Raw genomic sequence first — 62,533 nt, forward strand, 5'->3', positions numbered from 1 at the left:
GCACTGATAATTCTTGAAACTATGTCTGCACAAAATAAAAAGATCAAGAGCCGCTGGCTAAAAAGGTAGCGTGGACAAATGATTTATTATAAAATAATTATGAAAGTCCACACTATAAAGTGTGAACTTTTAATTTTACACACATTTTAGTGTGAAGAAATTTTACACACCTTTATATCTACATATTTTTACACACATAAAAACGTAACAAAATTTTTAATTTGTTCACGCTAATGAAAGTGTGAACAAATGAAACATTATTTGGAGGGTTTAATTTTCCGAATAATGATTATATCAAATATGTGTTTAATTTACATATACGCAATTTAATTTAGTTGTTCTTCCGGATGTCCAATGTGAGTATCAATTTATCAAACATTTTATGCCATTAACCTTTTTTGACGACAAATGATCAGTTTATCAATTTCTATAATACCAATATGTGCTCCTTTTTTCAGAAATAAAAAAGTAAATTTGTGAATAGTTTGTCAAGCTCGGTTTCTAAGAACATCTATATAACAAAATAACGTGTTCATAATTTAGCACATAATACTATTTTCCTTTTGTAATGAAAGAGATAAGCCGAAAATTTTTTAATTATAATTATATATATATATATATATATAGGGTGAGGATCCTGGAAGAATGTGTGTTAAGGAGAGAAGCGGGAGAAGGTCCTATTGACCAATCAGAACGCGACATGTGTCTAAATTAAAAAAAAGCGCGGTGGCATTTTCGTAAATAATTTAAAGTTTTGTGAATCTTGGTCAGCTTCAACTCTCAGTGGGTTGGTTCAGCTTGGGTTGGGTCAGCCTGAGTTGGATCAGCTTAGTTTGGGTTAGCTTGATCAGGTTGGGTCAGCTTATGGTCTGGGTGAGTTAGGGTCAGCTTGGGGTCTGGTGAGGTTAGATCAGCTTGGGTCAGCTTGGGGTTGGGTCTAGGTCAGTTTGAGTCAGCTTGGGGTCAGGTCAGGTTGGTCAGCTTGGGGTTGGGTCAATTTGGGGTCTGGGTCAGCTTGACACACAATCTACACAAATGCAGATTATGGGTTTTGGGTTAGCTTGGGTTCTGGGTTGGGTCAGCATGGGTTCTGGGTTGGATCAGCTTGGGTCAGGTTGGGTTAGCTTGGGGTTTGGTCAGCTTGGGTCAGCTTGGGGTTGGGTTAGCTTGACATAATTTACACATAATCTACACAAATGTAGATTATGGGTTTTGGGTCAGCTTAGGTTCTGGGTTGGGTCAGCTTGGGGTCTGGTCAGGTTGGGTCAGCTTGGGGTTGGGTTAGCTTGGCACACTTTACACATAATCTACACAAATGTAGATTATGGGTTTTGGGTCAGCTTGGGTCACGTTGGGTCAGCTTCGGGTTTGGGTCAGCTTGGGGTCTGGTCAGTTTGGGTCACCTTGGGGTTGGGTTAGCTTGACACAATTTACACATAATCTACACAAATGTAGATTATGGGTTTTGGGTCAGCTTGGGTCATATTGGGCCAGCTTCGGGTCTGTGTCAGGTTGAATCAGCTTGGGTTCTGGGTCAGGTTGGGGTTGGGTTGGGTTAGCTTGGGATTGGGTTGGGTTAGCTTGGGGTTGACCAAGCTGACCCAGAACCTGGGCTGACCAAACTGACCCAAGCTGACTACCCAAGCTGACCCAAAACCTAGGCTGACCAAAAGTTTGATTTATTTACAAAAATGCCACCGCGTAATTTTTTTTAAGAAACGACGTGTCACACTCTGATTGGTTATCATAACCTTCTCTCCCTTCTCTCCTTAACACACCTTCTTATTTGATCTCTCTCCTATATATATATATATATATATATTGCCGGTAGAGCAAAGAGAAAAAAATAAAATTTAACTTTTGATCTGGACCATTGAAATTAGTTTTATAAATCAATCTGAGCTCTTGAAATTAAAAATCTAGATATGGTAACTAATTAATTATATTAAATGTGTAGTTTATATATATATATATATATATATTGTAACATGTTTAAAATTTATTTCGTCTTTTTCCTATCTCTCATTTGCCAACGTTTTAGTGATTTTTTTTTCTCACTTTTAACCCATTTTCAAACATGTCTTTTTTTATAATAATAAAAAACTAGCTTAATATTCGATCAGTGACCAGGTTAAACGAATAATTATGTAACTTACAATTCACGAAAGTTGCATTAGGGTTAGTTTATCATTATGAATTAGAAAACAAAATTTAAAAAATTAAATTCAAAAAAAATAAAAACATTTTAAAAATGGTTGGAATAAAAATATCGTTATTTCCAACCATTTTTTAAAACGGTTGTCAATGTCATTACACAACCATTCATTTCTATTCAATTTTCACTTACTCTTTATTTTCATTTATTCACTCTCAACCACATGATGGCTGTTCTCGACGGGAAGGTCTAGCCGGAGATGGTGGCTGACAGGATGGGAAGGTTGATGTAAATCTTGATAATTAGACAAAGATGAGAATACCACATCTCAGCTATAAAATACCATCACGAGCATAATAACATCAAAAGTGTATATGTTTGTTTGTTTAGGTGAAAAGGAAGAGGAGGGTGAATCTAGCTATGATTAGTGGTAATATTTTGTTATTCAAATGGAAGAGGTGAAATATATATATATATATATATGTAATACAAATTATTTAAGAGTTTATATTTGAACAACAAGAAAAACTAAAAAATGATTTTTAAATTAATTAAAAATCATAAACTAATTTATTTTAGGGTGAAAAAGGAAAAATATATTATTACTTTAATTTTTAATTAATGTATATAATAAGTAAAAGTGTTTTTCTTAAGAAAATTGAACAAGATAGTCGTGATTCTTAAATTTTAAAAGATTTTTAGAGGTTTTCATGATAACTCACCCTACGAGTCTAATCCAAAATTTTACATCCATTACTAATTTTGTTAGATTTATATTATTCTAAATATTCATATATTATTTTATTAATTCAATCTTATTTACTGTCATATAGTTTTACAACATATAGTTATTAAGATATTTGATTTTAAATTTTACAGATATGTAATAATATTTTAAATTATGTGGGCTATATATTTTTTTTATATAGATAAAGTACAATGTAATGTTTAAAAATATGCTTACGGATGTTTTAGTCATTTAAAATGTACTTTAAAAGTTTATAGCAAATTATTATATAATTTAAAATTTTTTATGAAAGAATAAATAACTTTATATAGAACAACAATTAAAATAAATATAAGTATAATTATCTCAGGTTCGAGTTAACGGGTTCGGAATGCCGGTATATAATTATAATTTAAATTTTTCAACCTAAACCTGTCACTCTGTCAGTTCGTCAACACAAACCCAAGCACCAACCAACAAAACTAAAGTTTACGAGTTAAATGGTTTGGTGGGTTAATTTCAGGTGATACGGTTGGTGGTTGGCGGATTGATTTTAAGTAAATGGGTTGTGAGTTGCCTGATCAAATGAGTTGATGGTTCGATTTATTATAATTTTTTATATAAATTTAAAATATTTTTGGGTTGACGGTTTGATCTATTAATCCAAAAGGTCAACCCGACCTCGACCCAAAAAATCAAGTTGGAAGATTACCGGGTCGAGATTTCATAACCCTAACCCAGTTTTTCCAGGTTAGTTTCAAGTCGAATTTTATGTAAGGTCGAGTATATATAAAATCGACTTCATATATGTTATACCCAAAAATGTACAAGATTTGTTATCTTAACATATGTCCGATTTCATAATAAACTTTATTATAATATACTATAAGACGTATATTTTTCGCAATGTGTAATACATTGCTGCATAAGTTTAGTTGGTAACCCGGTCACCGACCAGGTATTAATCTAGTTAAAAGGGTTTAACATGATTTAACTCCTTTTTGGGTCAAATGACATCATAAAAAGAATTAACAGTTAAATCATCATGAAGTTACATCAAGTAAAGGCTCTCAATTTGTTATGTCGAAATTTAGCATATAGTATTAATAGTTTGAAACATATTAAGCTAATAATCACCGTAATATTATTTTTATTACTACAAATAACTTGATGCATAACCTAAAGAAAAGCTAATAACAATATGTCAATTAATATATTTAATAATACAAATAAATGTAATTAAAATTGTCATAGTTATTATTTTTAAGATTCTGGGTCGTAACATGAGTCTACAGAAGACACATGTTGTTTAAGTAAGGGACCTCGTCTAAGTAGCGAGGTTTATCTTGTTGAGGAAAAGACAATAATAATAAGGATACTATAATGGATATATACATAATCCACATCACCAAGTATATTGGGTAAGTGGAATAGGGTCATGCATGTCTTAATTGAGGATTTGAGGTGTGTATTTATACGGTTTAGGGAGTGAGTTGGTCCCTAAACCCTGTACGATCCAGTGACCAAGAAGGTCAGGCATTTGGCTTGTTGTGCCATAATGGGGGACAAGGTCTGTCCACTGAGATCGGACCATTAGATCTTGCAAGTACGGATTGTCAGCTCCTTGTTGCCTCCGCGTGCTTATCCGGATGGGGTCGTACGCGTCCCAGACATGCCACATGCTAGGTCCGACCTTAAGTTGTTTTGCTTTGCGAATAGTACTTGTTTAGTTCGGGATAAACGTGGTACATCATCAAGACCCTAGCTTAGCGTAGTGTGTATGTAGGGCGTTGAGCTATCCAGACCTGTTCCCGAAAAAATTCGGCTTCCCCTTCTAATGGGGAGGTATGTCTCCCCCACCCCCCTCTTTCTTTTTCTTTTTCCTTTTTTTTATTCCACCTAACGGAATGAGTCTTGAGGTGGGATCCAATGGCGGTGGCGTATTTTTTATACATGTCTTATCGTTTCTTGCCTATATAATGGATTTTCCGCCTCACCTTTGATGCTTTTTCCTTATCTCATTTCACTCTGGTAGTTTGCTTCTGGACCGGATCTTCACCCTTCTGTTCACTGTCACATGTTTGCATTCTCACCTTCCTATGTCCGTAAAGAGTGATATTGATAGGAAAACTTATAGCGTAGTGTCAAGGATGTAAGTTGGTTATTGTCTAAGTATAGGTTTCCTAGCAAGTTCTTAGATAAAGTTCACAAATGTATTAGCTGTTACCATGAACCCTCCAGTTGGGATGATTACATTGTACTTTGCCTCCTTTGAGATGGGTAATCTTTGTCTTCTGTATAAGGACTTTTACGTTAGTGCTAATGAGACTTGATGGTGTCCCGCCGTCACCCAGGATAAAGCCTCACCCTAGGTAGGCTAAAAAGATCACCCAGGGTATCACATAGCCTGGGGAAAAGAAGATAAACATGAAAAGATAAGATCATATCACTTCCTTAAATAAAGGAGATCGTTACCAAAGATACAAAACGCGTGAGAGACTTATTCTCCACGAAAAAGCAGCTATAAAAGGGGGAAAAACCCTAATCATTATCATCATGCCTACTACGGCCAAAACCCTAAAACACATACAAGATCCACGGGCAAAACCCTAAGAGATCTAAAACACATCTAAACCAGCGTACAAAAGGTTCTCACACCTTACCAGCAGGGAATCGCCGTCCAACCCATCAAACACCTCCAAATCCTTTAACCTAATCCATTGTACAAACAATTGGCGCCATCCTCAGGACAATCGCTACTCATCACCACAACCTTCATTAAAAAAAGGTTCAAATCCGGAAAATTTTACACCAAAAAAGATTAAAATCCGGAAAATTTTTCTCACAAAAATCACAAAAACGGTCAGATTCCCTGATTTAACGCTCAGATCCAAATAATGTATGCCGGCAAAGATCCTAATAAAGCAAGCATGAAACGAAAAGATCCAGAAGACTCGCAAATCCAGTCAAGAGATCTATGTTTTCCAGCTTTGGGAGATTAAAAAGCCAGCAAAGATCCGTTAATAATACAAGCACAAATATTCGATATCTCAGTACGAAGAGTATATATCGATAATGGAAGCAAATGCGACATTATTTATGAACATTGCTTCCTGCAATTACCAGAAGCAATAAAGGCAAGAATGACAAACCCTACAGGCCCACTCACAGGATTTGCCGGAAACCGCGTATGGCCCCTGGGGGAAATAGATCTCGATGTTACCCTGGGGAACCCTCCGTTTGCACGGACGGAAACCCTAGACTTCACTGTAGTACGAGCACCCTCACCATACAACCTTCTCCTAGGAAGACCAGCAATACAACGAATGGAGATGGTACCTTCCACAGTCCACGCCATGGTACTATTCCAAACGAAATCAGGTGTCGGAATGATAAAATGAAGTTACGACCAAACTAAACAAATTAGTGAGGTCAAAAAATCAAAGGATGAACCAGAAGAAGTGAAGACACCCAGCCAGAGCGATCAAGCTCAGGATAATGACAAGGTACTTGTGAACCCAGCCTTTCTTGATCAATTAATTACCATAGGGAAAGGGCTGCCAGAAGATTTCAAAAAGAAGTTACTCAAATTATTGCAACAAAACATCGACATATTCGCATAGGAATACGTGGATATGACAGGGGTCCCCAGGGTGCTCACCCTAGGGGAACAGACCTTTGGTACGGAACACAGGTTGAATGAACGAAAAAGCATGGAACTTGTAAGGCAAAAGAAAAGAAGTTTATCGAATGACAGAGATGAGGCAGCATGCAAAGAAGTAGACGAGCTTCTAAAAGCCGGAATCATAAGAGAAGCCACGTACCCTACGTGGATCGCAAACCCAGTAATGGTGAAGAAAGGAGACGGAGGCTGGAGAATGTGTGTAGACTTCACAGACATAAATAAGGCATGTCCAAAAGACTGTTATCCACTATCAGAAATAGACTGGAAAGTTGAATCTTTGGCAGAGCATAAATGGAAGTGCTTCCTAGACGCATATAAAGGATACCATCAAATACAAATAGCTAAAGAAGATGAAGAAAAGACATCTTTTCATACAAGCAAAGGAACATTCTGCTACACAAAGATGCCATTTGGACTAAAAAATACAGGAGCAACCTACCAACGACTCGTAGACAAAGCATTCCACAAGCAAATTGGGCGAAACCTAGAGGTCTACGTAGATGACATGGTCATCAAAAGCAGAACGGAGGAAGAACTACTTGCAGACATCCAAGAAACCTTCGAGACACTGCGAAAGATAAAAATGAAGCTCAACCCCAAAAAATGCTCTTTTGGAATGGAGGCTGGGAAGTTCCTAGGGTACTATATCTCGGATAGGGGAATCCAAGCAAACCCATCTAAGGTAAACAAGATACTCGAGCTACCAGCTCCAAAGACAGTAAAAAAGGTACAAAGCCTAAACGGAAAACTCGCAGCATTAAGTCGCTTTCTTTCAAAAGGAGCGGACAGGCAATTGCCATTTTTCAAGACATTAAAGAACTGCAGGGCCAAAAAAGGTTTCGAGTGGACAAAGGAGGCTGACGAAGCACTCGAACAAATGAAAAAGCACATAGCAGAACTCCCCACCTTGACATCCCCAAGGAAAGGAGAGACCCTGTACATATATCTCGCAGCCTCCGCCGAATGCGTAAGCGCAATCCTATTAACAGAAAGGGAAAGAAAACAAATGTTAATCTACGTCGTAAGCAGAATACTGCAAGGAACGGAAGCAAACTACCCAGAGATGGAGAAGCTTGTGTTAGCACTTGTTCACGCAGCAAGAAGACTACGCAGGTACTTCTAAGGGCATCCAATTGTGGTACTCTCAGACAAACCACTGAGACAAATTTTAACAAAACCAGAAAAATCTGGAAGAATGGCAAAATGGGCAATCGAGCTAGGAGCATATGATATCGAGTATAGGGCAAGGCACGCAGTCAAAGGACAAATCCTAGCAGACTTCATTACCGAAATACGGGAAACAGGAAATTCAGTAACTCACTCCACGACACTCACAGTGACTGGGGAAGCAGATTCTGAAACCTGGGAATTATACACTGACGGAGCATCAAGTTCAGAAGGCTGCGGGGCCGGAATACGACTAGTAAGCCCAGACAAGCAAGAATATACATATGCCCTAAGATTCGAGTTTGAAACAACGAACAATGAAGCAGAATACGAGGCATTGATAGCAGGATTGGACCTAGCCAAAGACATGAAAATCAGAAGCATCAAAGCTTTCGTGGACTCCCAGCTCGTAGCCAACCAAGTCAAAGGTGAATACGAAGCCAAGGGAGAAATCATAAAGCTATACTTGGGAAAAACAAAGGAATTAATCGAGCAATTTGCAAGCTTCGACATCGAGCACATACGAAGAAATCAAAATAAAAAAGCCGATGCTCTAAGCAAGCTAGCCTCGTTAACATTTGAACACCTGGGGAAGAAAGTACTAATAGAGGTCCTGAAAGAAAGATCCATATACGAGAAGCACGTGCATGATTTAGTTAAAGAAGAAGGAAAAAACTGGATGACATCGATAACCGAATATTTGGTGAGTGGAATATTGCCAGAAGATGAAAACGAAGCAAGAAAAATAAGAATCAAAGCTCCACAATACAAGTTGATGGATGAGAACCTTTATAAGAAGGCATTTTTGACCCCATGGCTACGCTGTGTGGGACCCAAATAGGCAGAAACAATAATTTTCGAAATCCATGAAGGAATCTGTGGACTACACGCAGGACCCAGGTCAGTGGCGACAAAAGCACTGCGCCTGGGGTATTTTTGGCAATCCATGCACAGAGACGCAACCAAGCTTTTGCGAAATTGTGAAGCATGTCAACTGCACGCAAACGTCCCAGACTACCAAAGCAAGATATGACATCGGTAACATCCGCATGGCCATTTACAGAGTGGGGAATTGACATAGTGGGGCCACTACCCAAAGCACCAGGAAAGGTAAAATTTCTAATTGTGGCTATTGATTATTTCACAAAATGGGTAGAAGCAAAACCTGTGGCAACCACAAATGGAAAAACAATTGAGAATTTCGTCTGGGAATATATAATATACCGCTTTGGACTACCACAAATGATAATCTCAGACAATGGAAAACAATTTGCGGAGGGTACATTCACAGAAATGTGTCAAAGGCTAAACATAAAGCAATCCTTCACATCAGTGTATCACCCACAAGGGAATGGACAAGTAAAAGCAATCAACAAACAGATTGTGAAAGGCATGGAAAAAAGGCTGGGACGTAGCCATAGTGGCTGGGTGGATGAATTACCATTGGTACTCTGGGCACATCGTACAACACCCAAGCAAAGCAATGGGGAAACCCCAGTCTTACCTGCGGAAATACAAGTCTCCACATGTCGAACAATTGACATAAATGAAGAAGACAATAATACAGAAATGCGTATAAACCTCGACCTTTTGGAGGAACAGAGGGAAATTGCTTCAATAAGAGAGGCTGCGTATAAGCAAAGAATTGAAAAATACTACAACAAAAGAGTTCACCCAGACAGCTTCAAAGTCGGTGATGACGTCCTCAGGCTCAACAGCGCAAGCCAGGTGGAATACCTGGAGAAAATGGGGCCAACGTGGAAAGGACCATACAAAGTCGATAAAGTCATCGGAAATGGTGCGTACAAGCTTTGAACGACAGATGGCAACCCCGTTGACAGGACATGGAATGCAACAAATCTGCGTAAGTTTTATTGTTAAAATATATATATCTAATATATATGTATATGCATAAAGAAAAAGAGAAAAGGAGAGAAGATCTTCAACTCTTACATGCAAATAAATACTCTATTGTTGAACAAGAGAAAAGGAGAGAAGATCTCCAACTCTTACAAACAAAGTATTCTATTTCAATTAAAGTGCACTATTATAAATTACGGTGAGGACGCCTACCAGACTAATACAAGGACGGGTTAGAAACCCTCCAGTGTACAAAAATTATGATTCATGATGAAGAAGGATCGCAACCTCACACACATAATTTCGAAAAGCCAAAAAAGGCAAAGCATATTATAATAAAGTCATGACTATAACAGAATGCATGCCCAAAAACGGCAAACAAGGCAATGGCATTTCAAAATCATACTCCTATGATTTTATCAAAGCATATGCCTAACTGCTGAAAAAGCAAGTGCATACAACAAAATCCTGAAAAAGGTAAATATGAGTGAAAGGGGAAAAAGGCAAACTCCCACAATAATACAGGGCACGATACAAGCTCATGTATACAACTAAGGAAAGCCATCAATGAAGCCGTCAAGACAGTAAATTGGCATATATGGTGATAGTAATCCAACAACAACCAAGGCAAAGGATGAAAGCTACAAAAGCTAATATTACGAAACGGGTAATAAAACACCCGATAACTAAAAACCGGATGAAGAATCCGAGTATACCACTAAACACTGGATGAAGAATCCGAGTACAAAACCTAAAAATTGGATGAAGAATCCGAGAACATGACTATGACCCAACCGACGAATCCAGACATATTTTATAAATATCAAAATCTTCACAAGCAGCTTGGTTGACAAGAGATTTCACGGAAAGTGGATTCACCTTGGTCAAGTGGTGTACAAAAGGAATTACTTCCATCATTACCTTCTTATACTTCACCTACAGAGCTGATAGATCGGAACGAAGAAGTTGCAACTGATTTTCTCTATTCACCATCCCATCTCGAGCGGTCTGCAGCTGGATATCTTTAATTTCAAGAGCTCGCTTCAAATTTTGAACATCGGAGGAGCAATCATCGGATGAAACAGAGGCAACACCAGCGGACGTGCCACAATCTTCAGAATGTCGCCGTAGGATTTCCAGATCCGACTCCAATCGGCGAATTTTTATCATATCCACATACGACCTGGCACCGAGCTTAAACTTCTGGCCAATAGTCTTTATCCGGCCATGCTTGCAGAAAACACTCCTCTTTTTCCGATAACCCCACTTCATCTATTTATGGAATCTATCAACAAAAGTGAAAAACAAAAACCCGGATCCAATTGCTCACCTTATATAGGGATATGAACCGCACTACTGTCAATTTGCAAAAAGGGCCATTCAAGATTCGTTTTAGTACAAAATCGTCCCTTTTAAAAACCTTCTGAAAGACAGCGGACTCCCAGATGCAAATACGCAGGGTATGCTTGAAGGGTACGTTTCACTCTCGATAAACAAGGAACAGATTTGCATTTATCAAGAATCCCATATCTAGGGAAAGAAGATCAAATCAAATCCCTTATTCTTAGAAGTGATATACACGGCCCGAAAAACCCTACTTGGGGAATAAGTCACGAACCCCCTGCACACAGGGGGAAGGATGACTAGAATTAACTCTTCGGCTAAGACTACCAACACGATCTTGGCATATCATATTATTAGTCTGGGGGCTTGATGGTGTACCCACCGTCACCCAGGATAAAGCCTCACCCTAGGTAGGCTAAAAAGATCACCCAGGGTATCACATAGCCTGGGGAAAAGAAGATAAACATGAAAAGATACGGTCATATCACTTCCTTAAATAAAGGAGATCGTTACCAAAGATACAAAACGCGTGAGAGACTTATTCTCCACGAAAAAGCAGCTATAAAAGGGGGAAAACCCTAATCATTATCATCATGCCTACTACGGCCAAAACCCTAAAACACATACAAGATCCACGGGCAAAACCCTAAGAGATCTAAAACACATCTAAACCGGCGTACAAAAGGTTCTCACACCTTACCAGCAGGGAATTGCCGTCCAACCCATCAAACACCTCCAAATCCTTTAACCTAATCCATTGTACAAACAAGACTAAGGTATGGATATTCCTTCATTACTTTGTCCCTTTGTACTAATGACACTGAAACATGTGAGCATGTTTTTGGTTCTTGTGATGTTGCCATTCGTGTATGGAACTCGATTTCTAATCTCTACTCTTTAAAAATTGTAAGCTTCTCTCATTTTTGGAAATAGTTATAAAAAAATTGCATTGGAAATGACCCAATTACTCTTAATAAACCTCTTTTAGAAAATACCAAATTTGCCTTAATAAACTAATTTACACCTTAAAACTTTATCTAACGAGGTACTAATTTACACTCTAAGCCATAATCTTCTAAAATATTTTAACCTGCACAATTTGACACTGCCACCACCACCACCAATAGTCGCCGCTATCAACACGAGTCGGCCTCACCACCAAAACGACGTCGTCACCATCGCCGTCGCCGCATTACGTGGTACCGTGATAGTTGGCTTCATATTGGTCCACTATCATTAAATGGGCATGATGAAAAGATTAGTGTGGTGGATTTTATGAATATTTCCTTAGAAAAAAGAAGGTCATTGAAGCAATTGTGTTTTGTGTTTGGTGGTCATTATGGAGGTTTTGAAATGAATAAGTGTTTGATCCGGGGTTGCAGCGGAAGGAGTATATGGTCAACCTTATTATTGCCCGATCTTATTATTGCCCAACCTTATTTATGGTTGTCCCTTTGAAACTTATTTGGAAATCCATCAAAAACATCACATAGTGAAAATTGGTGGTTTGAACGAGGGTTACCTTTTTGATATTTCTCGCATTTCAAGTCTCACAATGTGTTTTAGATTTGAGTTGATTGTTCATTCGTTTCTAAATGTTGTTTGTGTAATTGTAACTCTATATCATTAGTGGTTTTCTAGTATTTTGTTAAAAGCAAATTTATATTTATATATACTAGCATGTTACCCCCGCAATATGGCGGTGGTTATTGCGGCTACGCTGTGGTGATGAGGACGACCGTTGGTGGTAGAGACGACGTTGATTGGTGTAGATAATTAATGTAAAAGTAATTGATATAAAGAGTTAATGAAGATATTTTTTTGATAAAAGATTCATAGTATAATTTAATTATTAAGGGCATTTTAAACAATTTTTCCTATGTAACTTTCAACAAGGGGTTATTTTCTTTATAATAGATTATAGATATATATATATATATACACACACACTAGATTTTAGACCCGTGTCAAATACACGGGTTTTACAACATTATCAATATAAGAATTAGTATATGGAAGAAAAAAAATTTTATACGTTAAAAATGTAATATATATTTAAAAAAGAATTAAGATATTAAAATGTAAATACTGAATGCTAAATCGATCATATCAAGGTTGGATGGTATAGCAAGGTTTTTTTTATACAAACTCTTCAAGATAAGCAATATCTTAAACTTAATTATACAATTGACCAAGTTCTTATTGATGTCTTGCAAAAAAGTAAGTTTGTTTTTGTTATCTATGTTTCTTAAGAACGATAAAAGTAGCGGTTGGTTCGTGGGTTTTAAGTAATTTCGTGTGTGATTTTATTTGTAGGGTTCGGTTTATATTAGAAAAATTTGTATCCTAAATATACCTAGATTTCAATTATTAATAACAATAATGATTATCCTAATTAATATTACTAATTATCCTAATATATTACATTATTATAATATAATAAAAATAGATATAAACATATATAATTAATTAATCTAGAACATATATATAATGAATGTAGATGGGGTTCTTAAAAAAAAGAAGGTCGGACATCTTATATCTAGAGTTATCTCTTATATATAAATAAAACAAGATTGTTTCTAGAAGTTTTTATTTATGTGGCATGCTATCATTTTTTCCCAAACTATTTTTAAAAATATATAATGTCATAGGCTATGTTTGGCATAAGCTTTTCGAGAACTTTTCAGGAGCTTTAACTTTTTATTTTAAACTAAAAGCTTCTAAAATATTAAAAGCTTTGTTTGGATGCAACTAGCTTTAGCTTTTATTTGAAAGAAAAAGCTCCAAAATAAAACGCTGGTTGGAGTAGCGTTTCAAGAGCTTTAGCTTTTCGATGGAGCTTTTACTCTTTAAAAGTTACACAAATGCCTCTTAATGTTGCATCTATAGCTACCTACAACTTACAGCTCCAACTAAAAGCTACCGCGACAAGCTACAACTACTTTTGCCAAACATACCCATAATAGATTTTCTTTTTTTTTCAAAAACTATTTTTTATATTAGGCAATATGTAATTTTTTTATTTCATATTATTGTTTTAACCTTAGCTTTTTTTAATTAATATGAAAAATAATCAACTGTAACCTAACTTTTTAATTTTAGTTTCATACCATTAGCTTATGATAGTTACTTTTTAAAATTTTATTATTCTAATCGGTTTGCTCATCTTTATAAGTATGTTGCTATCTCCGTATTAAATTATAATGTATTGACAACAAATTACATACATATTTTTATATATCTTTTGGTTTTAAAATTTTAATTAAGCGTTCCGGGTTGAACCCGGGTTGATTAGCTAGTAATAACTTATATAATAATTGTATTTATCTCTATTGTAATTATCTATTTTGTTGGTCGACAAACATAACTTAAATTTAATTAATTGAATTAAGTTACATGTTTAATTTGATAAATTAAAGAAATTGAGAGTCTTGATTGGTCAATTAAAGTTTGGTCAGTTTCCTTTTAGTATATATAAAAAGTTATATGTCTATATTATCTCTACTACATTATAAAGTATTTATTTCCTCCAAATTTTTTCAACTTTCAACTTTTACACTTTTCAACCACTCATTTTTATCTCTTATTAAATCTAAACTACTCATTTTTTCTCTCTCCTTCATAAATTATTTTATTCTTCTATATCATTCAAAAAATTTTATCTCAAAAACCGTACATCGATAAATTATAAAAGTTATATCGGTGTTCTTAAAATTTCATGTTATTTCATTAGAGAGGTCATTCGATATATTTTCGACGAATTTTTAAAGCCGTTAGCTATCAAACTCTATGACCTATCACCACCACCATTACACCGCCGTAACGTGCGAGTACTTTCTCTTGTATTATAAAGCAAATAAGGTTTCAACTTTCATCTTTCAATTTCAACAATATACATATGATAATGCATGATGTACATCAATGCATACAACTTTCTCTCTTTTTCATAAATCATTTTATTGCTCTAATTATTTCAAAATCTTTTATCTCAAAAATCATACATTGATAAATTATTAAATTATATGGGTGTTCTTAGAATTTCATGCTTTTTCATTAGAGATGTCATTCGATATATACTTTCGATGAATTTTTAAATCCGAGGGCGGAGGCCGTACGGCTAATGCATTTGGCTATGACACTATATGACATATCACCTCCTAGCTCGTATGACCTATCACACTATTTGACTTATCACCCTCGCCATTTCACCATCGCAATGCACTAGTATTTTCTCTAGTGTATATATATACACGATATATATTACTTTTTTCCCTTTAAGAAAAATGTAATATCTATATATCATATATGATTGAAAAGCCAAATGAAAAGGAAAGAAAAGCTTGGTTTTTACGATATGTATAAAAGATTAGTGATTAATGAATAATGATGAGTGTGGAGAAGATTGATTTTAGAAAATCTTTAATTTAATGAAATATTTTTTAGAAGGGCGGGATTTCCGCAAAGAAACAAGGATGATTGTTCTGTAGGACCCCCACTCAATTTTCTCTTTTGGACAATATTTAATTTTTTATACTTCTAAATTCTTTTTATCTTTTGTCAAGTAATGCATCTTAATCACGGGTTTTATTTTTTCCAACTATAATTAGACAATGTGTTTCTCACCATCCAAAAGTGAAGGCCCAATTCTAAGTAGACATACAAGAAAAACCTTCAAAATCCTTCCACTTTTAAGATTATCTAAATTCAAACTCTCGTATCCGGGATAAACTACATGACTCAAATAAGACAAAGCTATCAAGAGTGTCAATCACGGATTTACTTATATACCCATAACACACGCCCGCGTATACATACTCAACACAGGCAACATATTGTTTGTGTTTTTTTTAAAGATGGGTTACGTAAAGTAACTTTAGACTTATAAGAATCAGAAAAATTAGAAATTTATGGGGTGAATTATCAGAGTTTTATTTTAAAAAAAAGTTAACCAAAATATAACTTTTATCAAAAAAAGAAAGAACCTCTTTTGGTTGCAACTGATCTTGAGACTTAAAAATATCGAGAAAATAAGAGGGCATGAATATCATCATCATGTATACTATATTATAAAGTAATATCATTTTTTATTTTCAACTTTAAACTTAAAATTTCAATATTCATTTTAAGTTTCAACAATGTACACATTCTATTGCATGATGTACCATACATCATAGCCACATTACGTTAATAACTTCCACTACTCACTGGTGCCACCACCACCACCACCGCTGCTATCGCCACTTGCCGCCACCATTACCCGTCACCGCCACCACCACCACCGCCATTACATCATGGCCACCGCTGCAACGCGCGAGTATCGTTCTCATATGAAATGAAAAGGGATTTTAACTTATAACTATATTATACATAACAAATTCCACCTGGATGACCATACAAAACATCTACAATTATAATACCACTAGTGCCAAAGTAGACATGATTTCTATACTAGTATTAGTCATCTTTATAAATTAGTTCGTTCATTATGTAACATCATTAGAATTATCATACATTATTCTTACTTTATGATATCATATCTACAAAATAGACAATGGCTTTGTTTATTTTTTACTTAATAAACTTAATAGTTATGAGCCTAATTATTCAGTCAAATTTCATGTTTTTTTTAATTTAATAAACAAAAATAACCGTCAATTACTTATATTTTATTTAATACATACAAAAACTCTTTATGCATTCAATGATTTAATAGATTCAATACTTAATTACTAAAAAATGAAACGGGCCTAATGGCGTAAATGATATACTCCGTACTATCTATCAAAGATTAAAGTGGTTGCGTCTCATTAGCCAACAAAAGGACTTAAAATATCCAAGTATCACGTACAGGTCTAATAGTTATACTACTTTTAGTTTATGTAAATGGCATATGATAAGTTTTATATATATATATATATATATATATATATATATATATATATATATATATATATTACAAAAAAAATACTCATAATAATATAATATAGTGTCTGTTTGGCAAGGGGCTTTTAAGGGCTTTTAGGAGCTTAAAAGCCCTGAACTTTTAAATATAAGCTCATTAGCCCTGTTTGAAAACGCATTCGAATTTAAAAGCCCCAGCCCCAAAAAGCTCTTAAAAGCCCCGAAAGGTCTTTAAAATAAAAGCTCGTAGAAAAAGAGTTGAAAAAAAAAAAAGCCCCAGCCCCTAGCCCCAACCTCAAGCTCCAGCCCTGTGTAAAACATACCCATAATATAATATAATTCATTAGTAAACATTGTTCTGCAATGTGCATGCACCCTACCTAAGTACCTATAACTACCCGATGTTTTTATAAATCAAAAAAGTTTCAAGAAACGGGAATATCATGATTAAAGTATCAAAAAATAAAATCATGATTTAATAAATGAATTTCGAAGTAGTTAACGGTGAAGGTTGCATTTGTTGACCTTTATCTTGTATGTGGTCGAGTGGTTGGTCCTTGAAACCGGGTTTAGGCGAGTCAAATATTTGTTTATTGGGCCTGGGTCAGCCCTTACCATTTAGCCCAATAATTTAATCTCTTCAGTATTCACTAACCAATTTGTTATCTTCAAATCAAACAAATACCCGTGTACCCGGAATCCCTTATGACTAACAAAAACATACTCGTGTTCATTATCAATTCACTATATTTTCCTTACTATATTATACGACGACATTTTGTTAGACACAACCCAATCCAACCTATGATTTTATTACAAAAATTATTTTTCTTCATTTTACCTATGCGGCCGAACCTAGTCCAATTTATCACATCCATTCACAACTCAACTTAAAACAATACTCATTTAATAAAAAAAAATTTAAAATATATTAACTTAAAGAGTTATTGTTAAAAGTCAAAGGTGTTTTAGGGATTTTCCAATTTTTGAGATTTTCTTATATTTTCAATTATTATATATCCCAACCGACTTATGAATTACCACCGACGGAGATGGTTTTGGAGCTTATATTTCATATAACAAATGAATAATATAACTAATAATTAAATAATAATTGGAAACATAACTTAATTATTAAGAATTTTTATCAGTTAAAAAAAAATTTAGATTACCTATCTTTGAGAAATGATATTATACTATACAATTAAATAAATCTACCACATTATATATCGTTTACTAAATAGTTCCAGGAATTAACTATTTGGTTTGATAATTTAATCAAAATATGGGCTACATTTATAATTTCCTTTTTATTATCACATCGAACTAGTAGCAATAACAAAAAAGGTAGAGTAAATATAGTGAATAAGTCAACTAAATTGGTCAAAGGGATAGGTGGCATCACTGGGTACACCAGATGGCTGACTAGCTAAGTTCCATTTCTGTTTGGGTGATCACAATTTAAAGAACTGTGGTGGTTGGTGTTCTTCACACACACAAAAACAGAAGAAGAAACAGGGGAATTAACTTCTAAATTAAGGTAATTACACTTCTATTACTAGTTTAATCTTTTTGATTTGATTATTATGGCGGATGATGAATAATTCATTAATTAAATCTTATGTATAAGTTAAAGTGAAAGTAAATAAGTAAATTTTATTCAATTTATAATGTGAAAAGGAATTGCATGCAGAAGTCAATGAGATATTTTATAAGTTATGAAACTTTGATTTATGAAACTATAGAATTAAGTACTAGCTATAGATATGATACACAAAAAAAAAAAAAAAAAGAAAAAAAAAAGAGAGAGTAGAATGTTAAGATTTGTTCAGAAAATCTCTTATGTGGGTGGTGGAAGCTATTGTCTCTTGGAGAAATGTACATGGTTCTGTCACTGCATTTAGGAATTTATGGATAGAGTTTAAAAGGAGTAAAAATAATAACCGTTTTTAAAAAAAAGACATATCTCCTATGGATTAATGTGTCACTTTTGTCATAACTACTTGAAGTGTTAAGACGATGATTACAGCCTGGCTGTTTGAGTAATGTGGTTTTTTCCCCGGATTTGAGCCTTGGTTGACGCTTTTTGAAGGTTTTTTTTTTTTTTTTCCATGTTAATCTACTTAACTTAGGTCCGGTTTAAAAGAATGTCGTCTACACTAAGTGGTCTTACCCTTATATTCAAAAGGCATCATTCGAAAAAAAACTACTTAACAATGTTAATCTGTTTTTAAAGTAAACAAGTACCATTATCTTCATTTGGAGTGTGTAAAACAACGGTAATGGCATGGTATGGATAATGGGTCTATTGGGGATCATTTTTAAAAGTATGTATTTATTATAACATGAACAAATAATCAAGTAAGCCCAAAACAAGATTGCCATTGTAATGGTACTATCGAAAGTTCGAGAATGTTAGCAAAAGTGAAATAGGAAGATAACTTGATGTTCCAAACTAATTATAGAAGGAATGAAGGATCCCCAGTTAAGGGAAACTGTTAGAATGTTTGATGTTTACTTAAAATAGTTTTAGGTCATTAAATTTCAAAGTAAAAGATGACAGTATTTTAGGTGAAAATGACAATTTTGTGATCAACAAAGTTAGAAAAATGCTTTACAAGAAAAAAAGAGTAAGAAAAATGAGTTGGAAATATTACGAAAGATGATCACTAGGCACACCTTTCAAGATAATATAAAGTCTTGTGTGTACCCACCAATATATGATTTTATCAAATATCAACTGCCCCATCTCTTACTTTTCTAATCTTCATCCTTAGAAATCACCAAAAAAGGATATTGCAATTGCTCCTAGTTATTTCCTTTATTGACTTTTTGATCATCAAATGATAATGTTCTAATCAAATCATCAATCTACATCTTTCTTTTCAGGGTCAAATCTGTTTCACTCCTTGGATTCTCTACATTTTAGCTTAGCTTACTAAAGGTAAAAAAAAAGCTACAGTTTTGAATCCTATGATTAGCATCCTGTTCATGTTTTGTTTTTGTTTTCTATGAATTACTATATTGTAAAGTTATATATATAAGTTGTAAATATTTCAATTTCCATTAAGTTTTTAACCTTGGCTAGTGCATAAAAGAGAAAAAGAATGACTACCTATGTGTGGTCACGCCTGTCTCCTTTCGTGAGAGCTTTACCTCGTTCGAGTTTGTGTCGCGGTGGAGTCAGACCTTGTGGATTAGTTGGTCAAAGGTTGGACACCACGATTATTGAAAAACACATATTGTTTGCCCGTGTTGCATATAATTGTACTTTTTGATGCTTGAATGATCCATTGTTACTTTGTCTATTTCGGCTTTTGTGATTACTTGAGGGTATGCGCTTCAAGATAGTTGTCATTCATAAGAACTCTTACCTTTTAGAGAATAAATTACACCAATAATGAAAAGTTAACACTAGTGTGTATGTGAATAGGGAGTTAAAGAGTGCTTTTCGGCTTGTAAATCATCTTTTGTTTAAAAGTTGAACTTTTTTTTCTCTTGGAATTGTCTTTTTTGTAAATGGTATTATGATAAATAGTGTGGATTCTTAGTAAGTATGATAAGTCTTTGCTTTTAGGAGCCTTTGTAGTTTGTATATGCTGATAGATTTGGTGCTAATCATTTCGTCTCAAATAGGTATTGCTGTTCATCTGGCTACTTTTAAGAATTATTGATAATTTCAGCCCACTACCTGTAAATGAGGCTGTGTATTGTGTTTTGTTTGTAACAGTTCTAATGTGTTGAGCTAAAGGAGTTAATTGAAAATGAGAGTTGTCGAATGAGTTGAAATTTCTCAGAAATGTATTGACACACATGAAAACCTATAAACGCGTTCATTAAAAGAAAAATTTTTAGACTAATTTTGTAATAATTACAGATTTTGTTGTCATATATTGCACGTTAGTAATTAATGAAAAAGAAAAGGAAAAAAATGTCTGGGTCTGCCCGAAACTGCTTATTTAGACCCGGCCCATTTTAACCAGTTACAACTTGCCCAATCTGCCCATTTGCCACTTCTTCTCTAACAGGTTAAAATTGCAAGTATCTGATTTCTCCTCATGGAAAGGAAATCTGATTTAATCTTTTTATTTCATTGTCAATGTTATGGCACCTAGTTATTCTGGTACTTTTAAAGTAATTCTTTTTGTCAAGAGTACTGAAAGCTGTTTGTATATATGGCAGGAAAGTATTCATGTCTTCCTTTGCCACAGCCGAAGTTTGTGACGCACATCCATCCCACTTAGCAACCGGTGATCTCCGAGCCCTGGCTCCCGTGTTCAAGATTTATGGGCAATGTCGAGCTTTCTCGGGCCCTGTAGTCACACTCAAGGTGTTTGAGGACAATGTATTGGTTAGAGACCGTCTTGAAAGCAAAGGGGAAGGCAGGGTCCTTGTAATTGATGGTGGAGGAAGCATGAGATGTGCACTTGTCGGCGGCAACTTAGGTCAGTTAGCTCAAAACAATGGATGGGCTGGGATTGTGGTCAATGGATGTATTCGTGATGTGGATGAGATCAATGGATGTGATATTGGGGTTCGGGCATTGGCTTCTCATCCTCAAAAGTCGAATAAAAGAGGTGTTGGTGAAAAGAATGTGCCGGTTCACATTGGAGGAACCTTGATACATGACGGGGAATGGTTGTATGCGGATAGTGATGGTATCCTTGTGTCGACAACTGAGTTGTCTTTATGAGATGATTAATCGGCCATTTTGTGGTATTAAAGTTTAGACGTCTATCAACATTATAACCTTTGTTACTTTTATTTTATGAAAGTTCTAATAAAATTTGAGGATTCATGTTGGAATAACATCAACCATTGTTGTTTCTGTTACTTTTCACCTGGAAGGCAAATACAATTTGTCAATTCACAACATATATATTGTATATTAATATTTAACAGGTTATGTCAAGTATTCAATATATGGTTAAATACTTGGGATATAAATTAAACCAAGTTTATATATATGGTTAAATGAAAAGAGAATTTGATGAAGGGATTAGTGTTGCTCAAGCTTGATGGTTTTAACCAAATAAAATGTTACACACTAAAATGAATTAATAACCATTAGAGGAAAACATCTTATGTGATTTCTCCAACTTCCTAATGAAATTGTTTTTCTTCTTTCGATCGAGGTCATCAGAGGAGTGGGAGGAGACCCACAGAGGAACGGTTCTTGTTGCCCCAAACTGACTCTCCCTTTAACAAAGTCGACTACATACTGCCATCTCGTTCAAAAGGACTTACTAATTAAGCTAGTAATCTGGGCGTTTATATTCTTTCAAAAATGTATAGGACTTGAAACTGTTCCGACTTAATGGGTTTTTTTTTAATGTCAGCGAGGACAGCTTCTCATCAATCCTCAAACTCGCACTATTTACACTATTTCAACAAAAACGTTGTAAAATGGATATTATATAAGGGAAGGATTGACCTGTTAGTTGATTTCTCAATTGAGAAAAAATTGGAATGAAACTGGCAATCTGTTTGAGTTTGAAAATGTTTGAGGTTCAAACTTCTTTCCAGCAAACCTGGAATTAACTACTTCGATCTAGCGTATTAGGGATGTTTGATTTGCGAGACTGCAAACATTTAGCTTGTGTGTTGTAATATTTTTTACCTTACATTGTTGACATCATCAAACTTAACTTTATGGATACGTCGTGATATATCTTTCGTTATAATAAAATGGCCAAAAAATTAAGTCATTCCAACTTGACTTAACCCAACCCATATTGACCTGTACCAAATGCTGACCCATTTAAAGATTAGATTCATAAACCCGATGTCTAATTAATTCGTGTTTAAAGTCATATGTGAAAGAGGTAGAAATCTTCAAAGAGTTAAAAATCTGTTTAAGGTTGGTTCAAATCCAACAGAAACAAGCTAGTTCAATGTCTAAACATTAATTAATGTTGAAAAGGTGAATGGATATATGAAAATAGCAAGTGAAAAAAGATTATATTCTAAAGGATCCGTTAAAAAACATCTGAAATAGACAAGACAACCATTTAATTAGTGATTGGCTCAATTGGCCTAAAGAAATGATGGATGATTTTTAAGATGACATCCTCGAATGCATGCAAGTTTTTATAGAATAAAAACATTTTTTACTAGAATTCTAAAATCAATATATTTCAATGATGGTAATATATATACTAGTAGAGATTTAACCAACAGAGTACGATACACAATAACTTTGTGATGATCATTGGTTGCTTATCATCCCTACGTACGCATTCTCTACGTTGAGACTATGCCGGTAAGGATCATTGACTGTTTAGATCAAGTGGACCTGATAGGTAATTGCAATCCTATGAAGACCGGTGAATGCAACTTTTTTGTGTAATACTCATAAATCACATGATTTTGCATAGTTTTCTAGCATTTACGGTGTAAATAGACAGTTCCACGTACTTGTTATAAGAAAATTCCAGATTAAATAGACAATCACTAAATGATTGCTCGGCCTATTTCAGATTCTTTTTAACGAATCCTTTAGAATACAATCCTTTCTAAAGGAAAGGTGATAGCAACGAGATAAATGTCATTAGCAATGATCAAGATTTTTTTTGATCGGTCTTCAAGAAATAAATAATGTCATTAGCAATGATCAAGATTGTTTTTGACATTTAGCAACGAGATAAATGTCATTAGCGATAAAGATGAAGACCTCATTGAAGGGAAAGGTGATAGCAACGAGATAAATGTCATTAGCAATGATCAAGATTTTTTTTGATCTAGCTTTTCAATAAATTTGTCTGGCTTTCATATAAACTTCTCACTCCCCATAGTCTAGAAGGCAGACAAAAAGATGAGAACCATGGATATTCGTAAGTAATGTAAATGAATTATATCTTTGTAAACGAAGGTATAAAGTTAAATACAACAAACTCTATTCTCAAATTTTTAAAATTATTAACTGGATTTTTATAAGATTTTTTTGGTCGATCATATTTAATCATCTATAATAACCAATTTTGTTACTAAATATAACAAACTCTATTCTCATGTGTCTTGATGGACGCAGGTTTAATTCTTGCCAAAGGCAAGCCTGAGAATGGTAGCTAGCCGTCGATGCAAATAATTGAGCATGTGGATTTCGTAGGGCAGTGTGGTACATGAGATCAAGCTTTTTTCCGTCAAGTGCGATACGAAATCAACATTTTGATTTAAAGGTACAATTAAAAAAAAAAGAAACATCTAACCGTCATTGTTTTCCAAAAAAATAATTTAATTTAAAAGATACAAATAAAAGAAAAAACCTCATCTAACGGTCTTTGATTTTACATATAAATAATTTATCACACTCTTTGAGTACTTTGAGTACATACGTGTTTTTAATTCGGAAGGTGGTTGTATGGTTATTTCTTTCTCTAGACAATGTATTTTTTGACATCTAGCATCTTGCTAGTTGGTTGTTTTCATTAATAAAAGTCTCTTTTAGCCGTTTAAAAAAATAAATAAATTTATCACACTCTTTATTATAGATTGGTAGATAAATAAATGGTATATCGATAGATAGATGGTTCATTATTAATGAAAAATGGAATTAAAAATCAAATTGATTTGAAAAAGTTTATATTTTAGTTGATTAAAAATTATCAAAAAAGTAATAAGTCTAAGAAAAAGATCGGCATTGAAGAAGTTAATATTGGGATACATTTTCAACATTCATGTAAAGTTGTAGAGTGGTATTTTAATTTTTAATTAGTAAGGATGTTATCGGTGTAAAATCAAAGAATTAAAATGACATTTTATAATTTAAAAAAGTAACATGATGTAAATAAAATAATCCAAAGGTTGAAATTCAAAGTTGATTTTCATTTAACGGTTGTGACTTTTTCAAAAATCATTTTAGAATGTTCAATTATTATTATTGTTAGATAAATTGAAAGTTTTAATTATTGATGGGCATTTAAAAAAATACGATTTTAAATATAGATTTAAACGCTATTTAACGTTTAGAGGATATATTGGTAAACTAAAAAATATACATATGTAATGTGTGGGCTGTGAAGTTATACAGTTTAATATAAGAGACAAAAATAAGTTTCTTTGACGTGTTCTTTCAATGTGAGTGATCAGTAGTGAATAAGAGTAGCTTTTAACTTTAAATTCAATTATAATAAAAAAAACATAATATATTTTAAATATAAGAAATTAATTAATATTAATTTAATTTTATGATATATATTAATAGGATCCCATATTAATAATCCTAGAACCTTGGTGTATATAAGAATCTTACCCAAAATATTTGCAAAACTACTAGAAAGTCCAGAACTTCACCACGTCTTCTAAAGTTCGGTATCTAAGACACCACACTTTATTGTTTTTTTGGGTTCAACCCATTAAAATTTTTTAAAATCATAATTTATAAAAAAAAGATTTGTATATACATATATATAATAATGTTTGCTATCTTAATCTTAATATATACTATAAGACAACTGACCTAACATCAATTGACCAATCACAGCTCTCGATTTCTCAAAATTAATTAAATCAACACACGTCTAAATTAATTTACACTTTTTGATTTTCTATCATCAATTTACACTTTCAACCCAATTTAAAATAATTAATACTTTATTGTATAATGTTTATCTAATAACAAAATATAGTTAAAAGTTAGGAACGTTACATATTTATATCAATATTTTATTTGATATTAATAAATGTAATCAATTTAATTGTAATATTGTTGTTATTAGTAATTGTAATCAGACTATAATTAGGATAATCATTGTTGTTAGAATTAATTAAATCAACACATGTCTAAATTAGTTGATACTTTTTGATTTTCCATCACTAATTTACTCTTTTTAGCCCAATTTAAAAATAATTAATACTTTATTGCATAACTTCTATCTAATAATATAGCTAAAAGTTAAGGACATTACATATTTATGTCAAAATTTATTTTAATTGTAATATTGTTGTTATTAGTAATTGTAATCACACTATAATTAGGATAATCATTGTTGTTGAAATTAATTAAATCAACATATGTCTAAATTAATTTACACTTTTTGATTTTTCATCACCAAATTACACTTTTTAACCCAATTTAAAAATAATGAATACGTTATTGCATAATTTCTATCTAATAACAAAATATAGCTAAAAGTTAGGGACGTTACATATTTATATCAAAATTTATTTTATATTATTAACTGTAATCAATTTAATTCTACTATTGTTGTTATTAGTAATTGTAATCAGACTATAATTAGAATAATCATTATTATTATTAGTAATCAAAATCAAATTATATCTAGGATATAGTTCTTCTTATCTAAATTGAAATCTACAAATAAAAACACAACAAACAAAATTATTGAAAACCCCAAGAACCTTGATATGATTTATCATTCAGTATTTACATTTAAATTAAATATCTCAATTCTTTTTAAGTATATTTTTATATTTAACGTATAAGTATTTTTTTTGTTTCATATATTAATTCTTATATTAATAATGTTTGTAAATCTCGTGTATGTGACACGGGTCAAAAATCTAGTTAATACATTATAACTTAATATAAGGCTAATATATCAACTAACACTTGCATTAAGTAATTGATATTTTTATTATATAAGAAAAAATTTTCTTTTTTCAATACAGTATCTATACTCTTTTATAAAGTAATTCATTCTTTTTCCATCTTTTAACAACCTTTGATATACCTAAATTATCTTTATTTTTTATTAACTAATTTAAATATATCCACCTAATATACCTATAATATCCTAAATGAAATTAATTACTTTTACATTATCTCCATTAAATCAAATACTTTGACATTAATAAACACACACTTAATTAAGTCACCGCCACCGACGCCACTCATCGTCACCGTCGCCATTAGTTACCCATGCCGCCGCATTAAGCGAGTAACCTTCTATATTTTTATTAAACATTTAATGAAGGACTATTTTTTTCTCATATGACACCATAATTTTAAGGATCAAAGGGTAGAGTTGAAAAGATGGTCTCATTCCATCATGTGACCACATGGGTCCATAGATGAAGGCTAGAGGTAATTAACAGGTTCAAAACTTGTCAAATGCATGTGGAGAAATTATATCTTGTGATCTCATATGTGAGAATGATAACTAATTACCGAACATGAGTTCTATGCGGTATGCACTCTAGGTACTAATACGGTATATGGGACCAAAGGGTTTCCACCCATTTTTTTTTTTTTCTTTTTTTTACTTTTAAGGGTAAATATGGGCTTGCCATATATAAATTTTTTAAAAGTATTTGTAGAAACAATCTCGTTTTATTTAGGTACACCACTAGATTTTTGATAGAGATATGAACAGAATAACTACATATAACATAGAAGTGACACGATACTAAAATGACTAAATAGTCATTTTTCAAAAAATATAAAATCCCAGTATCCCACCGTAAATAAGCCATTTTCTATTTTCACCCTGTGTTCAAAAGAAAAATAAATAACCATCGAGTAGGAGGTGTATGTGAGCTCGGTTCCCAGCCAAAAGTCTTAAATATAAAATGTTAAAATTGAGGTGACAACTGCTGATTGGCTGGTCAAAGGAGTCAACAAAAACAAAGTCTTCACAAAATGAAATGGCAAAGAAGTTGTGGCCGGACAAGAAAATTCATATAGACATGCCATGTGTCTATCCGTGATCGATTAGGCAAGCAAATTAAATCCATAGCTTGAAATTTTCATATTTTTAAACACATTCAGGCAGGCAGCTGAAGTTATATAGGAAACTTGAGGGTGTTTTACATAGAAAATTCCATAACCTGCTTTGCAGTGCGACATGAATTCAGTACTATCTCAAAAGCTTGTATCTCCCAAGATTTTCATAGTTATTATCTTGATGTCGATTTATATAAACATGAGTGTTCTAGAAGCACAAAAAGAAGCATCAGCCCTTTTGAAATGGAAATCAAACCTAGACAGCCAAAGCCAATTGGTTCTCGAATCATGGGACAGAGAAGTCGACCTTTGCAAACGCTGGACCGGGGTCACTTGCAGTAATAATAGTTTATCAGAAAGTACTGTAACCAGCATCATAATTACAAGTTCAAGCCTAAAAGGTAACCTAAGCTATTTTGATTTCGCATCGTTTCAAAATCTTCAAGTTTTAGTACTTTATAACAATTCACTCTTTGGGCCTATTCCTTCTAATCTATCCGATGCCTCCCAACTCAAACGTCTTGACTTGTCTTTGAATCACTTCTCAGGGCCGATTCCTTACGAATTAGGAATGTTGAGGCATCTAGAATTTCTATTTTTACGGTCAAATAGCCTTACTGGTGATATCCCCAAAAGTATAGGCAACTTGACCAACTTAGCTCATCTTTACCTCTTTGAAAACTATCTTTCTGGAACAATACCAAAAGAAATTGGTATGTTACAATGTCTACAATTTCTTTATCTAGAAACAAACAGCCTTACTGGTGAAATCCCAAAAAGTATAGGCAACTTGACTAACTTAGTTCACCTTTACCTCTTTCAAAACAGTCTTTCTGGAACAATACCAACAGAAATTGGGATGCTATCAAGGAAATTTGAAAACCTTGACCTTTCATCAAACAATCTCACCGGCGAGATCCCATCTTCGTTAGGAAATTTAACTCGTATGTATTTTTTATATCTTTACGATAACAAGCTTTCTGGGACAATTCCTTCGGAACTTGTTGGTGCTTACGATCTCGTGGATCTACAAATTTCTGACAATAATCTCGTTGGTGAAATCCCGGATTCCTTTAGAAACTTCACTAGGCTTCATAGGGTCTACCTGTTCTCAAATTATCTAAGTGGTAAGTTTCCTAAAGAAATTAACTTGAGTAACATCAGAAGGCTTTCGATTGATAACAACATGCTCTCTGGTCCTTTACCACGAGTTGGTGAGTTAACCGAGACATTCTCAGCGAGTGATAATTTATTCTCTGGTCCTATATCACCCGAAATTGGTAATGCAAGTGGTTTAATTGAGTTATCTCTCTCACGAAACCAACTCTCGGGTCCAATCCCTAATGCTATTGGTAATTTAACATCTCTTCAATTCCTCAACCTTGGTGACAACATGTTTCATGGAACTCTTCCAAACGTACCTATTAACATAGTTGCTTATTCCATCAAGAATAATACAATGGAAGGAGAAATTCACTCATCAATTTGCAGTTCAATTTTTTTGGTTTTTTTTCACGTGTCGAATAATATGATCAGTGGTGTAGTTCCGGATTGTTTCAAGAATGATAGTGAATTGACTAGCTTAAATCTTTATGAAAATCGATTGCAAGGTCTAGTGCCACGAAGCCTACAGAACTGCAAATCTCTACAAGTTCTGGATCTTGGAAAAAACATGATAAGCGACGTGTTTCCCCAATGGCTTGACACTCTTCCACAACTACAAGTTCTTGTTTTGAAATCTGGTAGCCTACATGGACCAATTAACACTTCAAGAAGTCAGCTTCCGTTTCCAAAATTACGAATCCTTGATATCTCTGGAAACTTGTTTACTGGTCATCTGCCATCCAACTATTTCGAGAATTTTAAGGCCATGATGGATATTAATGAAGTAGAAAGAGTTCCAAGGTACATAGGTAGTGAAATATATAAAGAGAGTGTTGAGCTTGTTGTTAAAGGACAAGAAATGAAAATTGACAGAATTTTAACTGTGTTGACAGCAATTGACCTTTCAAACAACGAATTTAAAGGTGAGATTCCAGATAATATTCGAACTCTCAACTCTCTTCGTTACCTCAACCTGTCTCATAACCAACTATCCGGACATATTCCTAAAACGCTTAGAAACTTGACACTTCTTGAATCCCTAGATCTATCGTCAAACCAAGTCAGGGGAAAAATTCCTCCCGAGCTTACTAGGCTAACATTTATGGCGGTGTTCAACGTTTCAAACAATCAACTCTCTGGTACTATACCACAAGGGGGGCAATTTAATACATATGAAACAAATTCGTATCAAGGAAACCCCGCATTATGTGGATACCCATTGCCAAACAAATGTCGAGAAAATGAAGTAGCAACAAGTCTACCATCGTCACCACTACAAGAAGATGATGATTCGACGTTTTTCAATGGATTTACATGGCAATCTGTTGTGTTGGGGTATGCATGTGGGATTGTACTTGGAATAGGTTTTGGATGTGTTATGATGATCAAGGGAAAACCAAACTGGGTTTTGAGGTTAGTTAATGAACGAAAGTTGAGGGATGACTAAAAAGATCGAAGAGAAGTAGTGTGTTAGATTGTCATTTAATAGTTTAATTAGCTTGTTCTATGATACAAAGTAAAGTTACATATTACATATTATTAGGTACTCCGTATAATTTTTGTTTGGTAAAATAATGCATGGTTCATTTATATATCATTGTTTTAGTATGTTGAATTAGTCTTTCCATTATTAGTTTGATATTTATGATGTAACTTAACTAATGAAATTAATGACATCATCTTATTATTATGTATCAGCTACAATAGAGGAACATCGGTTGATCAATCAGCTGGAAGATAGGCAGTACCAACACACCAAGCGATCTGTCTATTAATTACAAGAGATGAATGTCATGAATACGACTTAATAAAAACATCGAGGGTATTCTTTTATCACTTAGGAGCCATGTGATATGAAAGTCTAATGCATGGTTTTGAATGAGAAAAAAGTTGAAAAATCGTGTTTTCACTACTAGAATTTATAGTATTACCGACAGATTCACGACGAAAACATTTTCCGTCCAACAATACTGAAGCTTCCCGATGGATTTCACACAACAGGCCAATTAAATTCATTAAAAAAGAACTCTAACAGATATGCAAATTGTCGGAAATCCGTCCCTAAATATATAATTTCTCCATGCATTTACGACGGATGAACTTAACAATAAAAAAAAATCCCAAACGTATTTGTTTGAGCATGAGATGTTAAGCTCAATCAAAATGAGGTTTTAACCGTGTTATCCTTTTAATCTCCTCAACTTTAGAGTGCAAACCTACTAAGTTCTTCACGAACCTAAGGTGATAAAAGGATAACCTAGAGTGAGAAAACTCTGAATTGGTTTCCCTCTCTAGAAGGATGTGTGTGTTTTTGATGATTGATTGAATATGAATGTGAATGAATGTTGTGATGATTGAATAATTCTGACATCCAATCGTTGGGTATTTATAGGTACCCAATTAGGTTACATTCTACTGGATCCATTGTAGGATCATAATGCATAGTTGTCTTATTCTCTGATTTGTTGTTCTTTTATTTATGCTATTAACATTTATTTATGTTTAACAAGATCAAAATCTGCCTGATAAAGATACTCGTGGAATAATATCAAAAAATAGATGTTTTATAGGTTTCGTATAAATTATTATAGCAAATGATTTGCCTTTTTTACAAAGCATGAGATCGAGAGAAAATCTACTTAAAAACTCTAAAAGAACATTTTGATCAATGTTAATTAGGATCTTTTTATAAGCTTCATTAAGTGGATTTTCGTGGAACCCCAACACTAAATTTATTGAGGTCGAAGATGAAGTGTGGGAGGCATTGATCAAGGCATGGTTTATCTTTGCTTCATAATACTTCTTTAGCTAATCATTTATTTGTTCATGTTTATCATACCATTTGTGTTTGTCTGCACTTAGGATAAGCCTCAAGTTGAAAAGTGGAGGACCAAACAAATTTCTCTTTACAATGAGATGCTACAATTGTTTGCTAAAGATAGCTACTGGTTATTGCTGCTGAAACTGCAAAAGACAAAAGGAACCTAGTGAACAATAATGATCGGTTTGGAACAATTTATGAAATATCATTCATTAGAAACCAATGACATCAGTTTCGAGAACATCATTAGTGATGAGGAGACATACATTACATCCACCATGCCTCCTGCACAAGTGAAACTTCCAAGTAAGCTCTCATCCAAGCGTAAGAAACGGACACTGGAAAAGTTGGAGGAAGAGACGCGAAGGTATTGGATATTTTTCTCTCTATGTAATTGGTAAATGTTTTATGTTTTATCTCCATAATTGACGTTTTTGTGTCTTCTTATTCTAAGGTAATGGAATGTTCCTGTCCACGTGTATTCAAATGTGTATTGAGAGATGGAGCTTATGTGTCTTGGACCAGAAGAAAATAGCAAGTGCATATCGATTCCTTGTGGAGTGTCCAGAAAAAAGCTCGAGCGCTATTTGGATGTCCTCTCCCAATGCATATGACTATCCTAGAAAAAATGATGTAAAGAACTAGTTGAATGAAGAATCTTTATAATCTTTTGCTATGTAATAGTAATTGTAGCTAGTTTGTGATGGTCATTTTGGCTAAGCCAACCAGCTAGTTTAGACAAATTAGTGGGTCAGTGGATAATTTGTAATAGTCATTTTGTACTGATCTTCTCGCTGTAGTTTATTGATCAATCACTATTGTTTTTTGCCTCTTCCATTTAGAATACAGTGCATTTTATTCTAGTTGTCTTCAGTAATGTTGTTTGCTGCATTTCATTACTACTCGTTGGGTCAGTATCACTTTTTTGCAGTATACCTTTTCATGATACGGCATAGACCTTTATTTTTGGAGAGGTTAGAGCTGGTTGTATTCTCTTAGTTGACAGCGTAGACCTGTAACTTCAGTTTGGTGGATGTCTTCCAATGTGTTGTAAAAGTTATCCAGATTGACCTACCTGTAACACTTTGGGTCAAGACTGCCAGCTCTGACGTTAGGCTACTGTACACCCCTTGTTAAGGCACGCTGCACGCATCAACCTCTCGGTTTGTGGTTTGTTCACCCATTGCACAATTGGGCTTTCTACCTGGAAAGGGAACATAACAGAAAGCTCGAAAAGGAATTTGGCCTTGCCTATTGCTTCTTGTGTATTGACAGATTACCTATCCTAGTTATGATGATAAGGATCCAAAAGCTGAGGCATTAGGCGAATGCTTCATGTATACTATACAAAACCCTGGTCTTTTAAAGTACTTCTGAATTCAATTACTTGTCCATAACATTCTTTGCAGTGTGATACTTCAATGCACTTAAAAAGTTTTATGATATTTAAAAAACTATATAATTATGATTATCAGCTTATTTGCGTTTAAAAAGTTTTATGATATTTGAATACATTTTGGGTCTCGTTTGGCTTGTTTTATTTTAACCAAATTGATTAGTTGTACCTATAGGTCCTCCTAAGTGTTAAGTGCTAACTATAAACTAAGTTCACCCGTTCACCTATAAATGGTTCGAAATGACCACCCTTTTTTTTTTTTAATTTCGCATCATAATTTACAACACTTCTATTGTCAAATTAAAAGGATCACAGTACTTTTGGCAAGAGCTTATCATTTCTTGATCTCAGCCATATACCTCATACCTGGCTGGCATTACAAATAACGTCATTTCAACCATAGCTAATGTATGTGTAGGGCTTATAAAAATGAATATGCATTATGGATAGTGTTCGTGTTACATATGCGTATATCAAGGCTTTGGCTTCAAAGGATACTTCTTGTGGTGAAAGTAAACCTTCTTATAACTCTATGTGCATTGCACTATGCCACTAGCTATCGAGTTTCATGTTTCGTGGTTACATATTTTAGCTCTTCGATGTGTAACCATCTATTATCCAATCATCTCAAATACCCACATTATCCTTTTGCAATAAATATCAGTTGAAATACCTCTAATACTTTCAACCCTGAAGTACTTACAATATTTTCATACCGTCGCCATCATTAATACGACCACCATTAAACGACACTCATTTTCCACGTCTCGTTGCCTCCACCGTCTCTCCAGTGCATTGCCCGAGTAACTATTTAGAACTATATAAAGCTTTATTTTAACAATAAAAACTTTAACACATCTATCTATAATTTATAATATTTTATTATGATTTAAGATACATATAAATTATTAATTTGTAATTTATCATTCCTTTTATACATTTAGTCAAAACTTTGTTTACCTTACTTTTTCTTTTTCTTTTTTATACCAATTTAACTTATTATAACATATATTACTATATAATTCATAATTGTGAAAACAATAACAATACCTCTTGATCCATTCGAATGTTCTCTTCTATATTATTGTCAAAGAGTGGAGCCAAAATCAAGTGAATACGATGAGACTCGGTGGATTACTCAGATTTGCTCAAGACTCGTAACATGACTCGTGTTTTTGTTGTGCGAGTCGGTCGGAATCATGTTACGAGTCACGAATCACAAAATAAATTTTTTTTATTTATATTTTTTTATATACATAACTTTTTTATATGGTTTAAAATTTGATTTGATTTTACCAATGTTTACTATATCTAGCTTAATATACCAACACACTATTGTTATTTTTACAATGAAAACTTATATATAATTATATAATTATATATTTTCATATATCCTAACTCTTACTATTCAAGTCACATTTTGAAATACGAGTCAAAAAATCAAACTTCGAGTCAAGTCAAAAATACCGAGTCGATAACATTTACGAAGCTACGACAAACCACTATATAATTATTGAAATGTGTAATAAATTTGTAAATATCATTCAGTGCATATGTAATATGCTTTAAAATTAGAAAGTTTGACAAAATAATTTTCTTAATAAAAAAAGTTAAATTAATTTTTTTCTTGTTATAAAACATATGATGAGTTGGTGTGGTGGTTTGGAGTTCCTCTAGTGACCTATAAGTCTCAGGTTCGAATCCTTTTTCCACCAACTTTGAGATATAGGTAGTTAGGGCTTGCCTTGGATATATCCAAGTTCAAGTTTGAGATGACATAGTTTACCTCTATTAGTCGTCGTGCTTTCAGGCGGATTAGTATGAGGTTTTCTTTACTGGGTATTTGAATTTGACATTTTTACTTCGAGAAAACTTTCTAGCACGGAACCAGTTAAGACAACATATGCTAGATCTTTCGCTGTCACACAAAATTTCTAGCGAAATTAACCTTTAAAAAATCACAGGTTTAACGCATGTTGTTTCATTTTTCTTGTAATAGCAACAAATCAATCTTTTCCAAAATAAAAGGGCTAGAATTGAAGTGTTTTTCACTTTTCGACATGGCCCATAGAAAGAAAACCACCGCCACCGCCACCGCCACCACCTCCGACGCCGCATACGGCGGCGACAACTTACTAGAAAGAATCCCAGAAAGCATTCTTAATGAAATCTTTATCAAGTTACACCCACCTGATTCTCTAACCACACTCACCACTTTATCTTGTGTTTCAAAAACACTTCAATCTTCTGTCAACAAAACTCTGTCTTCTTTCACATCCCTCGATCTCTCTGTAAGTATATATATATATATATATATATATATATAATAAACCCTGTAATTGTTTATATTTTTGTAATGTAATTTGTTTTTTTTTGTGACAGACCATTTCATTGGATAGTGAAACATTTGATGGGATTGTTAAAAGGTTTGGAAAGATTAAGAATATAACCTTGGATTGTCTTAGGATAAACGATGATTCAGTTAGAAGGTTTCTTGGTTCAGATGTTGAAGAATTGGTTTTGTTGAAATGTTCTTCACTCTCTTACTCACTCCTTGCTAGCATTGGAAGTTCTTGTTGCAATCTAAGGTATATTTCGTTTCAAAGTGCACCGTATGTTAAGTTGTATCGAACTTTTCGTTAAATTAGCCATCTTTATATGCTCAAATTAAATGGCAAAGAATGACTCGATAGGATTCGCTGTTTTGCATTTATTCCTATAAAGCTTTCCATTGAAGTCTGTCTATACTCTATAATGTTATATCTTATTAGATGTTTTTCCTATAAAAATGTGTGTTCTTTGAGGGGTTAATTGTGCGCCCTTGTTTAATAGACATTTATTGGGACGGATGGAGTAACACTATAAGAAGATATTCATCACAATAGAGAATAGAGATGGTATGTGAAAGTAAACTTGCTTGAAGATGGAACCGACTTAGAATACATTTGTAATTTTCATGATAAAGGCGTTACGTGTGTGATGTCAAAAAATATGACAGGGAGCTTTTTCATCTCTTTTTGGTGTTCTTGAATCGTAATGAAGAGAATCCTATACTTTTGTTATATGTTTGGTTTTTTCCATCAACGATTTGCCATATTAGTTATTAAGTTATATAGAGGATATGTTCTCATTAAGGCAAGATTTTAGGTTATAAATATATCATGATTCATAAATGGTTGAAGGGTCACATTAACTTGAAATATAATACTGACGGATGGTGATATTTCAAAGGGTCAAGTGCTTGGAAATGCATAAATATTGTTACTGTGTGCACCCAGCTATAAATATTACTTCTACATTTTAGCTGAAATGGTGATTTATATGGATGCCACTTGGCAACTTCGTATAGTTCACATAAGCAAAACTCTCACTGGATACATATAATAGCATATTTAGATGTTGAATACACCCAACAGAAACATTTAAGTTGGATACATACAATAGACTAACATTTCCAAACACTTGTCCCTATTCTGAAAGCACACTCTGTACCCGTGTGATACATCACAGTCTCGTGAAAACCTTTAGTGGTTGAAAATACAACACTTTTCATTTGAATGATGATATATATATATCACAAAATGGCGTTACCATTTTTTCTGTTGTATTCAGGGTGCTTACTTTAGAGTTTTCTGGAGTTATTGACAAGTCTGCAGCATTTGCTTTGAATTTCGAAGGCTCACTTCGGAGTTGCCTATGTTTAGAGGTAATTGTGATTGTTTACTTGACTAGTATTTACTATCAGTCTCATGCTCAGAATACATCAGATAATATTAGCTCCTTTTATGAACGATGTTATTTTTCACATTTATAGTCTCTAAGAATTAAAATCCGTGGAGGAGAAATCGATGATTATGGCTTTATGTTGCTTGGAATCTACCTTTTGATGCCTGGAACACTCAAGGTTCTTAAGCTTGAGCCAGCTAGTGCATTGGATACTATAGTTTTCTTTAGGACCTTTACATACACGACTACCGAGTTTCCTGTTGGTCTTACGACTTTTGGAAAGGCATTGACACATATATCTTTAGTTTTGGATATCATTTGTGACACTCTTGTCCGCACTATTGTACACGGCCTTCCTCTACTGTCAGAGTTGGATCTTAAAGACCGGCCAACATCTGAACCGTCTGACGACCTATCTGACTTCGGGCTTCAATCACTAGCTGGCTGTACGCATCTAACTAGCCTGTCTCTTATACGAAGCCGACAAAATATTGCTACCTCGTTCAAAAGGGTGACTGATATGGGTATGTTTTTACTTTCGGAGGGTTGCAAAGGACTAGAATCAGTTCGATTTGGTGGGTTTTCTAAAGTTAGTGATGCGGGGTTTGCATCAGTTTTCAATTCATGTTTGAAATTAAAAAAGTTTGAGATTCAAAATGCTTCCCTTTTGACCGACTTGACGTTCCAAGACGTAAGTAAGGTTCCTAGGTCCCTTGTGGAGGTGAAGTTGGTGTCATGCAGTTTTATAACCAGTGAATCAGTGAGTGAATTGGCAACATGTAGCTCATTGGAAGTTCTTGATTTGCTTGGCTGCCGAAGTGTAGCAGATCCTTGTCTTCACAATGTATCATTACTTACTTCGTTGACGACTTTAAACTTAGGTGGTGCTGATGTTACTGATGTTGGTATGGCTATTCTAGGTAAAGGGAATGCACCCATCACTTGTCTATCTCTCAGAGGTTGCAAGAGGGTAACAGATAGAGGAATCATGTTTCTGTTTGAAAGCGGAGGAAAGTTTCACAAGACTTTGTCATTTCTTGATCTTGGTCATATGCCCGGGATCACAGATTCGGCCATATCATCCATTGCCACTGTATGTGTAGGGCTTACAGAACTATGCATTAGGAATTGTTTTCATGTTACAGATACTTCCATAAAGGCTTTGGCTTTAAAGGATACACATGAAGGCGATAGTAAACCTCTACGGAAGCTTGATCTTTATAATTGCACTGCTTTGTCTGCTGGATCTTTTGAATTTCTGAAAAAGCCAAATTTTCGTGGTTTACAATGGATTGGAATTGGACGGACCCGATGGTTTTGTGAAGATACCAAGTTAGCTGAAATAGACAGGGAAAGACGATGGCTGTTTATTTGTGCCGACGGTTGTGAGCTGGGGTGTCATGATGGATGGCAATTTCACAAGTTTTGAAAGTGAGGTCTCCCATATGTGGTCCATGGCTCCATGCTACTGTACCAATTGGTGTGATTCCCTTCTCTAAAAGTTGTACAGTTTTGTTTGACTTTAGCTGCTAATTTATGTCTAGTAAGGTCAGATGATTAATTATGCGTTTGCAACCTCTACAGTTTCTTTCTATTTCTACTATTAAAGATGTTTTTGATTTGCTTGGCTGCCGAAGTGTAGCAGATTCTTGTTTTAACAATGTATCATTCCTTACTTCATTGACGACTTTAAACTTAGGTGGTCCCGATGTTACTGATGTTGGTATGGCTATTCTAGGTTAAGGGAATGCACCCATCACTTGTCTATCTCTCAGAGGTTGCAAGAGGGTAACAGATAGAGGAATCGTGTTTCTGTTTGAAAGCGGAGGAAAGTTTCACAAGACTTTGTCATTTCTTGATCTTGGTCATATGCCCGGGATCACAGATTCGGCCATCTCATCCATTGCCACTGTATGTGTAGGGCTTACAGAACTATGCATTAGAATTGTTTTCATGTTACAGATACTTCCATAAAGGCTTTGTCTTTAAAGGATACACATGAAGGCGATAGTAAACCTCTACGGAAGCTTGATCTTTATAATTGCACTGCTTTGTCTGCTGGATCTTTTGAATTTCTGAAAAAGCCAAATTTTCGTGGTTTACAATGGATTGTAATTGGACGGACCCGATTGTTTTGTGAAGATACCAAGTTAGCTGAAGTAGACAGGGAAAGACGATGGCTGTTTATTTGTGCCGACGGTTGTGAGCTTGGGTGTCATGATGGATGGCAATTTCACAAGTTTTGAAAGTGAGGTCTCCCATATGTGGTCCATGGCTCCATGCTACTGTACCAATTGGTGTGATTCCCTTCTCTAAAAGTTGTACAGTTTTGTTTGACTTTAGCTGCTAATTTATGTCTAGTAAGGTCAGATGATTAATTATGCGTTTGCAACCTCTACAGTTTCTTTCTATTTCTACTATTAAAGATGTTTTTGATAGAGAGAAGTTGTTCGGACTAAAATGATACTCTTATCATTTATTGTTTATTTAATGTTTTAATACTGTAAATTGACTAATCATGTCAACGATTAAGGTAGCCTATTGGTCAAATATCATGTAATCCTCATTCTGGGTACAGTAGACATCTTGAAGGTAGTCGCGAAAAATGTTCAAACTTGCCATATCCAGATAACTTAATTCGTTGTATTGGTTGGTTGAGGAGTCCTCTAAATTATGTTATGTCATTTCTAGGTTGACAAGATTTTGCCATCTTTTTTGGAGTTTTTACAAGATGGTTTCAATCGGATAAGTTTTGAACAACAAATTTCATTAAACCAACTCAACAATTGCAAGAGAGCATCCAACGTTAGTGATTAAATATTGATATCCAAGTTTGAACCCGATGCTCAAAGACAAAACTTCCTACCTTCGCTTTGAACCATCAAAGCAAATATTCATCGACAACTACTATATTTTAACAGTACCAATAATAGAACAAGTTATGTCAGGTACTATTCTTTGTCAATCACAAAAACTCAATTTTACTGTACAATTATACACTACTTTTTTTCTCTTTTAGCAGATGTCGGGTATTCCGTATACGGCGTTTCAATGGCTAAAAATACGTACCAACTAGCCTAACTAAGACGGACAGAATCCCTAACCGATGGGGGAAACCCACTAACCCTTCCTGATAGTTCACGAATGCACTACTTGTGTTTGATTAACTAACTTGTAAGATAAATATGAAATAACAAGTATAGAGACAAGAAGTGAAGAACTTTGTTTAGTTATATGTATTTCAAACTAAACGATGAAAACATGGATGGTTGTTTAACAACAACAATAAACAGAAAAATTAGTTAAGTTTTTGAACACACAAAAACTTAACAAATAACTAAAGAGAATAAAGTGAAAACTGTGGAACACACCAACAAGATGGTGGCTAGGTCAAGTGATTCCTTTTATAGGCAGATCTGCAGAGGTCTCTTTCCTTCATCTTGTTTGTTTCCAAAAACGGTATGAAAGAGAAACTTCATTGCACAGAAGTAGTACAAGGTCACATGGCTTCATCTTGATCTTTCAACACGTGTCCTTGGGACCATTCTTCTATTCTTCAAATTCCCGCTCATATTTGACTTACAAATACTGGACGATGAGTCATTGAACATATCCTTTAGACTTTGAAGATAGATCATGCTTGCAGATGCATGTGCTCGCTGAACGAGTCACTCGTTGAGTCCCTCAGCGAATCCCTGATCCAACACTTCCTTCAGTAAGCACAAAAACCAATTTGTGGGGAATCCGGTGACACCTGGCGCGTTTGGTTCACGGAATTTTTTGGATGGAATGGAATCTATTGAAGAAATTGGAATCTGATGGAATGGAATTTAATGGAATGTTTTTCATTTTTTGAAGATTTAAGGGAGAGACGGAATGAGATTCCTTCCTCCATCCTCATGGAATGGAGATTCCATCAAATGAGGGAATGTTGACATTCCAACGGAATGATATTCCTTCATCATTGAGCAACCAAACGCACTAAGGAATGAAATTCAATTCCAATTCCATCAAATTCCATCAGAATCTGCGAACCAAACGCGACCTTAGACTTGAATGTGGATTCCCAAACTAGTCTTTTAGCACAACCACCTGTTGTTAAATTTTGTATATTCCATAAGTTGTTACATTAAGACTCAATTTACCTTTAATAATTCACTTTAGTCTAGGGCCGCCCAAACATTTCGTAATGGAAAACATAAGGATTTTAGGCAACGAAATCACTTTTTCCCGAGAGAAAGTACCCGCACGTTGCGGCAGTGAGATGGTGGAGGTGATAGGTCATAAAGTGTGATAGGTCATAAAGTGTGGATGGCAATGGGGCGGGGATTGTCGGGGATCTTAATCCCCATCCCCGTACCCGATTTTCACTTTTAATCCCTATCCCCGTCCCCCATCCTTGTCAGGGATTTAAATTATATCCCCGTACCCGTCCCCATCGGGTATCGGGGATACCTTTTTTGAATGAACATGAATTTCTCTTGATAGAAAATACGTAGGAGAATGTGTATTTCGACATTTTATTTCTATGTATAAACTAATGTATATGTTAAGTAAATGATTAATAAAGTATACCACATAAAAATTATTAAATAAAAGCTCTAAACTTAAAATTGATTTTAGAATATTAGTAATAACTTCAAGTGATTCTAATAAATATATATAGTATTTTCGGGTTCGGGTATGGGGATCGGGGATTTACGGTTTCCCATCCCGGTCCCCATCCCCATCGGAGATTAGATTTACGTCCCCATACCCGTCCCCATCCCCGGTCAACTCGGGGATTCCCCGGTCAAATCGGGTGCGGGTATCGGGTTCCCCATCGGGTACGGGTATTTTTGCCATCTCTAAGTGTGATAGTCAAATGCCTTAGCCGTACGGACACCGCTCTCAGATTTAAAATTTTGTCAAAAGTATATCGAATGACATTTCTAAATTTTAATGAAAGAGCATGAAATTTTAAGAACACGCCATATAATTTTTATAATTTATCGATGTACAGTTTTTTAGATAAAAAATTTTCAATGAATTAGAAGAATAAAATGATATATGAATGAAGGAGAAAAATGAGTGGTTGAGATTTCTTCAAAGAGTATTTTGGGTATATATATGTGTATTGTACATTATGCATTAGTAGGTGCACATTGTTGAAAGTTGAAACTTAAAACCCTATTTGCTTTACAAGAGTAAGAACCTTGCGTTGCGGCGGTGAGATGGTGGGAGTGATAGATCATAGAGTGTGATAGCTAAATGCTTTAACCGTACGGGCTCCACCCTCGGATTTATAAATCTGTCGAAAGTACATCGAATGACATCTCTAATGAAAGAGCATGAAATTTTAAGAACACCAATGTAATTTTTTATATATATCGATGTACGGTTTTTGAGATAATTTTTTTAAAATGAATTAGAGGAATAAAATGATTTATGGAGGAGAGAAAAAAAAATGAGTGGTTGAGATTTGAGGTGACAGATGAAAATTGAAAATGAGTGGTTAAAAAGTTTAAAAGTTAAAAACATTTGGCGGGAACAAATGCTTTACGAGAGAGAGTACCCGCGCATTGCGGCGGTAAGATGGTCGGGTGATAAGTCATAGAGTGTGACAGCCGAATGTCTTAGCTGTATGAACTCCGCCCTCAAATATAAAAATTCATCGAAAGTATATCAAAGAACCTCTCTAATGAAAAAGATAAAATTTTAAGAACACCCATATGATTTTTATATTTATCGATGAACGGTGTTTGAAATAAAAGATTTTGAATGAATTAAAGGAATAAAATGATTCATGGAGGAAAGTGAAAAAAAATAAGTGGCTGAGATTTGAAAAGAAAGATGAAAATATTGAAAAATTGAAAAATTTTGACAGAAACAAATGCTTTATAATGTAGAAAGATAATGTAGTGAAAATGGAGATAGAGATAATATGGTATAGACACTTTAGGGCCCACCAAACATCTCGAGCCATGAGCCATGATTATTAAGTAACTTGAAATTGATAAGAAAATAAAAGTAAACATAGACAAGTACGTTCATTCCGGTGATGGCTGATCAGACCAGTAGTAGTAGCGGCGGCATGACCGCCGGAGATAGCTTACTAGAGAGATGCCGGAAGGAATATTAAGTGAAGTATCTATACTACCTAATAAAACAAATGCCCCCCCCTCCCTATTAATTATTTTTGTTTTTGAAATACCTTATTCGTCCTTGGATATTTTTTATTCTCATAATACCCTTTCCACCCTAAAATCAGGCACACTCTAACCACTGTCCCTCTTTTATAACCTACAATTTTGTGAACGCTGATATGGACATTAATACCATCTACCGCTGTCATTCCCGCATACCACCGCAGTATCCATTTAGTTTTCAAAAATAGAATCGCCACTTGAAAAATTGACAACTGCTTGTTCGGTAGCACGTGTTTCATCAACACTTCATTTGTCGGCCAATAAATTTTTCTCATATTTCTCATCGATAGATTTATCCGTGAGTTTATCTTTACTAATATTATTATGGAAATGATTGATCATCCAAAATATTAACCTAAAATTGCTCCTAAAAGCTTATGTATGTGAAAATTCGAATCCATTATATCTCTTTCCTAAGCTACCTTTGAATTTCTATATGTTACCATTCAATAAATTAAAAGGATTTTTAGACTAATAAATTAGGAGGATTAATCATTCCTCTTATTATTATTGTAATCTCATTAAAGGCGAGCCCAATGAACAGTGTCACGTGTCACGTGTCACGTGCCACGTGGCGCTATTCTATTGGTCCACCTGTATCCCGTGTTTTTTCCTCAGATTTTACCATATCAGATTCCGTTAAGGTTATTTTTCGTTCGGTCTTTCTTGGTTTCCTACATAGTTTTTTTTGCTTTTGCGTTTTCTTTATATTGGTCCACCTATACCCTGCGTTTTTTCGGATTTTGCCATATCGGATCCCATTAAGGTTATTTTTCTTTCGGTTTTTGTTGGTTTATTACATAGTTTTTTTTTTCTTTTGTGTTTTTCTATTGGTTCATCGTATACCCCACATCACTATTTAGATTTTGCCATTTTGGATCCCGTTTGGGGTTTTTTTCTTGGTGTTCATCATAGTTTTTTGGCTTTTGTGTTCTAAATTAATATATTGGAAACTTTTACTCAACATTTTATTTTTCCTTTGTTATTTCTATTTTTTTAAGGTTATTTATCTTTCGGTTTTTCTTGGTTTTTTGATACCTTTTTTTTGCTTATATGATCTATTTTAACAGTGTCACGTGCCACGTGGCGCTGTTCTATTGGTCCACATGTACCCCGCTTTTTTTATTCAGATTTTGTCATATCGGATTCCGTTAAGGTTATTTTTTGTTCGGTTTTTCTTGGTTTCCTACATAGTTTTTTTTTGCTTTGTGTTTTTCTATTGGTCCACCTATACCTTGCGTTTTTTTGGATTTTGCCATATCGGATCCCGTTAAGGTTATTTTTCTTTCGGTTTTTGTTGGTTTGTTACATAGTATTTTGCTTTTGTGTTTTCTTTCTATTGGTTCATCATATACCCCACATCACTATTTAGATTTTGTCATTTTGGATCTCGTTTGGGGTTTTTTCTTGGTGTTCATCATAGTTATTACTATATATTAACTCGGATTTTTAGAAAGTTTACATCCGAAAAAAAATGTTTTATGAATCTTACTTCACTTTATAAAATACCAAATATTTTTTTTTAATCTTATTTGTGCATTAACTGATTTACGCTTTGAAAGTTTCTTTATCTCTGTTGATAAAAACTTCTATATATATACATATATTAGTCCTAATACCCGTACAATGTACGGTAGTTATATAGTTTGTATCATAAAAAATTCGAATATGCCTCATACATGATTCGTGAGTATGAAATAAATTGTAGTTAAAAATTAACCGATGATCGAAGCTAAATTTTCATAAACAGTAATGATAAATATAATACTATATGTTTAGTTAGGGTTTTGGATTTACCTTAAATTTAATAATCACATCCAAATCGGAACTTATAAGCATACTGGATGACGGAAAATAGCCTTGTGATTTCGGATCATAAACTTAAATTTTGAAGTCTTCGAGTTAATAACTTATTATAAGTAATATAAGTAATAACAGTTGAAGAATTGAGAAAGAAAAGTAAACAATTTATTAATAAGTCAAGAGTTAGAGTTTAAATATAAGTCTAATAAGAAAATTGAATATATATATATATATCGTATCAGTCGTATTCTTGAATTTTATGGCGAAGACTTAATTTAGCTTACAACCCTAGTCAGCAAGCTTCAAAAGTCCTTTCTCCTTTCTTTTCCCAAACTCAAATAGAAAACTCTCCCCATGGGACCGGGGTTTGAGGTTCTCATACCACTTTCATCCGATATCTAGTTTGAATTCTAAGACCCTCTTTATGAATTATAAGGCCCTCTTTATGCTCTCAAAGACCGGCTTTTACAGAACTGAGATTCCATAGGCCGAAACGAAGCCCTTTAAAGGTAGAATTAGGAGCCGAAGCCATGCATTTAGCCTGATTGCTATTCGCCCTTTTTAGCACTAGACTGACATTCTCATTTCACTTGTTCAGTTCAACGAAAGCCGGTACTAATCAAGCATAGTTTAGCCCTATGATTGAATTGCGATAGTTGGATATATATATATATATATATATAATTAAAAAACTAATTTAATAAAATAAATAAATTAAAAGGACACGTGTCGATCAAGGATTACGCTACGTGTCGTTTTAAAAATACCTTAATCCTGTTTTAGTTTATTGGTAGATATTTGTTTGCTTCCGTAATCTATACATTTTTATTGTTCGAGTAATGATATATACCAAGATATTACACACAGCCCGTCCATCGGACAGGTATATTATATTTTTATTTTTATTTATATACAACTATTGTCATCGTATTTGACACTCATTGAATACATATTTTTTTTATATATATAAATTAAAAAAGGTACAAAAGTTGTTCGGCCAACCCACCCCACCCAGCCTCATTTCACAATGTACCCAATAGTTCCTGCTTTGACATCCGATCCATTTGACCCTTTATAGGACCTGCCCGCATAATTAGCCACCTCTAACAAAACAAAAACTAACATACTTAGCACTAATATGTACAACGATGATAATTGGTTAAACATATGAATAACAATAAATGTGTAAAAATTGAAAGGGATACATTGGCAAAAATTCATCTAACGTGTATTTAAATGCTTATAACCTACTATTATTAAACATATGACACCTTTATTAACAGTATAGTTTCGTATCATATAACACATTACTACATTAGTCACTAATAAAAAAAAAAAAAAGCTGAAAAGTATTACTTGGGTAGCCTGACCCCTTTTGTTCAGACCCGAAACCATTTTTGACTCGCTGCCCAACCCATTAGTTTTCCCGCATTAAGTTGTATGCATAGACTACCAATAACTTACCGATTCTGCGAATTATTGGCCTTTGGGACAATTAAGATCCACCGCTTTCTTCCTGTAATAAGTTCCACCGATATAACCCCAAATGAATATACATCAGCTTTTTAAGTGATCTGCCCACGCTGCGCATACTCTGGACCTACGTATCTAGATTAAAAAACATAATTTAGTCATAACAATGTGGAGATTGGTGTATAACAAGAACAATAGAAACTCATTAAAGACTTACATTAATGTTCCAATCACTTTCGTTTCTTCTTCTTCTTCTTCTTCTATATCTCCATCAGGCTGCCATCTTGTTAGAAAAATGATTGATAAGTCATAATTGAATATATATTAAATGGTCTAAAAATGATTATATAGATTAATTTTCTATTAAAATAGACCTACTTTGATATATGTTTTATAAATTTCAGGTTTAAGTTAAAACGAATAAATTATGGGATTAAGAGTGAAGTTACAACATTCAATTATGGCATGACAAAAATGATGCTATCGATGGACACATTAACTCATTTTACAATTTGAGGATTTATGAAAGAGTTTTTGCTTTCGGCATGTTCTCGTTATTTTGGATGATCATAAAAAGAAGTCCATCAATTGTTGTTTTAGTGATGTCGGTTAAGAAGGTCACGTGAACAACACTTGTCATCCCAACATCAAGACTAAAATCCATGTTATTCTTATTTTTCTTTTGATTTGAGCCGAAGCTCACAAGAAAATAAAAGGCCCATATATTGATTTTTGTTTATTTCGGCTACGGGGGTTTCAACGAAATAAAGCTATATATATTTATCTTGGCTGCGTTTGAGAGGCAACTCTCATTAATTTCGAAGAGGGATTATTGGTCGACACATATTAAATTCGACAGCTTCTTATAAAATTCGAAGGGATTTATAGTCGACGCATATATTTATTCGATACAATCTTTTGCGGCTGACATTATTTACAAGCAAGATTAGAGAAGCTCGAGCAACATATTCGACAATCATCATGCGACGGATTTCTACATCAAGTGTTAGTGATTTGAAGATTATGTCCGGTTAAGGTTTTTGTTATCTCTCCCGATGAACAATTGTTAGTTAATTTTATTTGATAAACTTTACTTTCAGTCCTATAAACATTGTTCTTTTTGGATTTTAATTCATATGACTGATTGAGTATTTATTCGCTATTATTTGATTTGAATTTTCGTAAGACCACTTATTATGAGTTAATGATTTGTGCCGAGTCCACCTAGTTTAGGGATTAAGACATGTCATATAATTAACATAGGTTGTGCCCAAAACTGTTATTGTCAAGTAATAAAATTATGTCTATGTAATTTAGAATAAATACTCAGTAAAGTTTATTAAGTAAATTAACGTGACTTTTGGGATTCGGGAGGGATACACTTTTTATTATTGTTTACTAAGTTCTCTTTTTAATTTTCTCTTGTTTAATTAATTTAAGTTTAGCTATTTGGATTAATTAAATTTAGTGTTCTTATTACTTTCAAACCAAACAAAAATTCTTAAAACTTGACTATAATCACAGACGCTCCTCGTGGGAATGATATCCACTTACCCTATCTAGTATAAGGTATTTAGGTTTATTTTTGATTTCATCGTTTAATCAATGATACATATAATTATACTTGCATTGATTTATTATAATTGAATTTGTCATTATTCTTGTCATTTATCTTTTTACTTACCTTCTTGTCTAACTTAATTATAACATAAGTTGTGCATTCGTGGACTGTCACTCCCATTTCGCACCTCTCTCTTGGCGGCTGCAAGAGGATAACTGAGAAAGGAATCACATTTTTACTTGAAAGTGAAGGAAGAATTAGCAAGACTTTGTCATCTCTTGATCTCAGCTATATGCGAGGAATTACAAATAACGCCATTACCACTGTAGCTGATGCTTGTGTCCGGCTTACTGAATTCTGCATCAGGAATTGTTTTAATGTTACAGATGCATCCGTGAAGACTTTGGCTATAAGTGCAAGAGTAAGCCAAAAAATGTGAGCGCTCATGCACTATTGAAGATAAGCTTTAAAAGTAGCAGGACTATAACTTCACTCTCCATTTCGTAATAGAAAAAAGAGCAAATAAACGTATTCCTAAGCTTAATGCGCGAAAACAATAAGAAATTAGCTCAAGAAGTACTAAAAAAGGTGCTAACAGGATCAAGCTAGGAGAAGCGCTTTTAGGCGCGTTCGCTTAGCATATCTCTAATTAGTCTTCTAGGGTGTCGGCCTTTTTTTCTTTTACTTCACAGAGCTTTTCGTCTCCTTGATAGCTGGAAGTTACAGGTTCATAAAGGAAAGGACCTTGCCCCTTCGACTTTTTCTTTCATCAATAGGAAGTAAGCCCCACAACCCAAAGTGGCGAAGAACAAATAGAATTTGCTACAAGACCCCGTCCTTAGCCTCGAGGAGTGGTGAGCAGCACGGAACTTGAATCAATCTTTGGTGACAGAAGGAAAAGATAGGTGTGATAGGGTTAAACAGGTAAGTGAACCTAAGAAACAACTTTTTTTTTCGAAATCTGCCTCCAGCAAGACAGGGCCGTCCGGCCCGCGTTAGAGGGGAAGAAAAATGGAGAGAGCACCCATTTCTGTACCGGTTCCGAAAGAGCGAAGAAAAAGGAAGGGAACAGTCGCTGGTGAAAGTAAGCTTCTACGAAAGCTTGATCTTTATGAATGCAAAGCATTATCTGCAGCATCCAATAAATTTCTGAAAAAGCCTTTCTTCCTTGGGTTACAGTGGATCGGGGTTGGACTGACCCATTTGTCTTATCCAGATGGTCGATTAGATGAAATTTACAAGGAACGGCAGTTTCTGTTTATTTGCATTGGTGGTTGTAAGATGGGATGTCAAGAGAAATGGCGATCCCATGATGACGAGATGACAAACATAGTTAATTTATTAAATCATATCATATAGATATAGATATGTGACGATGTTAGATTGTTAACTATGGTTGTTTTCTAAGATGTCCTTTTAAATTTATGTAACATTATGCTTATAAAATATGAATTTATTACAAAAAGGGCACGTTATTCATGTCTCCTGAATTTAGTAACCAATATTTAAATAGCTATTTAATTTAAAAAGCACAATGTGTTAAAACTCACTATGATCTGAATTTAACATAACATTTCTTTATAACGTGTTTTTAAAAACACATTGTGTTAAGTTCATATCCCAGTGTGTTTGAACAATTTTTTGATTTTCACGCGTTATCAAAAACACAGTGTGATTTAAAACTTAACACAATGTGTTTTTAGATTACACATTGTGTTTTTAGTAATGTGTTTTTAGAAAACATATTTAGAACACATTGTGTTATATCTGGATTACAATGTATTTTGGTCAGTATTCTAGTTTTCAAGAACATTTCACATAACCGGTAGATTTTCCCGCACTTTGTTGCGGACGCAACATATTGTAAGTAGATTTTATTAATTTAAAAGTCATGTAATAATTTTGATAGCTATAAAAAAATAGACCTGATTTGCAGTAGATTTTGTGACTACACTTAAAATCGTTCAAAGTTTTTTATTGTTTTTTGTTTTCTTGACGTGATGCATAGTTGTACCTCAAGATACAGTTAAAGTTGTGTCAAGTAATGTAACAACCGTGAACGACCATTAGAGAAGAAGACTTGTTTTGCGGCTAATTTTTTGACCACACTTAATGGCTAATGTGCGTTGTGTTTATCTAAGTTTTAAATTTATAATTCAAGGAGCTACCTATTCTATATTACCACACAACTAAGGGCAGTGTACCTCTCTAGTAATAATATAGGTCCAGGTTCGTTTGCAGGGAGTGACTTAAGGAAATTAAAATATTAAAAATGAAACTACAACTTTTTGGGGATTTCCTAGTTAACTAAAATTCATAAGAAATGAAAACAACAATTAATGTAAAAATTGACATTCGCTTGGTTTTGATTGACATGTTTAAAAGTGATTACGATTGAAGTTGTTGAACGACTTTTTTAACATTCAGATTCTCGTTAGATTCAATAAATTATTTAGCTTGACTGTCTTTCGACTGGTCAAACCCTTCAATGAGTTCTTGTTAAGGTCACTCACTAAACTTTAAAAACGGAGCATGTAACTATGACCGAAATCTTTTATGTAAGTCTGGATTCTTGTTAAAGTCAAAAGACACTAATTACCCTAGCCATCTGGATCCGGTTTCCATTCATCAGATCAACTAGATTAACCTAATTAAAACACATACTCGTTTGAACCAATTATTAATTCCCAATCAAATGTCCAGTTATAGATCAAATGATTACACTGATTAAAGACTGATCAATGTTTCACAAACAGATTAAATGACTCTAAGGCCTTGGTACCAATTCGACCAAAACAAATCGGTAAAATAAGTTTGTATATGAAAACCAATAACAAATCAGATTCAAATAAATATGGATCTGTAATTTAGCATAGAAATTGTTCAACAATCAACCATAATCAACAATCAAGTCATGTTTACATCTCGTCCAAACGAATGTCTTGTAACTTAGCTACTCATAGACTGAGTATCCATGAACAATCTGATAAAATAAAATAACATAGAAATCTAGAGAAACTGGAAAGAGAGAAAAAATTGAAACCGGGTAATTATAAATCACAAGGTTGGATTCCTTGACGTCTGATGATGTTAGATCTGCTCTGGAGTGCTCATGAAAAACCCTAATTCTGACGACCTAGCCCAGCGGCGCTAGCAATGTGCCGAGGTAATTGTGTTTAAGCTTGGAATTGCTTGAGGACAAACAATGCTTAAGTGTGAAAGGATTTGATAAGACTTAATATATACATATTTCCCACATGGTTTTTAGGCCGTTTTATGCACGTTTGTTAGTTATTTGCATGTATATTCGATGCTTTATGGTATGCGTGAGTGGTTTTAGGTCCATGACATGTAAACGGATAAAAATGGCCAAAAGCGAATGGATGAAATGATGTTCATGGAAGTTACGGGTGAAAGACGTGTGGAAAAAGGATGTTAAAATAAAGAATTGATGAGTTTCAAAGCTTAACTCCCGTTAAACAAACCTTAACTGCCGTTAAAAGGAATTTGGAATTACATCTGCTTGCTAACTGGAGTTAGAACAGCCCTTAACTGCCGTTAGTAACTGAAGGACTAATGGTATAACAAAATCCTAACGGGCGTTAGAAAAAATGACCAAAAGTGCACAAATTTGTTAGATGACCCGTGTAACGGCTGTTAGACATCTGTAACGGCCATTAGTCGATGTTTTCATATATATACGCACTTTTATTCCTTTGGACGGGATTCTACACACTCCAGCTGATTCTAGGGTTTTTCAAAGGCATTTTTCATCCACTTAAACTTGTTTGAAGATCATAATCTCGATTTGATTCATCATTCCATTTACGATTCAAGCACTTTGTTGGATTGATTTCTTCGATCGGTACAATATGATTTCAATAATTATTGATTGTTTATTTTATTATGAGTAGCTAATCGTTTCATCATCTACCGAGATGAAACGAGACATTATGTGATGGTTGCACCATTTTATTAATTCATAGTTGATTTCAATTATCGTTGTGTCGAGATCTTGATAAATTGATTCTTTATTAATTATTATTCTGATATTGGTGATATATGTGTTCTTCATTAGTAGTACTAGTTGAATATATATATATATGATTTCAATTGTTTATCTTTAATCGATTGTCGCTAGTTCATGGTATGATAGTAAATATCAATTTAATAAAAGGAATCATTTTGTCAATGTGTTGATTAACGGATGGTGGTACCACGTTGTCTTCACATAGATTCAATTGTTAATTCGATAATCAAATAAACTAGTTGGTTAGGGAAATTCTTTTTAGCATTGGTGGTACCGGTTTTGACAAAGGAACAGATTAATTAGGTGATTTAAATGATTTTACAAATATTGGTGGTACCAGTTTGTGTCTTTATTTGTTCACGATTATCTTGTCAACTGAATTGGATTTGAGCTTAATTATGTGTAACATGAATTGTTGTCGAGTGGATTCGAGGTAGATGACTTTCAATTCTTCTGTTTAAAACAAAAACTCCCTTTTCGATTAATCCTGCGGGATTACTAACTGATTTTACTAACTTTTGCAACGTGACAATTCGGTCACAAAACCCCTAATTTCTACTTGAACTACTTCATTTTAACAATTGCTTTACTTAGTCCTCGTGATCGACCTCAGATTTATCAAATTATCTATACTGCATACGAACGGGTCCACTGCCCGAAAGTGTATAGTAGTCAGTAGTTAGGTGAGTTCTTCTTTATAAATTTTAAGACTCGATTTCACACATCACCATCTTTTTTGGAGTTACAAGATGGTTTTAATCAGATAAGTTTTGAATAATAATTTCATTAAATTAGCTGAACAACTACAAAATGGCACCAAATACTAGTGATTAACATCAATGTCCAAGTTTGAACCCAATACTTTCATGAAAGGCAACTTCCTAACTTGTTTTTGAACCATCAAAGCAAAAACTCATCGACAACTAATGATATTTTAACGATACCAATAATACAAGTAGTTATGTTAGGTATTATTCTTTGTCAACCACAAAAACTCAATTTTATTGTACCATTATACACCACTTTTTTTCTCTTTTAGCAGCCATATATAGTATGATGTCGGGTATTTTAATGGTTAAAGATACACACCAAGTAGCCTAACACAGGCAGATGAAATCCTCAGTTTACTTAATTTCACATTCCGAGGAAAACCTATTACGCCCTCCGGTATACACAACAAAATATTTATTGTAAAACCGATATAAACGTTTGACTTGAACCTGGATTTTCCCAAACTAAGCTTTTAGCTTAACTACCTCTCGTTAACTTTTGTATATTCGGTAAGGTTTAACATATAAGGGTGGAAAGGAAAGGAGAGAGGAAGAAAAAACATAAAATCTATTTAAGTGTGGAAAGCAAAAAAATGGAGAGTATAAAATTCATTTTTAAGGGGGTGTTTGGTTGACAACAAGGAATGACAAAGGAAAAAGGGTAAATAATACTATCATTATAATATTATATTTATATATACTCTATATATACATTGCGTAAATCATATTGCTTTTTATTTGTTTTTTCTTTTGCTGCTTTTTATACTATAATTGGGTTTTGATGGGTTAAGTATAATGATGATTGTGGGAGGTCGTGACATGAGATTGTTGCTTTCCATGGGGGATGGGTGGTGGGGGTCTTAGCGGCGGCTCAAGGAGGATGGTTGGTGTAGGTTATGTTAGACGTAGGTGACGAGGACTGAGGAATGATTACCTTGTTGGGTAATGCCTCTAACACTCATTTCCAAGCATTCAATACCTTTGTTTTGCACAACCAAATCTATTTATTCAATATTATTTTTATTCCTTATCTCCAAAACCCTTCATCCAGGCACCCCCTAAAAGGTGTTTGGTTCATGGAATTTAATAGAATTGGAATTTGAATTCCATTCATTAACTTGTTTGATTGGAAAAATAATAGAATTGGAATTCAAAACATTCTTTCAAGTTCTTTAAAACAAAGAATTCACAATTCCTACACAAAACCAATGGAAAATTGTGAATTCCAATGGAATTGAAACAATTTGACCAAAAAGCCCCACGCACTATTTGAACCTCTTTGTATCTCTGTTGATGTTTGGTGATGTCCCGCCACGACGCCACCCACCACTGCCAACAACCACCTGACCCACTGGCCTACTACGTCCCTGCCGTCATGGAAGACTGTTGGTGATTAGATTTTAGAAAACAACCACCCATTGGGCGTTTAAAAAAATGTTAACGCTGCTAAAACACCTCTCTTTCTTTTTTCATCACCATGGCTACTGCTGCTGCTATTCACGGTGCCACTACCACTGATTATTATTATTATTGTTTGTTGTTATATGTATGTATGTTATTATTTTAATTGCTTTTATTATTATAATTTATGTGCCCCATGGTTGTTTACTTATTCATATTAGTTGGGTAATTGGGCATTCATGTGCAGAAAGTAGGAGGGAAGAGATAAGGAAGGATGGTTGACTAGTTCTTAGTTGTGGAAAGAAATTGGCAGTGTGTGAGGGAAGGGGATTCCCTCAAGTTCCCCCAACTTGACTAGTCAAGTTGGGAAGATCTTGACCCTTGATTGAAAATAAAGGGCCAAGATTCAACGTTAATGATTGAATCTTAGCCATTGATTTTCAATCAAAGGTCAAGATCTCCCCAACTTGAGTCAAGTTGAGGATTCAACTTGAGAGAATCCTTCTCCGTGTGTGAGGGCCCATATAGGATACATCTATACGGTTTTATATTATTATTATTAAAGGTTATTTTTGTCATCTAACATAGTTTGTATTTTAATTATTTTAGTTATATTTTATGAATTTTGTCAATCAAACACAATATTTTATAAGGACTTTTTAATTTTAATTTTTTCGAATTTCAATTTTTGACAAATTTTAATTTTTGAAAAATATTCTGTGAACTAAACTACTTCTTTTATATATAGATAAGATGAAAAAATATAGTTATTTATGCTGTAAAATATTTTCCCTCGTTTTTTAAATGATTAGGAAGAAAAACCTTTTTTCATTTTCAATTTTAAGTTAACAAAAAAATAAAGAGTCAATTTACCTTTGATAATTCACCATAGCTTAGGCCGCCTAAACGGCTAAACATTTTGTATTTGGAAAGGAAATCAACGAAATGACTTTTCATTTAAGAATTACAATAGGGTCCACCAAACATCTCTGATTAATGATTATATATTCGTCACACACAATACAATCACTGAATCACTCACTAGTAAAGTAATGAGAAATTGAGAAGAAAATAAAATTAAAAAGCAGACAAGTACGATCATTCCGGTGATGGCTGATCAGACCAGCAGCAGCAGTGGCGGCGGCGCCACTGCCGGAGATAGCTTACTGGAGAGACTGCCGAAAGGAATACTAAGTGAAGTATTTTCAAAAATAGAATCGCCACTTGAAAAACTGACAACTGTTTGTTCGGTAGCGTGTGTTTCATCAACACTTCATTCGTCTGTCAATGAAGTTTTCACATCTTTTTCATCCATCGATTTATCCGTGAGTTTATCTTCTTTTTTTTACTCATTATTCTTTTTATTTATTTACAGAATCAAAATTATCTAATTATAGTTATTATTATATATTTTTAAGTTAGCTAACTGTTATTATTATTATTATTATTATTATTATTATTATTATTATTATTATTATTATTATTATTATCATTATCATTATCATTATTATTATTATTATCATTATCATCATTATTATTATTATTATTATTATGATGATGATGCTTATGATTATGATGATTATTATTATTATTATTATTATTATTATTATTATTATTATTATCATCATTATCATTATCATTATGCTTATGCTTATTATTATTATTATTATTATTATTATTATTATGATTATCATTATCATTATCATTATCATTATCATTATCATTATCATTATTATTATGATTATTATTATTATTATTATTATTATTATTATTATTATTATTATTATTATTATTATTATTATTAGTAATAACGAGATTTGGTACCCATGCAATGCGGCGGTGGGGAAGGCGGTCTAGCGGTTTCGGTGATGGTATTATTGGTGGTGGTGGCGGTGTCAAGCGACGTAGGTTTAGAGTATAAATTAATTTATTAAGGGCAAAGTTGATATTTTATAAAAATTCTTTACATAGTGGGTGTTTATTAAGAATAATATAGTAATTCTTTGTGTAACTATTGGCTATTTCTAAAAATGGAGGGTGTGATAATTTTTATAAAAGAGTATAGATGATACTTTTACGTAATTAACATGTTAGCTATTAGGCAATATTTCTATAGAAATAAATAAATAATACAATTAACAATATATACGTCGACACTTTTGCGTTTTGCGCTTCAGAAAAGGACTCTGTCATTTTTACCTTTGTTTGGATGCAACTAGCTTTAGCTTTTAGTTTGGATGAAAGCTTTCAATTTTTAAAATTACACAAATACCTCTTAAAGTTGCAGCTACAACTACCATACCAAATACCTCTAGAAAATTAAAGCTCTAGCTATCAGCTTTGCTTAAAAACCACAGCTAACAAGCTATAGCTACTTTTACCAAAAATACCCTTTGTGCGCCTATCGCCTTTTAAAACCAAGAGTGGCAAGCTTGGGTAAAATCCGTGTGTATATGCTAGTGAACATTGCGAGCTTGCATGTGACCACCTTTACTTTTTTACTTTCTTTTCTTTTTGACCGAAAAAAGGTTACCCAGATTCTATGTCATTCATTTGGATGCCTTATGAGAACATAGTTTGAACCCATTTGAGAGCTCTAGTCTCAGCCATCATATTAGTACCATTGTCATAGAATGAAAATTATTTTTTACCTTAACTCTTTCTTAGGATCTGCATTTCTTTTTCCTATTTAATCCATTTGAACTTTCTTTTTCCTGCACATCTTTTTCTATACTTTCTTCCATATTATATAAACACATTCAAACACTTTTTTTCAACAAAACAATTGGACCAAAAGGCAAAATGTTTTTTTAAAAAATCTAATCTCTAGTCTTAATGGGCCGAGCTTCACAACCGTTTTGTCCCCCGTAACCTGGACACCCAATTCCTCCCCCAACCGGACTACAACGAGCATTATGAGTTACTTAAATTGCACGAAAACAAGGAAAAGAAATTGGTATGGAAAAAACTTGAAAATCTAGCAGGAGATTTGTTGCAAAGTAAAGTCGAAATGCAACAACAAAAACAAATGGACCAAGACTTCAGGTGTATGGTGAGCCTCACGATCATATTGTTTAACTGTTGCGTGGTATTGTCACGCAAAGGAACGTGACATTGCCTACAAATACAGATAGCATCATCCCGAATACTAGAATCTTTAAGTATTTGTTTTATTGTTGCAACACTTTTATATTTACTGTTGTATTTTTAATGGTATTGTTGTTTTTATATCTATGAGAAAAGTTGGTATTTGATAAGGACACCCTTTGTTTTGGCACGAATTGGTATGGAATTTGCATTGCTACGTGCCCCCTTTGTTATTAGTGGAGTCCATTCCAATTCCTCACCTATTGGTGAGGACTCCCCTCACGCTAATAGTTAGACATAAGCTTTTGCTATTATTATCATCATCCATACACACACCCACAAAACACATGGCCCCAAAAGTGACTTTGTCCAAATCATAAGTTCCAGGTTCGAACATTTAAATAGATATTGCATCTTTTTTAGGAGGTAGTAATTAGCTGAATGGAATGGAAAAAAAAATGAGTCCATTATTTTGGGATTTAGCCCGTAAACAAAAGGAACATGTCAAAAATACCCATAATACAAAGTGATTGTACTTATTAAACAATGTTTTTTCTTCATTACCGCACATGAAACAATACCTTGATGTTTTCAGTTATATACTCTACCATTGGTAGAAAACATATGATTTCTCATGTTTACTAAATTGTAACGTTTGCATTTTTGAGTTCAAAAAGATATAGTAAGATCATTTAATTAACAAGTGCTTAGAGAGCACAAGTTAGAAAATTCCTCTTTTGGAAAAATAGATCTTGTTTGAACATGTTCTAGTTCTCCATGAGAAATTTTTCTTGGTAAATATGCTCAGTTTTCTGCTACTAAACTTCCCATTGCTTTCCCATTTTCTGAAAAACCGAGTTTGAAAATTTAGACAAGAATTTTTGCAATGCACTCTTAATCTTTGCCACTGGATTTGGCAGACAATTTCACTCGATTCTCAGACGTTTGACGGAATTGTTAGAAGGGTTGGAAAGATCCGGAAGATCTCCTTGGATTGCCTCCGTATGAATGATTCTTCAATCCAAAGTTTTATAGGACGAGATGTTGAAGAATTGGTTTTGTTGAAATGTAAATCAATCTCCTACGAACTTCTTGCTAGCATTGGAATAACCTGTCCAAATTTAAGGTATGATGCGGCATTATTAGCAACACTTAATCCCCAAGAGAAAATCTACACTTGGCCTGTCGACAAGTGATTATAAAATCTTGCTTTTTGATTGTGTTGGGTCAATACACTAGAGTCTTTCTCCAATATTAAACAGTTTAATAGCTAAATACAGAGGCTCTTTGACTCTTTCCATTGGATTTATGTTTGTTTTTAATATCACGACAATAGGATTGATGTATTCCTTTTGGTTTTATACAGGGTGCTGACACTGGAGTTTTCTGGCGACGAGAGCAACTCCGTGTTATACAATTTCATTCACAAAAGCCTCCTTGGATATTGTCGATACTTGGAGGTAAATGTGATTTTTACTTGTCCATCTAATTCAGCCTCATGCTGAAAAAAGGGTAAAGGAGGGCACCCTATCCCCGTAACTACATTGGGTCCCCGTCATGACCTCCCTATACCCACATGATTTGGGCATCCATAAGGATCAAACTCATGTCTCTCAAATTCACATGTGGGCCCAAGATTCATTTGTAACGGGTATCCCTCCATGTGACCATGTATTGATGGATTGGTTATTCAGCCTCATGTTGCTTATAATATGTAACATTTATAATGCTATTCCCGCTTTTAAGTGTTGATTAATTTTTTTATGGTTGCAGTCCCTAAATATCAAATTGAGTGCCGCAGGCACAGGCGGCATTCTTAGTTTTCTTGATAGTCTTGAAGAATTGATCCCTCAGACTCCCTCCCCATCATTGAGGTTCAGGCACAGCCTGCAGTCACGGTCATCCTTGCAAACATCAGACTCAGCAACTCAACAATTTTGTCTTTTACTTCAAAATGTTAAGGTTCTTAAGCTTGAGCCAGTTAGTGCATCAAATACTCTTGTTTTACTGAATGCGTGTGCCTCTTTTAATACTGGGGTCCAGGTTCCGACAACTTTTGGACAGACATTAACCCACATAACACTAGTTTTAGATAACATCACCGATGTACTTCTTCGCACTATTGCCGACTGTCTTCCACTTTTAGTTGAGTTGGATCTTAAAGACGAACCAAAAGTTGTACCCCGTTCCTCTAATGACCTATCTGACTCTGGGGTTTTGTCACTAGTTCATCGTTGCAGATATCTGACCAGCATCTCTTTTGTACGAATTAAAGGTGATATTGCTACCAAGTTTACAAGGATCACTGATATAGGTATGATTTCGCTTCAGGAAGCCTGTGAAGGACTAGATTCCGTTCGAATTTGTGGGTTTTCCAAGGTTACTGATGTCGGTTTTTCATTAGTTCTTCATCATTGTTTGAATTTGAAGAAGTTTGAGATTCGAAATGCTTTCCTTTTAACAGACTTGTCATTCCAAAATTTCAGTAAGGTTCCCAGGTCCCTTGTAGAGGTAAAATTGGTGGCATGCAGAGCTATAACCAGTAAAGCAGTGCATGAATTGGTGGCCTGTTGTTCATTAGAGGTTCTTGATTTGCGTGACTGCCAGAAGGTGTCAGATTCCTGTCTTGGCGAAATTTCATGCCTTACATAATTGACATCTTTAGACTTGGGGAGTACAGATCTTACCGATGCTGGTATGGCTATTCTAGGTGAAGGGAATGCTCCCATTTCACACCTCTCTCTTAGCGGCTGCAAGAGGGTAACTGAGAAAGGGATCACATTTTTACTTGAAAGTGAAGGAAGAATTAACAAGACTTTATCATCACTTGATCTCAGCTATATGCGAGGAATTACAGATAACGCCATCACCACTGTAGCTGATGCTTGTGTCGGGCTTACTGAATTGTGCATCAGGCATTGTTTCAATGTTACAGATGCATCTGTGAAGGCTTTGGCTATAAAGGGAACACTTGATGGTGAAAGTAAGCTTCTGCGAAAGCTTGATCTTTGTGAATGCAAAGCAATTTCTGCCGCATCCATTGAATTTCTGAAAAAGCCTTTCTTTTGTGGGCTACAATGGATTGGAATTGGACGGACCCAATTGTGTCGTGCAGCTGAAGTTTACAGGGAGAGACGGTTGCCGTTTTTTTGCACTGGTGGTTGTAAGATGGGATGTCATGATAAATGGCAATCACATGATGACTCGGAGGTGGATAATTTGTTATGTGATTTACGTATGTAACAATGTTACATTGTTAACTATGGTTTTTTTTTAAGATGTCCCTTTTGATTAGCAAACATATTATGCTTGTAAAATATGGATTTATTATCAGTAATAGGGCATGTCATTCATGTCTCTTGAATTTGGTAACCACTAATTTTGTAATTAATGAAGGATTGAAATATTCTGGGTTTTGTTTTGTGTGATAACAAATTAAATATGTTATCTATCAAAGTTGGTGTGGGGGTAAAAGCTTTGGTGCTGGTAGTGAAACTCCTTGCCAATGAATTACTTAACTCCAAACATTAGGGAGATTCGGGAAGAAAGCAAAGCTTCCTGGGTTCGGGAAATTAAACAGAAACATAATATCAATTTCATAGCTATTCATGTTACTCTAAAAACTGATTGTTCTTCAATTCAGATTAAAAATTTCATTGTTGGGTAAAGACTTAAAATGGCAGATCTTGGGGTTTGTTGTCAATTTGGGAGTGAAGACACAGAATTACATTCTCATTAGTGGGCCGATTAGGCATTCTCAACAGACTCGGATTATGCCAGAACTCACAGCTTTGATGCATTCAAAAGATAGGTATCAATTATCAAATAGTTAATGGTATAATTCGGCAGATTTATACAATTTGATGTTTAAGAAGATTCTCTTTTAGTTAGTTTGGTTAAAATAGTTAGGGAATAATACATTAAATTAAACATGGAACATGATAATGACAGCCCTAAAGGCTGTCACTAACAACTTATTACATGCTTAAAAACTTGTACATTATATATTAAAAACCGCCCCCTGATTTCCTAACAGCAAGGTACAAATTTTTATGCACCCAATTAATTGTTAATGACAACCCTAATGGCTGTCATTAACAAAACCCATTAAACATTATAAATAAAAGGGATTTTCTAAATAATGTCCCTAAGGCAATGGTTTAGTTTTTTTATTATGGAAAGTATTCTTCACTTAATGTTCCAAATGACAACGTATCAAGAACTTTTAAATCCTTTTTTTTTGTCACATTTATTAACATTAACTAATTTACCTAATAAAACTACTATTAAAAAATAACATTTAGAACAAATCATTTACTCTTTGACTACTTTTATATATGTCATATATATATTTATATATGTGTGTGTGAGTGTGTCGATCTACTTCAAAAGACGGTAAGAAACAAATTCTAAACCATGTTGCAATTTCGGTGAATACGTACATAAAGGAAGCGGATGTCATTCAGAATTTATAAGAATTTAAACACGCATTCTTTATCGTTAACAGTGTGACACTCGTTTTTTATATCTCAATCCCTTGAAAAAATATATTTACTCGTAAGAATTTATTTATGTAATGTTTATCTGGTAATGATGTTTTTATATAAACTTTCTATTGTAAAGTATCTAGTCATGAGTAATTTGGATTTGAACAAAGCCTCCAACCGTAGAAGAAGATGAGACTTATTGATCATGAATCTTTCGTTCGGCAATTTTTTTAAATTTTCGAAGAGGCACATCTTTTCTACAAACACACTATGCCTACAAAATGGTTTTTCTACTTGTAAAGATCGATTTATTAAATAAAAAAGGGTTTGTAAGAGGTGTCACTAGCAGAATACGAGGTAAAAAACCACGTACTCGAACAAATTGAATCTTTAACGAAATAAGGTGTCTATGAAGGGTGAGTGTAATCATATACGTATTACTTTGAAAAAAACTTTGACATGTTCTGGAAGAGAAGATGGCGGCATGTGATAACATTTATCAAGTATCACAATCTTGAATTGCTATATCTCAACCATCACAATCTTGAATTGCTATATATCACCCGGTATATATTCATTTTCTGCTCGCTAAACACATCATCACAGAAGAAAAAACACATCAACATTAATTTATTATTCAAAATGCATGAATTGCAACACCATTTAGGATTTGTGTGTCTTACCATTTATTAGAGAAGATTGATATATAAATACGTATGACATATATATAATTAGTCAAAGTAGTAAAAAATTGTCTATACAAGTCTGTTATATTTTTATTAGGTAAATGAATTATAGGTAACTGAATTTTAGTAGTATTTTATTAGGTAAATGAATTAAAGGTAATAAATGTGATCCAAAGGTTCTTGATACGTTATGATGTGAAACATGAATTGAAGAATAGTTTCCATAATAGAAAAACTAAACCGTTACCTTAGGAGCATTGTTTAGAAAATCCCTTAAACTAATTAGCATTCAAAACATAATAATAAATAGCATTCAAAACATAATAATAAAAACACAATAATAAATAGAATAGGAATAAAAAGTTTCAGGGTAATTAAGGGACTAAAGTATTTTAATTATTTTAAACTAATTAGCATTCAAAACAGTTTAATAGACAAGAACTATACTGCTAAATGCGTGTTTTACTGCCAACGATG

The 62,533-nt window shown here is 33.9% G+C and overlaps 3 protein-coding genes and 1 pseudogene across 4 annotated transcripts; all 4 read left to right on the top strand.

Annotated features, from left to right (window-relative positions):
• The first annotated feature begins 18,266 nt into the window (after positions 1-18,266).
• LOC122592610 (putative 4-hydroxy-4-methyl-2-oxoglutarate aldolase 3) lies at positions 18,267-21,648 on the top strand. Of its 2 annotated transcripts, XM_043764885.1 has the most exons (4): positions 18,267-18,379; positions 19,729-19,783; positions 19,928-20,050; positions 21,022-21,648. In XM_043764885.1, exons 3-4 carry the CDS (start codon positions 19,947-19,949, stop codon positions 21,530-21,532), a joined length of 615 nt encoding a protein of 204 aa, XP_043620820.1. In that variant the 5' UTR covers positions 18,267-18,379; positions 19,729-19,783; positions 19,928-19,946; the 3' UTR covers positions 21,533-21,648. The 2 variants fall into 2 exon arrangements, with proteins under 2 accessions (XP_043620820.1, XP_043620821.1); XM_043764886.1 differs by lacking the exon at positions 19,928-20,050 and having other exon boundaries at positions 18,271-18,379.
• A 6,074-nt stretch (positions 21,649-27,722) lies between these two features.
• On the top strand, positions 27,723-30,074 carry LOC122590751 (receptor like protein 27-like). Its single transcript, XM_043762924.1, has one exon. It carries the CDS (start codon positions 27,723-27,725, stop codon positions 30,072-30,074), a length of 2,352 nt encoding a protein of 783 aa, XP_043618859.1.
• Positions 30,075-34,859: 4,785 nt separating this feature from the next.
• On the top strand, positions 34,860-38,131 carry LOC122590642 (F-box protein At-B-like). The gene is made up of 4 exons (XM_043762819.1): positions 34,860-35,135; positions 35,227-35,432; positions 36,457-36,550; positions 36,659-38,131. The coding sequence occupies exons 1-4, from the start codon at positions 34,905-34,907 to the stop codon at positions 37,997-37,999; spliced, it is 1,872 nt and encodes a 623-aa protein (XP_043618754.1). The 5' UTR covers positions 34,860-34,904; the 3' UTR covers positions 38,000-38,131.
• A 16,702-nt stretch (positions 38,132-54,833) lies between these two features.
• LOC122593325 lies at positions 54,834-60,299 on the top strand (annotated as a pseudogene).
• Positions 60,300-62,533: the final 2,234 nt, after the last annotated feature.

This window comes from Erigeron canadensis, chromosome 3, assembly GCF_010389155.1.
Source record: "Erigeron canadensis isolate Cc75 chromosome 3, C_canadensis_v1, whole genome shotgun sequence".
In the NCBI taxonomy this organism is placed as follows: Eukaryota; Viridiplantae; Streptophyta; class Magnoliopsida; order Asterales; family Asteraceae; genus Erigeron; species Erigeron canadensis.

What these genes read in the sequence shown, in the direction of transcription:
- LOC122592610 (XM_043764885.1), top strand. Translation starts at nt 19,947, where the DNA reads ATGACTACCTATGTGTGGTCACGCCTGTCTCCTTTCGTGAGAGCTTTA. An exon ending in TGTGGATTAGTTGGTCAAAG is followed by an intron (nt 20,051 to 21,021) that starts GTTGGACACCAC and finishes TATATATGGCAG; the next exon opens with GAAAGTATTCATGTCTTCCT.
- LOC122590642 (XM_043762819.1), top strand. Translation starts at nt 34,905, where the DNA reads ATGGCCCATAGAAAGAAAACCACCGCCACCGCCACCGCCACCACCTCC. An exon ending in AGTTCTTGTTGCAATCTAAG is followed by an intron (nt 35,433 to 36,456) that starts GTATATTTCGTT and finishes TGTTGTATTCAG; the next exon opens with GGTGCTTACTTTAGAGTTTT. An exon ending in GGAGTTGCCTATGTTTAGAG is followed by an intron (nt 36,551 to 36,658) that starts GTAATTGTGATT and finishes TCACATTTATAG; the next exon opens with TCTCTAAGAATTAAAATCCG.
- LOC122590751 (XM_043762924.1), top strand. Translation starts at nt 27,723, where the DNA reads ATGAGTGTTCTAGAAGCACAAAAAGAAGCATCAGCCCTTTTGAAATGG.